The sequence below is a fragment of the Camellia sinensis genome, unplaced genomic scaffold (genome assembly GCF_055761805.1).
Source record: "Camellia sinensis isolate YWXY unplaced genomic scaffold, ASM5576180v1 Unanchor3, whole genome shotgun sequence".
NCBI lineage: Eukaryota > Viridiplantae > Streptophyta > Magnoliopsida > Ericales > Theaceae > Camellia > Camellia sinensis.
The window spans coordinates 9,273,813-9,345,901 of record NW_028129178.1 but is presented as its reverse complement, the minus strand read 5'-3'; the positions used below and the strand labels follow the sequence as shown (position 1 = coordinate 9,345,901).

General features: G+C 36.5%; 1 protein-coding gene across 3 annotated transcripts; it reads right to left on the bottom strand.

Annotated features, from left to right (window-relative positions):
* Positions 1-16,911: 16,911 nt before the first annotated feature.
* On the bottom strand, positions 16,912-58,696 carry LOC145789250 (serine carboxypeptidase-like 7). Of its 3 annotated transcripts, none has more exons than XM_082912399.1 (14): positions 58,484-58,691; positions 58,238-58,383; positions 57,620-57,696; positions 56,520-56,642; positions 56,176-56,278; positions 46,279-46,316; positions 39,708-39,806; positions 38,988-39,074; positions 38,724-38,876; positions 28,938-29,009; positions 28,454-28,572; positions 19,028-19,141; positions 18,883-18,928; positions 16,912-17,374 (listed from the first exon to the last, which is right to left on the bottom strand). In XM_082912399.1, exons 1-14 carry the CDS (start codon positions 58,612-58,614, stop codon positions 17,291-17,293), a joined length of 1,392 nt encoding a protein of 463 aa, XP_082768525.1. In that variant the 5' UTR covers positions 58,615-58,691; the 3' UTR covers positions 16,912-17,290. The 3 variants fall into 3 exon arrangements, with proteins under 3 accessions (XP_082768525.1, XP_082768524.1, XP_082768526.1); XM_082912398.1 differs by having other exon boundaries at positions 17,042-17,374; positions 56,161-56,278; positions 58,484-58,693; XM_082912400.1 differs by lacking the exon at positions 38,988-39,074 and having other exon boundaries at positions 17,042-17,374; positions 56,161-56,278; positions 58,484-58,696.
* Between the last annotated feature and the right edge of the window lie 13,393 nt (positions 58,697-72,089).

Here is a 72,089-nt window from a genome sequence, read left to right as displayed (position 1 = left end):
TGTAGCACTTAGTTCCGCACAACACTTTGGCCCGCACAGAACAGAGGTACGGATTCAAGAGGTGGCTCGTACGGATTCTAGAGGTGGCTTCCACAATAGTGTAGCACTTAGTTCCGCACAGCACTTTGCTCCGCATAGAACAGAGGTCGATGGATCCATGACAAACAGAGGACCACATAGTGGTCAAACAGAAGCCAATAATTATTTAAGTCTCCCAAGACGTGGGACTCCCGTGGTGGTGCTTACAAAACATAATTGTTTATAAGGTTATAGTCAAATATCTTTAAAATATAAACAGACATATCCATGGGTTTCCTTTTGAGCAAATAAGGTTCAGAAATAAAACCACGTAACTGAAACTTTTATAAACCATAACTTTTATTAAAAACATAACTTGTATAAAATAGATTTTGGTAAGTCAAAACATACGTAAAATACATTTTGGTAACTCAAGGTATAATATAACTCACCTTAACTTTAATACCTCACTCTTCCTTTCCACTATTAAAGACCATTTCACCTTGCACTATTTCTCCCTTCTTTTCCCCTCTTTCCTTTCTTTTCTTTCTTCTTTCTTTTTCTTTCTCCAGATTGATCACTCTCCCTATTTATAGGGAGCCGACGCCATTCATCGGCCAACACGTGGCCGAGCCATCTCTCTCCCTCCAGATTCGTCATAACTATATATAGATTCAGTCTTATCCTAAATAAATATTTAAGATAATTATTTTTTGACCTAATATTTTAATATAATTATATAAATTAATTAATTCTTAATTAAATTACACATTATCACATACTAACAAAAAATTAATTATTTATTTTATTATTATGTCCATTATTATTATTATTATTTATATTTTGACCCCTAAACTTTTAATAATTATATTATTTTACAAAATTACGCATAATAATATATAATGAATTATATATTTTCCGAACTGAGATTAAATAATATTAGTATAAATTCTACAGAATAATTAAAAATCTGGGTTGTTACAATGTGTATCTGCTCCATCTGGGAAATCTGTATTATGTACATCTGTGTATCGTGTTTGTGATATGTAAATTGGCAGGGCTACCTTGTATGTGGATTTGTTACCCTTGGACATTAGGCACTTTAATGTAATTCTGGGTATGGATTAGTTGTCTAAATACTATGCCACTATCGACTGTGTAACAAAACGAGTTGTGTTTAGACCGCTAGGACATATTGAATTTGAATTTAGGGTTATGTTTGTACTATTTTGACTAAACAATCTGTGAATGTCGAAATGGATAGTATTCTTGTTGTTAGAGAATTCTCGGATGTATTTCCTGATGAATTGTCAGGGGGATTGGTTGACAGAGAAATAGAGTTTACCATTGATGTTGTCCCAGGCACCTAGCCTATTTCAAAACCCCCTACAGAATGTCTACTGTTGAAATGAAAGAATGGAAAGAACAATTGCAAGACTTTCTTGAAAAAGGTTTATCCGACCAAGTACTTCGTCATGGGGCACACCGGTGTTATTTGTAAAGAAGAAAGATAGGACTTTACGTTTGTGCATTGACTACCGGGAACTGAACAAGGTAACGACCAAAAACAAATATCCATTGCCCCGAATTGATGATTTATTTGATCAATTACAGGGTTTACAAGTATTTTCAAAAATCGATTTGAGATCCGGGTACCAACAATTTAAGGTGAAGGAAAAAGATGTTGAGAAAACCGCATTCAGAATAAGGTATGGTCACTATGAATTTCTTGTTTTGTCATTTGGAATAACTAATGCACCTACAACATTTATGGACCTTATGAACTGGATTTTCAAAACTTACCTCAATGAATTTGTTGTGGTTTTCTCATTGATGATATTTTGATTTATTCGAAAAATAGTATGGATCATGAACAACATCTGAGGACTGTTTTGCAAACACTTAGAGAAAAAAAATTATTTGCTAAACAAAAGAAATATGAATTTTGGTTGGATGAGATTGTTTTCTTAGGGCATATCATCAATAGAGGGTGGATTTTAGTAGACCCATGGAAGATAGAGGCAATTGTGAACTGGCCTACACCAACAAATGTAATGGAAGTCTGCAGTTTCATGGGTTTAGCTAGGTACTACATAAGGTTTTTGAAAGATTTTTTAAAAATAGCAGTGCCTCTTACCCAACTTACACGCAAAGGACAACCATTTGAGTGGAATGACGAAAGAGAATCTGTCTTCCAAGAACTGAAAACTAGATTGACTACTGCACTAGTGTTGACATTGCCCACAAGTATGGAAAACTTTATAATATATAGTAATGCATCTTACAAGGGTCTAGGTTGTGTGTTAATGTAAAATGGAAAAGTAATTGCCTATGTCTCCAAACAATTAAGATTGCATGAAAAGAACTACCCGACGCACCTAGAATTGGCCATAGTTGTGTTTGCTTTAAAATTTTGGAGACATTACTTGTATGGGGAAAAATTTAAAGTTTATACTGATCATAAGAGCCTGAAATATTTCTTCACCCAAAAAGAGTTATACATGCGACAAAGAAGATAGCTCAAATTGATAAAAGACTATGATCTCCAAATTCTGTATCACCCGGGAACTTGACTTGCCTACTCACTAAATAGAAGGAAATCCTGCAAGACTTTGACAAGTCTGATATAAAAGTGGTATTACATGAACAAAATGGGTTGATAGCCACCATTGCAGCCCAACCGGTAATTATTGATGAAATCAAGTAGAGGCAAAGAGAAGACGAATTCTTCAAGAAGATAATTGACGAAATTAAAGTGAATCCAAAATTGGGATGTAGTGTTGAAATTTCAAGATAGAAAGTGTGTGCCGAACATTCTTGAGTTAAAAAAGAGAATTCTAGATGAAGCTCATAAGTCAATGTTTGCAATGCACCCGGGAAACAACAAGATGTACCGAGATTAGAAACAAAGCTATTGGTGGCCTAATATGAAGCTCTAAATTGCATATTATATGTCCAAGTGCCTTCAATGTCAGCAAGTTAAGGTTGAGCATCAGAAACTGACAGGTCTACTTCAACCTCTCCCTATTCTAGAATGGAAATGGGAGCATATAACCATGGATTTTATTATAGGACTACCTTGAACCCTTAGAGGTATGAATTCTATTTGGGTTATAGCTGATAGATTGACTAAATCTTCGCATTTTCTTCCTATAAAGACTTCTTATGATGCTTATAGACTTGCCTCTTTATATGTTGATGAAATTGTCCGTTTACATAGAGCGTCAGTATCTATTTTGTCGGATAGAGATCCCAAATTTGTATCTAGATTCTGGAAAAGCCTTCAAGCAGCAATGGGGACAAAACTCAGATTCGGTACTGTATTCCATCCACAAATCGATGGACAGTTAGAACGGACTATACAAACGCTAGAAGATATGCTTCGAATGTATGCCTTAGATTTTTAGGGGAGTTGGGAAAATTATTTACCATTGGCGGAGTTTGCATATAATAATAGCTTCCACTCCAGCATCGGCATGGCGCCATATGAAGCTTTATATGGCAGAAAATGTAGGTCACCGGTTTGTTGGACAAAAGTCAGGGATAGAGTTTAGCTTGGGCTCAAAATCGTACAAACTACCACCGAAAAGATTAAAATTATCTAACAAAGACTCAAGACAACATAGAGTGGGCAAAAGAGTTATGTGGATGTTAGAAGAAGGCCTCTTGAATATGACGTTGGTGATCATGTGTTCATTTGTATAAATCCAATGAAAGGCCAATTGAGGTTCGGTAAAATGGGTAAATTGTCACGCCCTTACACTGGGCTGTTTCAAATTTTGAAAAGATTTGGTCCAGTTGTTTATAGAGTTACTCTACCATCAGTAATGGAACACATGCACAACGTATTCCACGTATCAATGTAAAGGGGCTATCTGCGAGGTCCATTCCACGTAATTGATTATCACCAAATAGCCTTTGACATAAATATGGAGTAGAAAGATTGGCCAGAATGGATCATTGACTGACAAGTAAAACAATTGAGGAACAAATCCATTCTGATGGTGAAAGTAGAGTGGAAAGAACATTATAGAAGGGATGCCACATGGGAGAGAGACGAAGAGATGCGACAACACTACCCACATTTGTTTTCGATGGAAGGTAACATAAGTTTGGAGGACAAAACTTCCTAAAAGGGGAAAGAATGTGATAACCCCGTTCTGTGATATACTGTTAATCGCTAATTATACTTGTGATTTGTGCTTTGATGTGAATTTAGATGCTAATTATGTGACTATGTGCATTTTTGAATTCATATATGTCCATCGTACGAAAAATATGTTCAGTATTCTAGTATAAACTGGAAATTGAGGGTCATAGAGGCGACTAAAATCAAAATTGACTATACCAATGTGATTAGCATAATTTTTAGAGTCTATGGCGAAATTTAATTAAAAACTGATTCGGATCAAAATAATTAGATTAAATTGATTAAAATAAGTGCAATTGATTAACTCTAAGCAAGTATGATTAAATTAAGCTAATCACCACTATATATGTGTGTAGTTAGTGCTTAGGCTCAAGATATTGAGCTCATTTTCATCTCTTGGCTAAGTTTATACACTTTAGAGAGGAAAACACTTGATTTAGAGAGAGAGGGACCAAATTCTTATAGAATTGACTTAGAGATTGAAGATTTGGGAAGCTAGGCACAAGAATTTGCTAGAGTTGGAAGGATTAAAGGCTCCAAGTGAGTATTTGAACTATAATTCATGAGTTTAAGCCCATAGTAATGTGTATTCAAGAAGAATTGGAAAATAAATATTAGATACAGCCTTAACATGAATAATTTTGTGTCAAAACTCACATATATGCATAATTTAGTTGAGTCTCATGAATTTGAGCATCATTGGTACCATTTGAGATGAAATTGGAGACTATATTTCACATGCATGCATAATTCATGAAGTTGTGAAGCTTGATTGCATGAGTTTTGAAGTTATCAAGAAGAATTTGTAATGGTTTGGGACTTGCATGATGAATTCATGATGATTTGAACTTCAATCTTGTAGAATTGACTCATATGATCATGTTAGTGCTTGTATGACTCAAATATAGGCCATAATTTGTGAGTTGTACCATTTAAAATAATATTTTGAACCTCAAGCAACATTCTGGAAAACCCAGAATACGTGCAAGTCGCTTGAGCGAAGAAATTGTAGCTTGAGCATAAAATGCAAGCTCCCAGTACTTTTACAGACAATTGCACAGTGGCTCGAGCAGCAAAAGTTGCTCTCAAGCGAACCCTGTTTTGAACTACTCTTTGCTTGAGCAACCAGTTCTTGCGCTTGAGCCTAAAAATCAAGCAACCAGTACTTTTGTAGAGCTTTACAGACCGCTCGACCGAAGGAAGTTGTGCTCGAGCGGAGAGCCCTGTTTTCGGAACTTTTGAAAAGTTGTTTGATGTTCCAATTTCTATTCTCTTTCATTTCTAAGCATTCGTAGGCACACATTGAGCATCCTAAACGAATTAAAAGACACGAAAGAAGCCTATGAGAATTAAGCAAACTAAAGAACGGATTGAATTTTATCATGACCTAATGTATTGTGAATTATATATGGCCAAGTGCAAGGACGAATCAAGCATCGGAACACAGTGAGTAATATCTTAGTAAAGATATTTTTTGGTGTATATGACATTTTCTAAATGTTAACTACGTAGTAAGTTTCTGAACTTCCGAATTGGTACTATGAATAAGTATTTTATCCGTTTGATCTGTAATGGAAAATGTAAATTGATTGATGTATGAGTATGAAATGGGCCCAAGGCCATTCGGTATATTTGACAAGGATACATATTGGGCCTAAGTTTGTTTTGTATGATTGTTAAATGGATCAAAAGTCATTTTGAATAAGGAATTGATTAGACCCAATGTTGTTTTGCATATGATGGACCAAAGGTCGTTTTGAATACGAAAGTAAATGTGCATATGAAATGTTGGACCCAAGGTCATTTTGTATATGAATTGGACTCAAGGTTATTTTGCACATAATGGACCATGAGGTCATTTTGTACATGGATATGATATATTGAACCCGAGGTCATTTTGCTTTGTTATGATATATAAATTTGACATGAATGAGGAGAATATTTCAAATGTTTAATTACAAGTATGATTTACTTAATGAATCTCATTCATGAACCCCTTTACTCTTGTATTATTCACTAGGCGTTAGCTTACTCTTTATTTATATATATGTAGGCAAGCAGCGGGATGTCCAGCCCCAGTCCCAGTGACATGTGAGGAAACTGAGTTTTGAGAAATCAACCAAGGTCGCCTCACACAAGAGGCCTTACTTTTAATTTATTTTCTTTTGTTTCTTTTTGTGGTCATATGTGACCAACTTTGTGTATAACCTTGGTTTTGTTAAGACTGAATTTGGAATAATCATGTATATAAGTATATTCATACTTTGGATGTTTGTATAGTGTGAGTGATTGCATAAATAAGAAGAGTTTTTGTTAAACCATGTATGCACAACTCATCGGATAATTTTTGCAAGTTCCACTTCCGCAATTTAGCCCCCCTATTATTAACTATAACTTGTTTTATGACAGAGGTCGTAGGTAATCTCATGTGTACTGGCCGGTTATGATCCTAATCCATGGGAGCGGGTGTGGGTCATGACAAAATGACATATATCCAAATATGTGCATTAATAAATATATATCCAAATCTATTTTTTTGAAAACCCATAACTAGCAAAAGTAACATATAACGAAGCTAAACAACATGCATGTGTAGACGTCCCCGAACGTCCCGGGAAAATCCCGTTTTGTTCATTGGGCTCAATACAGCTCGGACTCAATGTCACGGTTCTGAATCTGATCTCACAAAGTGCAATGCAAAATCGATAAATCACCAAAGAGTCCAAATCCGACAAATAGTTTTGAAAAACTGATTTTTAGAAAGAAGTGCCAAACATGGACTGCTTTGCCAGATACAGAGTTGCCACCTAAATATTTTATTTTGGGGAAATTTAGGAAACCCTGACTCGTGCCTAAGGCCACGTGTTTGTCATCACCAAAGTTGCCTCGGCTCGGGAACTTGGGTACGATTGGGGAAAGTCATGCAATGAGCACCCCCGCTCACCCGATCAAAAATCGACCACTACTAAACATGATATCTTGTTTTTTAAAACACATGCGTTCTTATTCCAGTTTATTAGCCTAGAATTACTATGTGATGCGTACAGGATACAAGTATAGACTGGATCACCTAAGTTGGAACAAAACATCTCATGTTTGTTTTTTAAAGCGGTTTGCTACTCGCAAGTAGGCTAAAATGCCGATTTTGCCACCCTCAAGTGGGCTTAGAAAATATGGTGATTTGTCACTCTCAAGTGGGCTTAAAACTCGCAATCAATGAATTGTTCCAATTCAAATAATCCAACCTTCACCCACAGGCATTCAGGCAGTTATATCACATAAGCAGTTAGCCTCATGGCAAGCATGCTATCATGGCAGTCACTCACACACATGCAAGGATGCTAAAGCATAAACACTCACCGATTACCCCAAGCCAAAACAGAAACTAGTCAGTAATCAATGCATGATCCTAGTTCATGTTAAGATGGCTAATGTAACACATGCAAGATGCAACTAAGATAGGCTCGGCTATTCTAAGATGGCATACGAGATGCTACAGATAACATGTATTCAACTTGGAATTGAAATACAATGCAGTTAGTATGATGCGTCGAGCCCGGTGCATGCAAGACAGATGAATGGATGCAATCATGCGAGCATAAGGATGCTAATTGAAACATGCCCTAAAACTAACCAACATAAGCTAGTAAATAAAAGGGAGAAAGACGTGGGGTTGGAAGACATACACCACACACACACACACTTATTACAAAGTTCGCCCTCTCGCGGAGGGTCCGAATAAATAATACAGAACCAACTAGCTAATCTAAGCTAATTAAACTAGTTATTACACAACCGAAATGAATAACGAATTACAGCTAAATATTAGACAACACTAATTAATTAACAAATTAAACTAAGGAAGCAAATAAATTAGCATGCAAGCTACATGTAATGGACTGCCTCAGCTCTGTTCCGAATGATAAAGGATGCATGCATGCTCGAGTCACCTTGTCAGGAAATCTATCGCGATGCCCCGGCTCGCTTTTGTTTGCAATTGATATCAGAAAGTTGCACGAGACTCCAGGGAGATGAAACTCCACCCAAGGAACTTGTGGGAAGGCTGCCGACCAGGCTATGGGCAAGGGAGACCACCTGCCGACCACCCTTGGTGGTGAAGACCAGAAAAGGTGGTCGGCCTGCCAGAAAAGGTGGTCGGCCGACCAGTTCATTCTCCTGGTTTCTGCTTTTTCTGCAACAAAGGCAAGAGAGAGAGAGGCAAGGTATTTTTAAAATATGTGTAGCTCTAGGGAGTGTAGTCCTCGATCCTCGGGCCACCAATCACGTATCCCGTTGCATGATGGCTGAGGAGTCGAATTTCACGACTCAATGGTACATGAATGCACATATAAGGAACTAAAACCAACAACTCCATCATAGGTGATCAAGAGTGTCAGCGACCGGGAATTGAGGCATGTTTCATCACTTGGAGTATGAAACGTCCCTCGTTTCCCGTGTTTGGACTAACTCCTATTTCAAACACAATACAACAAGTAGAATGGCATGGACAAATGCAACTCTAGCATGCGATCTAAATGCAATGCAACTAAGTGATGCGAAGATGCACGGAATGACATGCAAGCATGCATATGGCATACATAATGCTATGAACTAATCAATGGCATACTCAATGCACATGGATTATGTGACATGCATACACAATGCACTAACATACGTAATGTTATGAACGAGGCATACGTAATGCAATGATCAAACATGCGATAACATGGACTATAAGGAATACGCAATGCAAGATGGACTTAAACCAAGATGGATGGGCCTCGGTCACACCCAAATCAGTGGCCAATATGATGAAAATGAGGCAACAAGGTACATGCAAACATGCACAAATGCAAGGGACCAAACCTAAGGAACAAAGTGCAACTCTACCAAAGCACGACAATGATGAAATATGGCATACAATGGCACATGTTCTAGCTCTGAAATGACATACAAGATGGTCTCGAATCATGCAAACAACTCGCCCGATGCATGTTGGATGGCACAATTATCGAAACTAGTGAAGTGCATTACACTAGAGGTATGCAAAGCGATGCCCAAATGACCAAACCAACCCCAAATAGTCCCTATGCAAACCCAAAACAGTGACAAAATGGACTAAAATGATAGCTTGCAATGCACAAAAATAAAGCTCATGCAATAGCCCAAAAATGAGGCATACAAGCACAACTCTCAAACGCATTTAAAGAGTGAAAAACATGGGAATATGGAACAAGTATAAGCTCTGAAATAACATGTCCAATGATGCCAAAACATGAAAACAACTCAAGTTAAGCATGCAAGAGGCTTCAAAACTCGAAGCTAGGCAAGGGTATTACACTACAAGCATGCATGGCAAGCATCATTCGACCATGGGACCTCAAAACAGAGCTAAGATAGCCCAAATCATGTATAAAATCAGTTTAGAACATGACCAAAATATGCTAGAATCAGTGGCCAAAACAACATGCAATGGAAGCTACTGAGCATGTTTTACACTACAAGCATATGAAGAATTCAAAAGGCCACAAAACCAGCAAAAGTTAGAGACATGACATGCCAAATAAAGCCCAAAAATCCACTAAAACATGATCAATGCATGCAAGAATGACATGCTCCTTTGATAGGCTATAAAAGGGGTTATTCTACACATGCAAGAGACACACCCAAGGTGACAAAACCAACTCTGGACAGAGCCTAGGAAGGCCCTAAAAGTCAGTAAAAAGGGCCTGAAACAAGGCTTGGAGGTGTGCAAATGAAGGCTCCTTTGTAAGGCCAAAAATGCTAGTGAACAAGACAAGAAGGGAGAGGGTCACCCCTCTCTGATTTTGGCTCTCAAAAACACATGTTAACCACTAAAAATCCGCTGGATTTCAATGGTTAAAAGGCCAAGCAAAGGTCAACACAAAGGCCTTAGGGCATGGCTCAAAACAAGGAAAAATGAAACATGCAAGGGGGTAGATGACCCCCAACAACAAAATGACCTTAAACAAACATCAAAAGGACCTCAAAACAAGACTTTTTTCAGTTGACAAAAAAGTTGAAATATGCATGAAAATAAGGCTAAGAGATGGATCAAAATAAAGTTTAAAAGAAGGAAAAAGTGTGTTACCCTTGAAGCTCAGCAAGACAGCAACTTCTGGACCCAAAACCCAACTCCTTAACCTCTGAAAATGGCCTCCAAGAAGTTCCAAGCAATGGTGGAAGGGTTAGGCTATGAGGTGGTGTGCAATGGTGCAAGAACAATACACTTTGGAGCTCAAAATAGTGAGATATAGAGAGGGATATATTGTATGCCTTAGACTAATTTCTGAACCCTCACAAAGGAGGGGGAGGCCCTCCTTTATAGCCAAAAGGGACCAAAGCTTCTCAAAGAAGCTAAAAACCAAGGTTGAAGATCCTCCATACACGTGTATGGAGGATCCAGTCTGTGCCTTCCAGCTGGCACAGCTGGCAACAACTCACAAAGACAAAGCTGGGGGAGCACTACAAGAAAAAACACTTTTGGCGACCACCTATTTTTTTTTGGTCGCAAATAGTCCACTTTCTGCGACTAAAATTTAACTTTTGGCGACCACAAGTTTTTGGTCGCAGAAAATCACCTTTTGGCGACAAAAAAAAAAGTTGGTAGCGGAAAGCATACCTATTGGCGACCAAAGGATTTTTTGGTCGCGGAAGATTACCCTTTGGCGACCAAAAAAAAAGTTGGTCGCGGAAAGTATACTATGAGCGACCAAAGGCTTTTTTGGTTGTGAAAGATCACCTTTTGGCGACCAAAAAAACAAGTTGGTCGTGAAAAGTATACTATTGGCGACCAAAGGCTTTTTTGGTCGCGGAAGATCACCTTTTGGCGACCAAAAAAAAAGTTGGTCGCGGAAAGTATACTATTGGTGACCAAAGGCTTTTTTGGTCACGGAAGATCACCCTTTCGCGACCAAAAAAAAAAGTTGGTCGCGGAAAGTATACTATTGGCGACCAAAGGCTTTTTTGGTCGTGGAAGATTACCCTTTGGCGACCAAAAAAAAAAAGGTAGTCGCGGAAAGTTATGGTGGGATAAATTTAAAAAAAAATGATACTACTGTAATTATATGCTATTTTTCTGTTTAGGCATTAAAAATTTTATAAAATAATATATAACCCAATTTTTATGGGTTATATATTTTTTTTGCCAAATATGAACAAGAAGCATGTTATTGGCAGAGTGGATTGGGTGCATGGTGAGTCCTTAGTTAGGAGTTCAAGTCCTAGGCAGCACAAAAGAATTATTTTTTTTGGGTCAAGGCGCTGACTTTTAGCGACCAACTTATCTTTGGTCGCTAAAAGTTTACTTTTGGCTAATATGAATTGGACTTTCCGCGAGCAAAAAATTTGGTCGCCAATGGTCACTTCTTTTTGTCGCTAAAAGTTCCCTTTTGGCTAATATGAATTGGACTTTTCGCGACCAAAAAAGTTGGTCGCGAATGGTCACTTTTAGTGACCAAAGGTTTTTTTGGTCGTAGAAAACTATCTGTGACGAGGCTTTAGCGACCAACTCGCGACCAACATATTTTGGTCACGAAAAGGTTTTAGCGACCAAATATGGTACTTTTCGCGACCAAAATGTTGGTCACGAAAAGTGTTTTTTCTTGTAGTGGAGGCAGGCCGACCAGTTCAAGTGGTAGGCCGACCACTTCCCCTGGTCGGCCGACCAGTTCAAAAGGTTCAACCCAATGAAAGGTGGTCGGCAGCCCCATTTGATGGTCTCCACATTGAATGCAAGCTAATGGTATGGTGGGAGAGCAATAAATGTGGCTCAAAGACCAAGGAGACCAGCTTCCTGACAAGAAAATCGGCTGGCGGGAGAAAAGTGGTCTCCAAGGAGAAAAGGTGGTCTCCCACCCTTGTACCACCTCCCAAACAATGAAAACAAGGTCCATGCCAAAAATGAACCAAAACGGATGCAAAACGAGGGTTCGGGGGTCAAAAAGAGTAGCCGGGTGCCCCGAAAATAGGCTGTTAAGCACCAAAAGTGGCGTGCAACCACAAAGGTGGTCTCCCAGACCATAGTGTCCCTCTAGACAGAAGAAACAAGGTGTGTGCCAAAAACTGTGCCAAACGGAGAATGTTAAGCAGTCCCGAACCGAGGCGCGCGGCCGACGGCTCCAAAAACCGGAAACTGGTCTCCAAACAGAAACAGTGGCCTGCGACCATGAAAAGTAGCCTACGGCCACTGAGAGATGGTCTACAAGACCTCTCCCTCCTTCCGGGAAGAGAAAACAAGACCTGGTTCGTAAATCGAGGCAAAGCACAAAAGGGTCCCGAGGTCCGAGGGTAAGGCTCTCAGCCGAAACTCCGAAACCTCAGAACGAGCACAACATGCACCATCACCGTGCGCTCAATCGATGACGTCTGAGTCTTAAGGTCGGTCAAAAATGGGGTGTCTACAGCATGCCGTTAAAAAAATCCCTACTTCCACTCCAGAAGAGGAGAAAGCCCCAAGTTCCCAAAATTCAACGTCGACGAAAATACGAACTTTTCAGATTAGAACGAAGCCCTCGACGAATTCTATCTTTTCTCTAAAGGACAGAGGTATAAAGATCAAAGGGTGATGGTGTATTTGAGGTTTAAAGGTGAGTTTTAGAGAGAGGGATAGTAGATCTAGGTTTTTGAAATGTTTAGAGAGAGAGAGAGAGAGAGAGAGAAATGAAATAGTGATCTAAAAAGTGACTTTTACGGACTGATATACGAGCAGGCCGCTCGAGCGACCAAAACACTGCTCGAGCGACCAGACACAGTAAGTGAGATCGATCGAGTGAACAAAGTTACCACTCGAGCGCACAATGACACCCATCCAAAAGTTTTGCAGATAGAGGCTAACTACTCGGGTGCAAGAGGGATCACTTGAGCCAAGACCGCTTGAGCGCAAGAAAGTTTGCTCGAGCTAAAAGCACTACACGCCCAAAAGTTTTGAAGACGTGCAAAAGTACTGGGAGTTCGCGAAAACTGCTCGAGCGCAAGAAAGTTCAGTCGAGCGAACAAGCAAAAATCTGGGCAATAATTCCTTTGAAAGAAAAATTCCCAACCTGTTTTAAACGCAACCGCAATACTCAAACAATCGAATTCAACAAGGAATAAGATGAACAAGGTTATGAACAACCATCAAGACAAAGAATCTCGGATCCAAAAAAAAAAAGGGTCGGGTCTAAACTGGAATCGTTATAACCATGCTTTATTTATATATCATCTTCATTGTCGTGAGAGAATGTTATTATTTATTCTTGGTTCATATTCCTCAATGGAATGAATGGTTTAAAAATGGTAATAATATAAAGGATTTGGTAATGGATTTGGGTAATAAAAGTTGAGGCGTTACATATTCTGCTCATATTTTCGATCTTTCACTATAGACTCTTCTCACCAACTTAATCTCATTCCTTTATATATTATATGGATTCACGATGACCATTCAATTTAAAATAATGATCTTCTAAACTCAATGTAACAACACATGCAATTCTAACGGATTTGCATCTCGTCAATTCAACAATTCAATATACATCACATGAGTTTCAATTCGTCATATACTGATGATTTCTATAATGATGTCATTTTCCACCAATGGCCAATAATAAATCATTACAATATGCAAAAATTTCACAATTTAAAAGTATTCAATTGAAACAAATTAGGTATAGCGATCGATCGCCCCAACTTTGCGATCGATCATTCTGCCTTAGAAAGTTTGGTTTCAACTCACCTATACATTGCCACTAACACCAATATCAACTTCTCAACTCCCAGACATGATTTATTGTTTTAGCAACATCATGCACGTGTGAAAATGATACATATAAGCAAATGTACGTGCAAGACTAAAAAGGGTCGTGCCCAACATCAAACAAATATGAGTAATTTAGGTCGGATAAAGACCCAAAGTGTTACAAGTATGGGCAATAACACATGGATGGATAAGTGGATAAATAAATGACACTTGGACCAATCGGTGATATGGATAGCTAGACAAATAGATAGGGTAACATGGTCTTTTCAAATTATTGTATACTTTTTGAAAAATCTCAAAATCCTCGAGATATTGATTTGTGATTATGTATCAATTTTAAGCAATAAATAACAATCATAATCAAATAATCAAAGACAAATCAACACAACGATTTAACGTGAAAAAATCACAATTGGAGCGCCTCCAATTGTGATAAAAAAAACCAAAGGAAAAAATCACAAAATAATCCGCTAAGAAGACAAAAATGAATTACACAAGTGTACCCTCAATTACCTAGCGAATCCACGTCCAAATTGAACCGACCCCTATTTGTCTTTTCCACCACTATCTTTACCTCGGAATTGTCTTGCCCAACATTGAATCGACAACGCCGATGTCGAATCCACGATGATGAACCACTCTAAAATCCACAAAAGTTTCAGGCCCAAATTCCACATAATCCACTAAAAAATAACTCTCTTTTTTGTGAATAAAACAAAATAAATAAACCCTTTAATATAATCCGCTCAATTCATGATGTAAACTCTCACAGATATCAAAGGAAACAAGTAAAGAAGCTCTAGATGAAAATCCTAATACCCAAGGAAAAGATCTAGAAGCCATACCCTAAAATCTGACTGAAACACAACTTTATAGCAAACAGAGCCGCAATGGTCGCTTGAGCGAACAATAAACCTTCCCAATATTTTTGTTGTTAGTGAAAACTTCCGGGACTAAAGATTCTTCGCTCGAGCACACATTCCTTTGCTGGAGTGAACAAACAGCTTGACCCCCGACATAGTCAGCGAAGTAACAAACATGAAATAATTAACATCAAAAGCTCCTCTGCAAGGAACAATTCGGGTTGGATTCACATCTAAAACTCATAGCCTTCATTTAAATAAAAGATCAAATAAAATATAACTGAAAGAAGTTTTGTCAAACAGGATTGCCAATAACAAAAACCTAACACTTTTGAACTTACAAAAATACTAGACCTTAGGGCTATAGTCCCAAAAATTTTAAAATTAGACTTTGCGAAAAAAAACCACCAAACTGTTTGTCATCAGCTAAAAAATCAAATATAACATCAAATATTTTTTGTTTTCATAAATCAAAAGTAGTTTTTTAATAATTTCCCAAACACATTTTAGGGTTTTTAATTTTTAAAAAAGCCAAAAATCAATTAAAAAAACAAACTTAAACAAAGAGAAAAGTGGGTTTGGTAAATTTGGAGAAAATGAAAGGAGTTGAGCGTCATGTTATGGTTGCAAGTTATGACATTTGTGGTGTTCATTATCACAAATTAATGTCATAACTAGATTATAATTTAAATATAAAAAAAAAAAAAAGTTATAACCAAATCCCATATAAGGTACGACAAAAGACTTTTAAATTATAACAGAAATACTATCACAACTATCATATCAGTAAGTCATAATCAAATTATAACTAATATTACAATAACTCATAATCAATAATCATGAAAGTAAATACATATCTAAAAGATGTATATATAATAGAATTTCTCTAATTTTTATTTTATTTTTATTTTATTTTTATTATGAAAGCATTAGCAGCAGCACGCGGGTCACAAAGAAATTGTAAAATCACCTACGCCGTAAGAGATAAAGAATCAAAACCTGTAATAATTGAGTAGCTGGACATTAATCAAGATCTGTGTCATTATATTTTATTTTTAATTAAAAAATGTTATATATTGCTGGCTTTTTTTTTTCCATATTTTGTATTACAACTTATAAAGAATATCAATGGTTGATTATCTTAAATAATTACTTAATACAAATAATATCTTATCACATATATCTTGATGACATAAAAATCTAAAATAAAATAATATATAGGACGCGTTTGGGTAACATTTAAATTTACAGTTATATGTTTATAGTTACAGAATTTTTAAAAAATTTATTCAAAAACTCCTTTAATTCTTGTTTTTATTTTGAAAAAAGTTGTAATTAGTTTAGTAACCACAAAAAAAAAAAAAAAAAAAAAAGAAGAAGAAGAAGTTGATTTCACTTTTTTATTTATCTATTCCATTTCTTCTTTTTTTCTCCAATCTTTTTCACCAACCCTATTGCACATCACTACCATCGACCACTATTGCCAATGACCTCATTTGCCAACCACCTCCCTCGACTACAAGCCACACCTTCTACCACTGCCAACTACCTTCCTGCGATAACCACTTTTGCCAATTGATCACAATCTCTAATCGTCGACAACCACTTTTGACCATTCCTTTCCACGGTCGACAACTACTTCCAGCGACCACCAATTACCTCTTACCAATGACAACCATCTTTAGTCAGAGACTCTCCCGTCCGCTAACCATCCATCACCGTCGACAATTACATCTTTCACTTGTTTTCAAAATACAAATTTTAAAATACTTGTGTACTAAGGATGAGTTACATGGCACCAAAAATATATCAGTGACATGACACCAATTATATTATTGAAGTGAATTATATATATATTTTTTCTAGAGTTTCATCATTGTATGGCACATTTGTTACTAAAAAAAGTAAATAAATAATTGCATGTGAAAAGTCCATACTTATGAGGTCATATATGTTATTTGGTCTAAGATTTAATCTTTTTTGGTGATAAGGGCACGCGTTGTCGTTGCAATAAAATTGGCCAAAAAAAGTCATTGGGCATCGAAGGAGGTGGCTGGTGGCAATGAGGTGGACAAATATGTGACATTAGTTATGTGACATTTGGAAAGATTGGTGTCAGCTTTTGGACAAATAAGTTACATTTGAATAGATAGACATATAAATAAACTTTTGGACAAATAAATGTGCTTTCCAACCGGTAATGTCTTGTTGGCCCCAAAAAATTTACGCATGGGGCTATTGGCCCAATAATTTAAGAAGTAAACATCTGACTTGAATACCATATTTTATTTCTAGATCCACTGGGATCATTTTTCGCACAAGCTAGTGAGCATGGACACTTGAAATATACGAGCCTATCCATTTATTGATCACTTTCTCATAGTATAAAAATAGTTGCATCAATAGATATGACCATGTCTCGTATTGGAGTTTTGGCAGCTTGAAAATGATCACACTTTTGGGTGTTGGCACATCCATTTGGCTAAGGTAAAACATTGATCATAGGGGTTGATTAGAAATCCATCTTTCGAACATAGCACGACATTCAACAGGCTTGTCCTGTGGAGCTATATGTTCTCCTCCCTGTTAACACACATAGAGTTAACACACACAAAGACAAAAAAAAAAGGGACTGGGGGGGGGGGGGGTTTGGTTGGTGGGTTTAATTTCACTTTCTTTTATACTTTAACTATTGTCATTTTTCATTTTTAATTTTATTCTTAATTATTAATTTTATTTATTTAGTTATTGAAGTATTGAGTACAAACTTATCTAAAACCTGAAGTTGCTTGATAAAATGACAACTTTGTTGTTTATATTATATTTTTAACATGCCCCCTTATGTGTGCTCGAACTTTTATTCTTCATAACAAGCCAAACATATGCAAACATGTTTTAATTATTGGGTAGGTGGTGAGGCTGAAAGACATGATATATTGTCTGCTCATATACCTTATTGAAATATTGACTACAAACTCATCTAAAAGCTCATGTTGTTAGAGGGAAAGGGCAATTTATTATTTATATTATATTTTTGACATTATTCTATAGAGTGTCTTATTTATTTATATTTCAGTTCATATGATCCAGCTCAAGATAAAATGTACAAATTAATTGTGGTGGAATTCTAACCTATTACATCCATACAAAAGGTAGTTTTATAATCCGCACAATCTAAATCATACAATCAACCATTTATCTTCTCACTCACATTATACTAGACAACTCACAACCTATAACCAAATAATCCATATTCTTCTTCACTCCTTATTTCAAAATAACGAGCAAGAAAAATGAGTGTCATGTTGTGTGGTTTAAATTGTTTAAATTTTAAAATGACATTTTTGCCCATCAAATTAGTCTTAGTGGTCATATTTATTCTTCATTGGGCTAGCTTAAAAGCCAACTTATTTGTCAAAAAGGTTTATTTTGCTAAAAAGTCTTATATCTTCTGACTAATTCATGTTTTGCAAAAAAGTGAACTTTAACTACTCAATAAATGTTAAGAATATGGCAAATAAATTAGTTTTGTACGTTTTTTGTTGACTTATTTTTACCCAAGAAACTAGTTTTGAAACTAATTTTCAATAAACAATCATCGCCAAATAGACTAAGTCCACCCTCAAATTAGAAACCTAGGAACCAATTACACAAAATTGATACAAATAGAATAAATGACGATAATTTAAAAGATAAAAGTGAAAATGACCTAAAAAAATACGAAGTGCGTAAACAAAAAATAAAGAAAGAAAAAACAAAAGAATAAAAGAATGTACTTCACCTTTTGTACTATTTTCATTTTTTTCTTCAAAAAATAAAAAAAGAAAAAGAAAAATGACGCAGAAAACTTGTTTGGCTATTTTTTTTTTTTTTTTTTTATAAATATTTTTCGAACGTCTCCTTTGTTTAGAAATACTTTTCTCAATTTTTAATAATAACTATTTTCACACAAAAATAAAAAGGAAAGTGTTTTCATTTTTTTTTAATTATTTTTATTTTAAAAAACATGAAAACCAAAGATAAAAAATTCGAAACGATACCACACACATTTAAAAAATATGCAAAACAAGTGAAGAGAAAAAATATCATACCTTAACCGTAGCAAATGTCATCCGATTGGAGTAAGTCCTCGTATAACTACACATTGTCAATGAAAAATAAATAAATAAATAAAACAATATTTGCAATAAGCTTTCTTCAAAGAAAAATGAATATGAAAAATTGAGGTGAACCCACCCGGCAACTTGACCTTGGACCCACCATGAACGCCAGTCATCAACAATGGAATAGTTGAGAGCTCTAATCCATGCTCTCGTTCCCAAGAATGGAACTACCATATCGTGATCACCACTGTTTCAGCCATCATTACACCAACAACTTCTTTATTATTATTATTATTATTAATTTGTTGTTGTTGTGTGTAGGAACCAATTCTCTACCATTAAAGAAAAATTCGGTTATGTCTGGTTAAGTCTGACTTTAATGATCTAAACAGTTTATTATGTAAATTTTTTGCATATTGACTCTCCAAAAAAAAAAAAATTAAATTAAATTAAATTGATCTAATAATGATTATTATATATAATTTCATGAGATTTAACTTCAAAAAATAAAGGTAGGTTCTTTTCACCATGAATCTTAGTTCTTTAATTGTGTTTCAAGAAAATATAATGAAATCATGTAACAACAATTTATTACTTTTTTTTTTTTTTGAGTGTGTGTAGATGATCAATACTCAAAAGACTTATAAAAATAAAAAGTTAGATAATTAAAATGAAATATGTGACAAGACTGATTGCCAATTGGACAGAATTAAACTTCTCTCCATGTAGAAGCCAAATCCTTTTTTTCTTCTTTATGGATTTTATTTATGAGAGCCTTTATTTGTCCCCACAAATCAGTCTCTTTACCCTCACCATTTTATAAATTTTGTTTATTACCATTTTATCTCTAAGTAAATTACCATTTAAAAATTGAAACCTGAAAATTATACAAATATTGCATCATTGCTAAACCCTCTCCCTTTGTCATCCCATTCTCGATAATGTCTTCTCTACACCTCACTACCCTTTCCCACTTGCCACCCGCTCTTCCGCACCTTATCACCATCTGCATCCCTAGCAACACTTGCCTCTTCTTCTTCTTCCTTCCTTCCTTGCCACACTTGTCCACCTCATTTTTAGTCTTTCGCACCAACAATCCGATACCATTCCTCTCTTCCGCCCTCCCCATCTTCCTATTTGCAATATCTTTCATCTCCACTACCCTACCTCTTCATTCCCTTACAATCTACGTGACATCCCCAGTCCCTTCCTTGCTCTCCTCACAACCTCCACCACCTAAAATCCTAGTTATCGTCATTGATGTTGCCTACAAAACCCTCAACTGAGAGATCTAGGTTCATCTTCTCCTACATATGAAGTATGAGAGAGGACGGAGAGTAAAGAGAGAGTGAAGAAGAGAATGGATGTAGAGAGATGGAGTGAGGTTAATATTGGACCTAAACTTATCCCTAATTTTTTATTACAATATTATTTCCATTTCTAACCTTTCAAACCCTAACCCTAACTCTACACCACCCACTGCCACCATCTTTGGCTGCCACTCCTAGCCCTTACTAACCCTCTCTCACTGCTCCCTACCACCATTAACCCCTTCCTATCCCCACACTCTCTCTGTCTTACTGAAAGTGAGATAGTGAATGTGCCAAAAGCATGTATTGCCTTCCTGGGTCAATCTTGGTTTTGAATCCACATCAGGAAAGCAAAGCTAGAAAGGAAGGGAATGAGGATGGCATAGAATCATCTATGGTCTCAGCTATGATGGCTCTTGCTTACCCCTAGCCCCAACCTCACCCTCTTTACAACACTTTGTACTTCTTAAACTCATGGGATTACTTTGACACTCTTATTATTGTACTTGGAGCCTCTTTGGCTGATGTTAGAGTATTGATTGGGGTGATATCACAATGGTAAAGTAAGATTGGACCAAAAACATTGATTCAAATAATTGTCCCATGAGTAGTCTTCACTGTTTTGCCCTTTTCTCTTTCCACACTTTGAATTTGAATGTGCGGCTAATACCATTGGAAAGCTTGTTTTCGGGGCTTCGATTTGGACACAAGAATGACTTGAAATGGAGTTTGAATAAGAGAGGTATGTTTGTTTGAAATTTGAGTATTTGTGGTAGAAGTAAGTCTGCTCGAACGAACTTTGCACCGCTCGAGTGATTTACGCGAATTTCAGAGATTCTGGGAGCTTCTTTTCACTGCTCGAGCCAAGCTACGACCGCTTGAGCGGTCTGGTCGATATTAGGCACTTTAAAGTCACTTTTTGGCCAAAATCTTTATTCTTTCTTCATCTCTTCACTTACCTTAGATCCACCCTAGATCCTTCATGGAGGTTGAAAGGCAAGCTTGGATCAAGAGTTCTACTGATTATTTCGTAATTTTGCAAAGTTTCAAGTGGGTTCTCATCCTCAACTTCCAATCTTGAGGTAGAGGTGTCTTTAACTTGTTATATCTTTAATTTGATACCCACATGTGGTAATTTCATTAGATATTCATTCTTATATGTATATGTATATGTATATGTATATGTATATGTATATGTATATGTATATGTATATGGAGTGTGTTGGTTAATAAATGATTTGGAAGGATGTGGTCAATAACTCATTCATTTTGGATGGAATTATGTCTTTTATTGATGATTTTCGATGTTGATAAGGAAAAGTAGTCCTTAATTCATAAAGGAGAGAAAACCCCAAATTTTCCATAAACCCTAGTTTTGAGATTTGTTCAATAAAGAGGGGTTTTGCTCAATTGGTTTCAAAAACATGAAATTGAATGTATTTACTTAACTTTAAGGTTAAAATGTAAGCTTTGAACTTTTCTCTATATACACCTTGAGTTGGTAAAGGTTGTTAATGAGGTATCCTCTATTATTGATGTGTAAAGTAGTGAATTGTTATGAATTGAAATCATTGTAGGGAAAATTGAAGATTTATAAATTCATGCATCATATGCATTCGAAATTTCTCTTTTGACACTGTGATGAAGTGATTATTGAAAAGCGGTAGAGGGTAAATAGTCTATGAGTCCGGGTAGTGAGTCGGGTTGGTTTTTGAATTGTGTAATTGTAGACACCCCATTTTTGACCGACCTTAAGATTCAGACGTCATCATTTGAGCACACGGTGATCGCACATGTTTGTGCTCGTTTCAAGTTTCCGGAGTTTTTGACTGAGTCCTTTGCCTCGAGGCCTCTGAACTCTTTGTGTTTTGGCTCAGTTTGTGGACCATGCCTTATTGACCTTTCCTGGAAGGAGAGAGAGGTCTGTAGACCACTTTTCTCTCCTGTAGGCTAGTTTCTAGTTTCCAGTGCCATCGGCCGAGCGCCTTGTCTCGGGACCGCTTAACGTTCTCCTTTTGGCCTGATTTTCGAACCATGCCTTGTTGCCTTTGCCAAGAGGGAAACAGAGGTCTTCAGACCACTTTTTTGTGGCCGTAGACCACCTTTCCCTCGTAGACCACCTTTTTGTGCTCGTAGACTAGTTTTCGAGACTTTCGGCAGCGTGCCTTGTCCCGCGGGCTTTTGTCTTTCATCCTTTTTTGTTTGTTTTTTGCACAAACCTTGTTTTCTTTGCTTGGAGGGTGGAATAAGGGGTGTAGACCAGTTTCTTCCCCTGAAGACCACTTTTCTTCCCTGCCAACCAGTTTTCTGGTCCGCCAGCTGGTCTTGGTGGTCTTTGGACCACCAAAAGTGGTCGGCAACCATGCAACCACCTTGCTTTCTTTGTGCAGACCACATCTCCCCCTTGCCGACCAGTTGGTCTCCTTGCAGACCACTTTCACTGGTCGGCCGACCAATACAAGTAGCTGGCCGGCCACTTCAACTGGTCGGCAACTTTCCTGCACTTTCTGCAGATATTTTCCATGCCAGCTATGTCAGCTATTGGGCACAGAAAGCATCCTTCATACACGTGTACGGAGGGATTGGTTCAAGCTTCAAGCTTGCTCAAAAGCTTGATGCATGTTTTTCTATAAAAGGGAGCCACCTCCCTCTTGTCTCAGGTTCAAAATTTGCATAGGGCATATACATATCATCTATCTCTATACTTCGTCATTTCTCTTCATATTTGTGCTTAAAAGTGTAGTTTCTTCACATTTTTGCACATAAACACCTACTCAAACACCTTTGCTTTGAAGTTGAGGCACCTTGAAGTTGGTTTCGGTGTTTTTGGATCACTTTTGGTCCAAAAAGGCTGTTGGAGTTGCTGCTTTGAAGTGTTTCTTCAAAGGTGAGACTTTAATCCCTTAAAGCTTTGTTTTTGGTTAAGTCTTTGGCCCTATTTGCATGATGTTTTAGGCTTAAATTTCTACTGCAAAAAGCTTCATTTTCAAGTGCTTGAAATGTTTGTTTAAGGCTTCTTTGGTGTTGGGGGTGGTCTACCCCTCTTATGCCTTGTTTGGCTTTGTTTTGTGCTATCCTTTTAAGCTATTGGGACCACCTCTTTTTGGCCTTCTCTTTCAGTGGTGGAAAGTGTGTTTTGAGGTCCCAAATAGGAGGGGGTCATCCCCTCTCCTTGTATCTTGGTTGCTTGCCTTGTTGGCCTCATGTTTGAGCATGGTTTTCTAGCATGTGTTGGCTTGTTCTCAACTTGTTTTTGGTGTTATTTTGACATCAAATACCTCTTTTTTAGCTTGGTTGAGTCACCCTTTGCATGCTTTATACACTTGTAGTGTAAATTTTGCATACTAGCCTTATATGCTTGTGTTGATAGCTCATCTTTCTAGCATGTTTTGGCCCTATCTCAGCAAGTTTTTGGTGTTATTTTAGAATGCCTTAACTCTGTTTTGGGTTGTTTTGATATCCTCTTGCATGCTCCTTGCACTTGTAGTGCAATTCCACTCACTAGCCTAACATGCATCATGTTTTGGACCATCATTCTAGCATGTTTTTGGCTCCACTCCAACATGCTCTAGGTCTGATTTAAGTGTTTTGGGTCATGCATGCTTTGCTTTGTATAGCCATAGTGCATTTTTGCTCACTAGCCTTCAGTTTCCAAGTCACTAGCATGCATTGCTTGGGCTATTCGCATGATTTAGCATCATTTGGTACATGATTTCAGTGCATGTAGTGTGGCCATACACTCACATGTGTCACTCTTTCAATGCTTTGGAGGGTTTGTGCTTTATGCCTTAAGTATGAGCCATTGTGTATGCCATCTTGCCTAAGCTTTTGGGCTGCCCTATCAGTGTGTTTTTGGTCTTGTTTTTCATGATACAACTCTGATTTTTGTTGGTGAAGTCATCTCATGCTTGGTTTTGGTAGGTGTAGTGTAATCCTCCTTGTTGGCCTTGCATACTCCATGCTTCATGCCCTTCATGCTAGCTTGTTTTGGCTACACTCCATGCATGTTTTAGCCTCATTTTGACATGCTCTAGGACTGCGTTGGGTTGTCTTGGCCATATGGTTCATGTATTGCATAGCTGTAGTGCAATGGGCTTGACTAGCCTTGTGTTTTCATGCCTCTAGCATGCTTCATTTGCGACATGTGCCTGATTTGGCATCATTTCTCATGATATTTCAGAGCATGTAGCATTGCCATGTTCTCACTTCTCACTCTTTGAGTGTTTCCAAGAGTTGTGCTCTTATGCTTAGTTGATTGGCCAATGCATGAGCATGCATTCTCTTGCTTTTCATGCCATCTTTTCAGTATTTTGGCCACTGTTTTGGCATGATTTAGGTCTGTCCATATTCAGTTTAAGTCCATTGAGCATTGTTTTGCATGCCTTTTGTGAGATGCTATTTCCTAGTTTTGATGCCTTAAGCTTCTAAACTTGCCATGCACGCATTGTTTGCATGATAGAATCTTGGGCCTAGCATTGGTAGAATAGCATGTTGCTTGCATGTTGGTGTATTGCATTGTGTTTGCATGTTGTTTGCATGTTGTTACATTGCATGTTGTTTGCATGTTGTTACATTGCATGTTGTTTGCATATGCATGCATTGCATTTTGTTTGCATGCCATTAGCATTGTTAAGTTGATCATGTTGCATTGCATTGTGTTTGGATAGGGTGTTAATCCAAACACGAGAAACAAGGGACGTTTCATACTTGAAGTGATGAAACGTGCTTTATTTCTCGGTCGCCGACCCTCTTGATCATGCATGATAAAGGCGGAAGCTCTTATGTGTTATTTGTGCATTTATTTATATTGAAATGAGCAAAGTTGGCTTTTCGGCCATCGTGCATTGCGATGCTCGGTTGGTGGCGCGAGAGTCGAGTACCGCACTCCCTTGAGCTCATAAAATGATAGGGAGGGTGGTTGTGCACACATACCTTGCAAATACACTGTTGTACCCCTTCTTGTTCTCTGTTGCAGGAAACTAGAGTTGTGCAGAATTTTCTGGTCGGCAGACCAGTAAAAGTGGCTGGCCGACCACTTTTTCTGGTCTGCAGCAAATGTAAGTGGTCTACAGGTGGTCTACACCACCAATAAGTGGTCGGTAGCCTTCCTGGAAGTCTCCATGTTGGAGTAGAAGCTATCTGGAGGTTTGTGCAGTGTTCTAAGATCAAATGCAAACAGAGGCAAGTTGGGGCATCGTAATGGATTTTCGAACGAGGCGACCGAGCATGCATGCATTTCTCATCCTGAGGACCACTTCTTACTGCTTTACTTAATTGCTTTGCTTAGCTAGTTAGCTATTTGGTTCTGTACTTAAGTAGTTAATGCATTTAGCTTCTCATTTGTGTTGTAATTAGTTAACTTGTTAGTTAATTAGTTTCGTTTTGTAATAATTAGCTTAGATTAGCTAGTTAGCTTATTATTCGAACCCTCTGTCGAGAGGGCAAATGTTATAATAAGGGTGCGTGTGTGTGATGCATGTCTTCCAACCCCCATTTCTTTCTCCCTTTTACTTATCAGCATTCGATGGTCAGTTTTAGGGCATGTTTCAATTAACATCCTTATGCTAGCATGTTTGTATTCATTCATTCATCTTGCATGCACCAGGCTCGGGGCATCATACAAACTACATTTTATTTCAATACCAATTTGAATACATGTTATCTAAATTGCATTAACATGACATCTTAGAATAGCCGAGCCTATTTTAGCTGCATTTTTTGCATGTGTTGCATTAGGCATTGTTAACATAGCTAGGATCATGCATTGATTACTAACTAGCTTCTTTTTTGGCTCGGAGTACACTGTGAGTGTTTATGTTCTAGCATACTTTCATATGTGTGAGTGTTTCCATGATAGCATGCTTGCCATGAGGCTATTTGCTTAATTGCTATAACTGCATGAATGCCTGTGGCTGAAGGTTGGATTGCTTAAATTGGAACAATTCATCGAAATGCGAGTTTTAAGCCTACTTGAAGTGGCAAAATCATGTTTTCTTAAGCCCACTTGAGGGTGGCAAATCCGCATCTTAGCCTACTTGCGAGTAGCACCCTCAAACCATTTCAAACAAACAAACATGAGATGTTTTGTTCCAATTTGAACGATTTAGTCTATACTTGTGTGCCGTGCGCATCACGTAGTAAGTTAGATTAATAACCGGAATAAGAATGCATATGTTTTCAAAAATAACATATCATGTTAGTAGAGGCCGATCTTTGATCGGGCGAGCGGGGGTGCTCATTTCAGGACATTCCCCTCTTGTACCCAAGTTCCCGAGCCGAGGCAACTTTGGTGATGACGGACACATGGCCTTAGGCACGAGTCAGGGTTTCCTAAATTTTCCCAAAACAAAATATTTAGGTGGCGACTCTAAAATCTGGCAAAGCAGTCCATGTTTGGCGCTTTTTGATTAAAATAGATTTTCCAAAATGATTTGCCAAATTTGGATTCTTTGGTGATTTATCAATCTTACATTGCACTTTGTGAGATTAGATTCAGAACCGTGATAGGAGTCTGAACTGTAGTAGCTAAGAACAATGATTCGAGCGCGGGGCGGAGTTCAGGCGGTCTACAATAATGTAATTGGTACCCGTGCGGGGAGTCAAGGTGCCCAATTGCTCTGTATGCGCATATCACCAGATGAACGTGGGAAAATCATTTTGGATGTCCATGAGTCCGCCATTTCTAGAGCTGGCAAATGTGGAAAAACATGGTTTTTGGGTGCCCACAAGCCCGCCGTTTCTAGAGCCAGCAAATGTGGAAGGAAAAATGCTTTTGGGTGCCCATCACCCTGCCGTTTCTGGAGCCGGCAAATGTGAGACTTTTTTCAGTATACAAAACTATATTTATATATGTATGCTTTGATTTTTGGTTCATACTTGCGATGACATAGTATATTTACCACCCGTGGATAACGTGGAAAGATTAAGAAAATTTCATGCATTGCATGTTTTCACTCACATACATAGACACTCATATACATCTTCATTTCTATATTTCAAATGTTTGCATTGCATGTCTTTCAATTAATTATATAATTTGTTCAATTCATTACCTACTGAGCTTTGCTCACCATAAAGCTAACCAATTTCAGAAAATGAAAACTAAGCATCTCCTAACTGATTTCTTGAGAAGAAGAAACCGTTTTGGAGTGTTAAACCTTTTGTTGAAATCTTTTTTGTGTTCAAGACTAAGGTTGTATTGTAATTGGATGTCACTTTTATGCTAGTGTAACAAAGAACACATTTTTTAAAGAAGTCGACTTGCGACTTGTCTTGTTATATATTTTCTTACTTTTGAACCATTTTCTTTTGTTTGTGGATGTAATGAGACAATATTGTAAATCTTAAGGGATAGATTAAAAGGGAACAAAATGTAATAAATGTTATTTCATTATTTTTGTCTCTATTGGTATGGTGTGTGTTGTATGGCGGGAATGCCCAAGTGAACAGGATTGGGAGGTGTTCTCCCAGGGAATTACATTCTTTAGTCCTTCTTTACTATTTATCACCCCTTTCTAGCCTATCCTTACCCTCTTCAACCTCTACCTCATCCTTTCACTTCCCTGTGCAACCCATTTGATAGAGAAAGAGGAATTGTATAAGAGTGCATTTAATAAAGAGAAACAGGGAGAGGAGGAGAAGCTTAAGAAAACGAAAAATGAGAGGTATCCAGGGAGGATAAGTAGGGGTTGACATGCCAAAGAAGAAAAAAGAGGGGCTAGGGAAAGGCATAGGAGGGTGTAAACGGGGTTGGAAGCTAATGTAGTAGGTAAAGATTGGCTGAAAGGTAGCAACAAGGTGAGGGATGGGTTACTTGAGGTAAGGTAGAGGTAGGGGCTAGGGTTACAATTTCATATGTTAGGAATGAAGGTAGAATTGAGATTAAGGTTGGTGTTCGAAGTAGGGTTGGTGGGGGTGGGTGAGGGCGAGCTTTAGGGTGGTAGAGGTATGGGGGATGGGCTACTTGAAGTAAAGGTGGAGACAGGGGGCTAGGATTAAAATTTCATATGTTAGGGATGATGATAGAATTGAGATTAAGCTTGATGTTCAAAATCAATAAAATAAAATAAAATAAAATAAAAATTATGGTGGTATTGAAAGAAGATAGGGGTCCCAAAAAAATAGATGAGTGCTATTAGCAGCGTTATTTTTAAATAGGCACAATGAGGTGAAATATTGTGTAACTAGAAACACCATTATTTATTGCACTTAATTTCTTTGTTTTAACGCAAGAAACATAATGATCTCACCTGTATATGAGAAACTTGTAACCTTTAGTGCTGAGGTTCACATGATATTGGAAACTGTCCCAAATTGATTGAGTGTAAGGCAATCCAGAGGCGCATCTTTTCCATTCCTCTATGCTTCCCTATTTTAAGAAATACAATTCATTTTCATGATATTTTTCTTATAAATAGTTTTAAATATCAATAGAAACATAATTGTTTTCCCTTGATACATTTCAACAAATCAATGAAAAGGGGGGGAAAAAAATTCATGTACATTGGCCAATTCACAATATGTAGCAATTTGTACCTGATACCATTGGTTCACAATATTGATACGACAAGTTATGCTACTATAAAACACATTTTTTTCACGGTTAATGATTTAAAAAAATTTCACAACCCATCTCTTAATTTTGAGACATTTCACTTGATCTTCTCGATACTAATTTTTCTCTCAATACAACTATTTAAACTTCTTATTCTAAACAAATAATGAAAGATGTACCTTTCGGATATGAAGCGCTTCTCGGACTCTATCATCATTAAGCCACAAATGGGAAAGTTTATATGCATGAATCTACAATCAAGGAAGACAAGTGAAATAGTCATAAGACATAATCTCTTTCTCAAACCATACTTATGGGATCATTGGGATAAAATGCAATTTCAAATGATATATTAAAGCATCAACAGTACTAAATCTCATTGTCATATTTTAGCTATGTGACAATACAAAAATATCAAAGTTTAGGAACCGTGCTCCAATTGAATAGCGCAGTTAAAGGTTTTCCATTAGGGTTTTCACCCGTCTTGGTCGTCATCTATTTGTGGAATACTTTATCATTTTTTGCAGAGCTATCCAACTAATGTTGTATCTCTATAATATATATATATATATATTGTAAATCAAAGTATAATGCAGCGGGTAAAAAATTCAGATCATACCTTAGGTGATAGAACCTGAAGCGAAGAATCTCGTGGGTAAATCACGTGCTTCAAGAATGCGAACAACAAACCCAGAAGTGGAGTGATACCACAATATGAGTATCACCCACACAAGTCAAAGTGCAAAAAGCTTGATTGTTGTTTGCTAATGGGAGAGAGTCAGTATGGGAAAAACATACATTGTTTCATTATGTCATATCCCATATATCATGTCAGATATATAGGATAAATATATCATCTATCCATATCAGTTGATATGATAGATATAGATATCATGAGTGGTTATCCAAATAAGTTTTGAATTCAAATTCAAACTTACATGGATAAGGTTCAAAAGGTTCATGGGTCATGCCACATGGGCGCCCAATTTCTAACATCTCTCACTCGCACATGAGTTGGCATGACACTACCACATCTCTATCTCTATCTCCCCAAAAATGAACAATCTCATACTAGCCAATGCACCGTGCGATCGCTGAGAACACCTGCATGTGGGAGCTCTATACTAGAAACTCAATATGAGTCAGCATAAAGACATTAACCCAAAATGAACAGAAATAGTGTCTCATGTACCCAGACCCATCTAGCTACATCGGTCCAAAAACATCTCTAATCTCTCAAAGAGCATGTTTGACTCTCCTAGGTCCCACATTATATTCACACCCAATCAGCATCCCATAGAGAGCGATGTAAGTGGTCGACACTGAATATAGAGCAGAGATGTAGAACTAGATGATCTTCCCTTCACCCTCATATCATTTATCATTTTCCCAGAAATGTCCCTTAAAGTCGAATCATACATGACCGCAGGCAACATCCCAAAGTAGCTGAACATCAACTCCTCATCTTATGACATAGTCAAAGGTCACAAAAGACACAAAGTGAAGTCATTTAGGGAACAATGACTTTTAGGACTCATACGGTAAAGAAGCAGAGATCCATTCTTTCACCTTGCTAACGGGTTGATAAGCACATACAGTACGGATGCATGTTATAGTGGAGTAACTCTTCCAAAGAGTGATGTTAAACTCACACACCATACAAATCTTAGTCTAGTTGCTCTTAAGCGCACAAGTCGCTTCCTAGCGTCTAACTCGAAATCTCTATTTGCTCGCCTCTCAAGCATCAAATGAGATCTCGCATCTGGCTATCCATAACAGGCACATCATGGAAAAGTGGGTACTCTCATATCCATGGTCAGTCTCTAACAAGACCTAATCTTGGCTCCAACCAAGGCGACATAGCTAGTGGATAATTTTAGCTTCTCTATTTGCTCCAAATACAGTAAGCCACTAGTCTCATCCTTGCTCGCTACCTAGCGCTAAGGGCGATTGCTCGTGTGAGTGAGCCAATCTTGCTTGCTAACATCAATTTATTCATTCTGTGTATGCTAATTCACAAACCATTGCAAAAAGTAGGAAACATAAATGTGTAATAGAAACAAATATGAATACTAATGGCATAAATATCCCAAAAAATATGAGTTCAACTGAATATACATAAATATATCACCACCTACGTAGTCCTAAAGCCCTAACATGACTAAGATAAGTATCTCTAGCAATGGGCTTAGTCAAAGGGTTCGCAACCATGCAATTCATAGGGATGTGCTCGAGGATCACTTCTTTCTGTGCCACAATGTCTCTGATAAAGTTGAACCTCACATCAATGTGTTTCATTCTGCCATAGTATTTAGGATCCTTAGCGTAAGCGAGTGCAGCCATACTGTCACAATGGATAGTCACAGGGTCTGAAGTGTGTGTGACAACATCCAAATGCTGAAGGAATCTCCTCAACCAAACGGCTTCCTGAACGGTAGATGAACAAGCCACAAACTCAGCCTCCATAGTCGATAAGGCGATACGAGATTGCTTCTTACTGCTCCAAGAAATAGCACCATCGCTAAGCATGAAAGCATATCCTGAAGTAGACTTACGCTCATTTAAGTCTCCTCCCCAGTCCACATCACAATAGCCAACTAGATGTAGATCTGAACTTTGGTAGCAAAGTGTGTAATCTGCAGTCCCTCTAAGATATCGTAATATCCTCTTAACTGCTTTCCAATGAGCTGGTCCTAGGTTGGATGGGTAACAACTCACCAATCCGACTGCATAACAAATGTCAAAGTGTGTACACATCATAGCATACATCAAGCTTCCAACAACATTTGCATAGGGAATATAGGCCATCTTTTCATTTTCTTCTAGAGTCTTAGGACCCACATCAAGGCTTAGGCTCTCGCCTTTCGCAACAAGAGTGTCAATGGGTTTGTAGCTCTATATCTGGAATCGCTCTAGGATAGTTTTAATGTAAGTCACTTGAGACAAACCAAGAAGTCTACTAGAGCGATCCCTAAGGATCTTAACAGCGAGCACATAGCTCGCTTCACCCATGTCTTTCATCTCAAATGTTGAGAACAACCACCTTTTAGTGGCGGCAATCATCTCCTTGTCATTTCCAGCCAATAATATGTCATCTACATATAATGACAATATCAAAAAAGTGTCCTTGGACTGCTTAATGTACACACAGTGATCTTCATCGATCATCGTAAACCCATTAGAAATAATGGCTCGATGAAATCTCAGTTTCCACTGTCTGGATGATTGCTTAAAGCCATAAATAGATCGTTAAAGCTTGCAAACTTTGTGCTCCTGACCTACTACCACAAAGCCTTATGGTTGATCCATATAGATCTCTTTATCCAATTCTCCATTGAGAAATGCAATCCTAACGTCCATTTGATATAGCTCTAAGTCCAACTGAGCTACTATGGCTAAAATTAGGTGAATAAAGGCAAACCTTACAACTGGTGAAAACGTTTCCTCATAGTCCACACCCTCTTGTTGGGTGTAACCTTTCGCCACAAGACGAGCCTTATACCTTTCTATGGAACAATCCGCTTTGCGCTTGATTTTGAGAACCCATTTGTTCCCAATAGTGTTGCGCCTTGGTGGCAAATCAACCAAGTCCCAGACATGATTTTTCTTCATAGACTCTATTTCTTCATCAATTGCAGTACTTCATTCTTTACTAGCAGGGGATAAGAGAGCCTCTTTGAGATTCTTAGGCTCCATCTCATCACTTGGAGCAATCATGAATGCTTCCCCTTCAATCTCGAAGCGACGACGGGGTATAGCTCCACGTTTGCTTCTATATAGTTGAGAATCCTGAGAATCCTCATCCATTGGATCTAATCCATGGACAGGTAGATCGCTCCCATTGTCCCTAGGAGCTTGAGGGATTATCTCCTCATTCTCTACTAGGCTACTAGGTGCGCCTTCAAGTAGATCCTCCATCTTATAGAGTTCTACATCTCTAGTCACCTCACCTCTGCTAGGAAAATGCCCCTCTAGGAAATCCACATCTCGTGACTCAATTTCAGTCACACTTCCATCCGGATGCTTCCCAATAAATACATAGCCCTTAGAATGCTCACTATAGCGAATGAAGATACACTTCCTTCCTCTAGGGCTCAACTTCCCAAACTTATGAGAAGCGTTGTGTATGTAAGCTACCGAACCCCAAGGCCGCAAAGTGCCCAAATCAAGCTTTTTGCCAGTCCAGATCTCATATGGGGTGGAAGGAACTGATTTGGAGGACACACGATTAAGGACGTAGGCAGCAGTCAACAAAACATCTCCTCAATAAGAAATGAGAAGATTAGCTTGCGCCATCATTGATCTAACCATGTCAAGCAATGTGCGATTCCTTCTCTCCGCTACACCATTTTGCTGCGGAGTCCTAGGAATTTTCAATTGCTTGATAACTCCTTTTTCCTCACAGAGCACTTTAAATTGCTCAGATAGATACTCACGTCCCCGGTCAATCCTTAGAGCCTTAATGCTCTTGTCTAATTGATTCTCAACCTCATTAACATACCGTCTAAAGCAATCCAATGCTTTTGACTTGTGAGAAATCAAATAGACATGACCAAAATGCTTGCAATCATCTATAAATGTAATGAAATAAGGTGCTCCATGTCTTGCCCTCACATTCATTGGTCCACATATATCAGAATGAATAAGTTGTAATGGGATAGATGCCCTTATGGCTTTCCCAAATGGTTTCCTTGTTGCCTTTCCAACAAGACAGTGCTCACAAGTAGGCAAAGTGACTCTAGCTAGTGGGCCTAAAAGATCTTCTCTAGCCAATCTAGTCATCATGTCTTGCCCTATGTGGCCTAATCTAACATGCCATCTCATAGAATCATTATCACAAAAAGTTGCAATATTAGAAACAGAGCCATTGGCATTTTTATTAAAACTAGAATCATCCACATCCAAAACTAAAAAACCATCTGAAAGATAACCAAAACCATAAAAAAAATTGTTCCCAAATAAATGCTAACACCATTATTCTAAAAAAAAAAAGCTAAAACCAAGGCTCATCATGCTAATAACTGAAACTAAGTTTCGCCGAATATCTGGAGCATAAAGAACATCATGAAGATACAAGGTGCGCCCTTGTCGCATTTCTAGCTTGTATGTGCCAATGCCAAGCACCTCCACACTGGACTCGTTCCCCATGTGAACTTTTCTGCTCCCAGCAGGTACTCGGCGATACTCAACGAACCCTACTTTGTCCCTCGCGATGTGGTCTGTTGCTCTGGAGTCTACAACCTAAAAATGAGGAGAATAAGCAATTAATGCTTGACTAGAAACAAAGCATTGAATGCGAGAAATTAAGTAAGGGAGTACCTTCTTCTACTCAGGGTAATCCCGAGCGAAGTGTCCTTCTTTGTTACAATTAAAGCATGTCAATTTAGCCTTTACCTTCTTGCCACCTCTCTTGCCCCTACGCATGAAATTTCTAGTGCCATTGGGCTTTAGCGCAGCTGCTGCTTACTTCTTAGGGGCACCTTTTGCTTTTCTACGTTTGAACTGAGAAGTCCTACGTGAGCTCGACTCAACCACCATAGCAGAACCATCAGACTTAGCCGCCTCAAGGTGCTCAGCCTGTAGCTCCAAATGACGCGATATGTCTTCAAATGTTTTCACACTCTCATTATGCATCATTTTCTACTTCATCTGTTCCCAAGAATTTGGCAGAGAGCAAATCACAACTTGTACTTGTTGTTCTTGAGTCAAATTGTGCCCAGCAGCCGCAAGTTCACGTACCATAGCTGACATGACTCTCAAATGCTGCTTCATCAAGTGATGCGCCCTTTTTTGATAGGAGTCAAACTTTTTGTCAGTCCACGTAGCTTTGCCAAAGAGGTAATACCAAACTTTTGCTTGAGAGCTTTCCACATCTCAAATGCAGTCGGCCAATGCTCAAACTCACTAATTAAGTCGTTGTGCATGTTGCTCAACATAGTAAAGCACGCACACCGATCTTTGTTACGCCAAGTCTGAAAGACTTCAAGATCACGACGATGTTGAGCTGTATTGCCCTGTTATAGCTCAACCATCAATTGTTCAAGTGTGGTCAACAATTCTTGCTCATTGAGGAGGTATTGGATCTTACGCACCATATGTCATAATTGTCGCCATCCAATTTCTCTCCCTTAGTTAAGTCTACCACAACTGTCTTAGCAGCCATTTCTACATATAGAGTAAACAAATGCGCAAGGGATATTAATGATAACAACACAAAAATTATTTTGCAACATAAAAAAAACTAAATTAAATTAAATAATGATAATATTACACATGTCTCAAGATCGAAAATTTTCTATGCTCATAATCATCTCTTGCGCCTCTAGTGACAATTATCAAAATTTAATTTAATTCTATGCACAAAAAAAAAAAATTAATTAATCTCCCACTACTTATGGCATATACAAAGCATGATAAATTCCATACAATAGCATCTTAATGTAAATTTACAAATAACTCATGCTATATGCATTTAATAATGGAATTCAAATAAATAAATAAATAAATAAACTAATTATGCTTCTCTAATCACAACATATTACAAACCAAAAATATATATATATAATATACTGTATTTAATATTCAGATTATGCCATAATAGAATGTACATCATTCTAAAATTTTCTAAAATTTTTCTGAAATTTTATGAAATTTTAAATAACTAATAAACACACATAAAAAAAAAAAATAAATATTACAGAATCTGGTAAACTGAAACATTTATACCAATAGATAGTAAACATTTACAGTAGTCTACAATAAAAATTTCAACCCCAGAAAATTAGTCATGCAACACCAGAAGCATTTTAAAGCAGAAATAATCAATTATTATCTCAAGAAAAATATTTTTTATTTTCATAAAAATTTTAAAATTTTACAAAAGATAGAAAATTTAATTCTGAGTCTAACAGTACCAACCACGCAAAAAACAAACCTATAACGAATTATTTATGACCATTTAAACCAATTCTGGATTAAAAAAAAAAAACAAATAGTGCCTTAACATCAGCAGCCAAGCCAGCCAAGGCGGCAGAGAAAAACGAGGCGGCTCAGTGCGCGGCTTAGAGGGCGGCTCAATGCACGGCGCGCGCGTGGACATCGCGGCTGATGCGCGCGTGATGGCGCGTGGAAGTGCGTGGCACGCACATGGCGGCGCTGTCGTCGTCAGATGGCGCATGGCTCACACGCCGCCTTCTAAGGTGTTTTCTGATCCAATTTTGGTACTACCGGACTCCATTTTCCAAAATAAAAACATTTATGGTCTTAAAAATGACATTTAATGAACATAAAAATGAGGTGTATTATACTCTAAATCTAATGAGAGTGGAAGTGCAGAAACCCTGCACTTCATCTTCCTCCTTAGTTAATTTTCATGCATATAACGTGTATATATTTATATAAAATTATACACATTTTTAAAAATAAGCACAAAAATATCCATACAAGGCTCTGATACCAATGTAAATCAAAGTATAACGCAGCGGGTAAAAAATTCAAATCATACCTTAGGTGATAGAACCTGAAGCAAAAAATCTCGTGGGTAAATCACGAGCTTCAAGAATGCGAACAATGAACCCATAATTGGAGTGATACCACAATATGAGTATCACCCACACAAGTCACAGTGAAAAAAGCTTGATTGTTGTTTGCTAATGGGAGAGAGTCAGTATGCGAAAAACATACGTTGTTTCATTATGTCATATATCCATATCAGTTGATATGATAGATATAGATATCAGGAGTGGTTATCCAAATAAGTTTTGAATTCAAATTCAAACTTACATGAATTAGGTTTAAAAGGTTCATGGATCATGCCACATAGGCGCCCAATTTCTAACATATATATATAATTCTTAATAGTAATGTCAAAACTTTGGCAATCTACCAAAGCTTGTGCCAAGTTGGCATAAATAATAGCAATGCTAAAATTTAGAAACTTCGATGGTAGCCTCATTAGAGCACCTAGTTAATTCAAATAGTTGCTATAATGTTTTAAGCTTCAAAAATATTTGATGGACAGTACTATGTTTAGTGCATTAGGTTGTCTAATGTCAGTTGTGAGAGGCTTATGGTTCCAACAACACCCATAAGGCCAGTTTTGGGACCCGCAGGCATCTCACATCCGTGCGATGGACAAAAGTTATTTTTTTTCTTTGAAGTTCTTCAATTTGGCCTCCCTTACTGAGATGTTTGGCATCTAGTTGAAAAGGTCATAATTTGTTTTCTAAATTTTTTTATCTTTTAGTATTTTTTTTTCAAATATGTATCGAAATTTTTACTTTTCCGATTCCTCTAGTGTAGAATAATATAAAAATTAAAATATAAAAAAATGAAAATGAAAAAACAGTTCAATGAAGACCCAAAAAAAGTTTTAAAAGCGAACTGTTTCTACCAAGGTTCTAAATATCGGCCGGTACGTGCCGTACCGGCCGGTTCATACCGGAAAATTGAAGTGCCGAGTCGGATACTCACCGGTATACCGGTGAGAATGAATTTCGCTTCCGTAGCGGCCGATTCCCGATACGTATCGGCCTGAATCCGATACGTGAGCGATACAGCTCCGATACGGCCCGGTACGGCTGAATAAATGGAAAAGGAGGAGAAAAAAGGAAGAAGAGGGAATTAGGATGGATTTAGAAGAGAAGTATGTGAACCTGTTGAGAGATGGAGTGGTGAGCAACCTGGTAATCCTGGTGGAGGATGTACATACCCACAAATGATGCCGCTGCGGCGCCGGCGAAGAATGACGCCATCCTCACTCTCAAAACGTAACCCATCTCTCTCTCTCTCTCCCCCCTTCTTCACCTGGGCTATGCTCGAATTTGATCGATAATGCTTTTAACCAAACAGGCGCCAGAAGGAGCGACGTCGTTTATGGTTACTAACCAAATTTTTCTTTTTTCTTTTTTTATAGGGAAACTACCAATAATTGTACATTTCTACCGAGGATTATTAAAAATAAATTTTAATAAAATTTTTACTAAAAATAATATTTTGTGATAATTATATATATATTGCTAAAAATTGATAATTAATGATTTTTTTATCATAAATTTATAAATTATCGCTAAAACTTACCATTAGTAATTTTTTTGTGATGAATTTTTTAACCTGTCGCTGAAAGTTAAAAATTAGTGTATTTTTTGTTACGATTTTTTTAAACTGTCACTGAAATTTATAATTAGTAATATTTTTTATGACAATTTTTAAACCGTAGCTGAAAATTAACAATTAGTAATATTTTTAATAATATTTGATGAATAACATCATTAATTATCATAAGATTTATTGAATAATAAATTTACCTATTATAACTTACACAGGCTACAATTTTTTTTTCTTTTCCCTTTCTTTCTTCTTTTTCCATCCTAATTTTGATTAAAATGTGATAAATTAAGGCTAAAAGAGTCAAAAAAATGCATAAAATTGAGTTTTAGAGGGATTGCTAATGATTTTTGAATCACAGCCGCGACGCCCGATACCCGATACGTACCGGTCGATACTACCGATACCGATACTCCGCGATCGATACCGTTACGTTACCCGATACCGCGATTTAGAACTATGGTTTCTACTCCTTTTTCTTTTTCCAAATTTATTTATTTATTTATTTACTTTTTGGTTCTTCTAGTTGATTAGACTATAAAAGTTTAAAGATTTTTTAATTTTTAATTTTTATTTTTATAAATTCACTAAAGATGAGAAAAGTAAAAAAATAAAATTGATAACTCATCTTCTAATATTTAAAAGTCATAAAACAAACTATTTAAATATAATTTGGCATTGCTATAAAATTTTAAATATGAAATAGAAGATAGCTTATAAAAATCCAATTAAATATCAAAATTTGATCCATTGGTTTTTCTTAATGCCATGGCATATTGCCACTATTTTTTAATTTTTTTAATTGATATACCATGCTAAATCTCTATTGGGACCGAATTATTGGAATTAGGAAGGCTTACAAGACTAGAATCACAGGGCGATGGTCGATCAACAACAAGCTCTATGCTTTTCTCATCGACAGATCTTCTTTCACTAAACAATTCTTGTGTTTTTGGAGAAGCAAAACCACACGATGGGTCCAGAATTTGATATGTGTTAAGTCCATCAATACACTACAAAGGCAAACAATGAATTTTCATTAGCTTAGGATGTAAGTAAGGCACAAAATAAGGTAATGGAAAGGTTTGTAGAACAGACTAGAACATAAATATCAGTTTGTTGACCTGAGAGTAAGCTTGATAATCCTGCAAACACCGTGCATTACTAGGATCTATATTAAAATACTCTCCTTGACAACTTCTCTGCAATGACTGAAAAAAGAATAAAAGAAAAAAAAAAGAAAAAGATTGCTTTTAGGAGGTCATGGATTCAAGTATGGTCTCTCTCCTTATCTTTGTCATTGGACACTCAACCTATTTTGTCTATTCTTATGTTTTACGAAATGAGGTCGCACGTGATTAGGGAGAGTTCGGCAGCTATACAAGTTTTTGTGACAATTCATTGCAACAAATTAAGGTTTTAGAGACTACTTGAGAGACAAAATTACATTTCAGGGATGAAATATTTTTGGATGCCAAAAGTATATTATTATATTTTTTATCCTTAAAAGTGCATTTACTAGCAACAATTAAAATTCTTTTTTTGACTCTTTGGGATGACATTTTAGCAACTATTCTCGCGACCACAGGAATTGGTCTCCAAGTATTTTTTGCAACAAAATTTTAGCTTTTGAAGATTAAAAATAAATAAATAAAAAGTTCCCAAAACTTTTATTTGTTGTAGTGTGAGGCCAGTGGCCACACGTGACTGGGGGGCATATTTTACCATATAAGTTTTTATGACAATTGTGATTTATTGTCATGGTAATGGAATAACATTATACATGATATTTGAGTGGATTTTGGAAAGAGAGGGAAGGGATTCATTTCAAAGTAGTAAAGCACCTCGTAGAGTTCATCTGAAATAAGTCCCATTCCATGAGCAAATGGGATTGCATAATTTCTATCATCTGGAGTTGTTAATGGGTTGCCAAGTAAGTATCCCTGAAACCATTTCAAAACCACAACAAAAACACTTTGTAACTTTGTAAAGCGTTAGAAAGAAACTTTGAAAAGGTAAATTACACGATTGGTCCCTCTAGTTTGAATGAAATTTTATTTTGGTTTGGTCCTTATAGTTTGAAGGATTATTTACATGAAGACCTCCTAAACTATTATAAACCTCCTCTTTGACCCCCTAAACTATAAAATGCACAAATGGACCCCCTACCCTATTGCCAAGTATCACTTTACCCTCTAAATTATAAAAGTATAAAATGGATCACCTAAATTATTGGCGTTTTTTACTTTACCCCTTCTGTTAGGGGTTCCATTTTGTACTCTTTTATAGTTTGGAGGGGGAAAGTTATATTTTTCAATCGTTTAGAGGGTCCATTTGTATGCTTTTATAGCTTAGGGGCTCAAAATGATATTTTCAATAGTTTAGGGGTTTTCATGTAAATAACCCTATTTTTAATTTGAACAATTTGGCCCTTATACTCTTAATTTTGTTGCGGTGAGGTCCCTCGGTCAAGCGTTGCTAACATTTTGAACAAAAGAAAATCATCTTAGGGGTAGCTTCATACTTAAATTACAATGAATATTCATTTATTTGAATGTTGGCATCTTCCGATTTGGCTGTCATTTTCGATACAAACAATGTTCCCCTCATACGTTTCCTCTATTATGTTCAATTAAGAGGAGACGTTTAATTGATTTCCACTTCTAGAATCTTTTTGATCTGTCGGGATCTAAAAAGAGGGGTCCCGACAGTTGTACACTTCCTCAGGCGACCGGCCTTGTGTCTCTCTTACGATGAATGGGATCGGTCAGGCGTGCAATGTGAGATATGAGTGAATGGCCTAGATTTAGCATATCCAATAAAAATTCACTAATCAAATGAAAGTGATAAATGTAAATCAAACATGAGACATAGAGTCGCCACCTAATCTATAAGGAAAAACTAGGAAACTTTGACTCGTGCTAAAGGCCACTGTCCATCATAACTAAAGGATTCGGTTCGAGATTTAGGTATGAGCGGGAAATGTCATTAATTGAGCACACCCACTCACCCGATCAAATATTGGCCTCTACTAGTTCTTGATATGAAAATTATTAACACAATATGATCATATGACCCAATTATTAGTGTTATCTTTACTATGTGGAGCAAGCAAGTATAGATCGGATCACCTACTTTGGAATAGTTCAATCTCTCGCAATTTGAAAAGGGTTTGAAAGTAGAAAACTCATAGAAATGTGAGATAACTAGCGTGCGAAGAGATTAGAATCATTCTAATTTTGGTAATGATGCCTCCATACAATGAGCAATCATAAAGATATAGCACGTAAGCACGTAGCCTCATGGCAGTATGCTAGACATAATAACAAACAAACACACACAAGATTCAATAGAAAAGGGCAAGGCTCACCTAGTAATCCTTTCACCATGTCATAAGTAAGGGCTCAGAAATCCATGCATGATCCTAGATACCATAGTCTAGGGGATGATATGCAATGGAATAAAAAAAGACTCACCGGATACTCCAGCCATGTGTGACATAAAACAAAGGGTTAGAAAAGATGTGAGATCCTAGATATGATAATCTATAAAATGCAAACACACACATGGAATAAATCTTACGAGCCCAATCACAACTAAGATGGCATGCGAACTAAGGAAAGCATACCACATAACAATATTTACCAAAACATAATTGTTCGGGCTCAGTTGCATGATCCTAATTTAATCATGTGAATACCATGATGACAACTTAATAATCGAAGCAAAGTAAATAAGCTTAAAACAAGAGATATATATATATATATATAGAGAGAGAGAGAGAGAGAGATTGAGAAACAAAGGGGGTATAGAGAAAATAAACCCATTCCAACACACATGGTTATGAACTATCCGAATCCATGAAAAAGAGGTTTGAGAGGATAGGTCCAACCTATCCTTGTGGAAGAAACCGTCCTAGGTTTCTCAAGATAATAAAGACGACTAAATCTAGAAAAATCTTAGTAATAACAAGCACCTTAGCGAGAGTGAGGAGGTTCTACTCCTCAAACACATGGACAATGGTATAAACTACCCAAATCCATGAAAAAGAGTAGGGAGAGGGGAGAATCAACTTATTATCACTGAAGAAAGCCGTGATTGGGCTTCTATAGCATCAAAAATCAACGAAACGATAAAATAAAGAATGCTCTGACGAGGATAGAGAGATTCTCACCCTCCAACACATGAAAAATGGTATAAACTACCCAAATTCATTAAAAAAACAAAGTGACGAGATAGGAGATTCAGTTTATTCTTATAGAGGAAACCTTGCCTGGCTTTTTATAGCAACAAAAATCAATAAATCAATAAAATGAAGGAAACTCTAATAAGAATGGAGGGATTCTACCCCTCAAACATATGAATAAGGGTATAAACTACGCAAATCCTTAAAAATAGATGACGAGAGAGGAGAATCAAACCATTATCATAGAAGAAGCTATGCACGGGCTTCTAACCCATAATAAAGAAAGAAAAACAAGTTGGACTTAGCCAAAGTCTCTGTACTGGGCTTAAATGACTACAAAAATGGGTAGAGAAAGAGATGATCCAACTAATTTATCAACAGCAACCCAACAACGATCTCAACATCTCAAGAAGATTTCAAAAAAAGAGGAAAATAGATAAAAGATGAAATAAAATAGAAGTAGGGATTAACTCTAAAGCTAACAGAGATTGGGCTCAAGCTAGTCACAAACTCCAATCCAGGCTTCCTCAAGCTGATGAAGATCTCTAGATCCAAATCTTCAAGCCAAATGATGAAGAAAAGACTCCAAGTGTATATGTGTCTTGTCCCTTTATTTGTACTACTCAGCGGGTCACTAATGTAACTCTGGTCCGCTTTGGCTGTTGAACTAATCTTCTTTGAACCCCCAGGCCGAACTCGAAAAGTTCAACCAATGTATTTCTTGGTCCAATCTTCTTCCTCTCTCTTTATTTCTGTCATTTTCGTCCCTTTAAGCTTTTCAAGCTTGGGTTTCGTCTATTTTTGCCCACCATTGACCCCTAGTTTCGTATACCAAAATGTAAAGCTTGACAAGGGCTTCCTTTTAATCTGAGCAGATCGCCTTTTCGTCGTTGGTGATTTTTCCAGCTTGTCTCCTCTTCGTTTTAAAAGGTTCAGTCTATTTCTTAAACTTGATGTCAGTTCGGTAGTGTATTTGTGACGTATTTTGATATAGATTTTGTGGTCATTTGGTTGATTTTGGAGTTATGTTTTGTAGGTTGGGGGTTTTGTTAAATTAGGGGTTGTTGGGCTATAGTTTTGCTACTAAAGCTATTTTTGGTATACAAAATTGCATATGGATTTCTAAAATTGGAAAAGCCCCAATTTGTGAAAAAACCTTATATGATATTGTTTTTGGGAGTTAGGTTCATTCTGGAAAATGGTTTGGTTGGAAAGAGATGGAAAGAACATGGTTGTGGGATTTTGGAAACAGGGAGTATTATTACTCTTTTGGAAACTCTTGGGTTGTTGAGAAATGTGCGGGTTTTGGAACAGTTAGGTTATGTATCTATATTGTTATCTTTTAATTATTGCATTAGAGATAACTCTTTTGTCTATCGGAAGAGGATAGCATTGTCGTGTATTAGAAATTGCATGTAGATTAGGAAAACGGAAACATTTATGAAACCATTCACATGATGGTGCATATCATCGATTTGGAACTTAAAACTGTATGTTTTGAAAAGGCTGTTTCGAAACGTCTGTATATGTTTTAAAAACATTTGTATGGTTTTGAAAGTATTATTTTGGAACACATGTATTGCACAAAGGGGTAAATATAGTGGTAAAGTTGTAAGGAGTTGTTAGAGACAAATAAAGTTGACCTATGTGTCCTTGGTGCAAGACCAGAAACCCGCGTGGTAGGTGCCCATTCCATCCAGAAAATCCCATGATGTATATAGTTACTATTATGAACACTAGCCCTAGAGATTTACCCATTTTATTTATTATCGTTTGGTTTTGAAAAGGATGCTTTAGAAAATGTTTAGCAATGTATTTGCTTTCAATTTAGCAATGTATTTGCTGGTTGGTATTGAGATACCTGGATTTGTTTTGGAAATGGGTTTTTATAAAACAGATATTTTATTTCGAAAAATGTTTTGATTAAATAGAAAGGTTTTGAAGCTTGGAAAGAAAGGGTTTTTGTGTTGAGAATCAGTGGAATTTTGAAAGTGCATTTGACATAATGTATATATGTATTGCATCACGGTTATATATGCTAATGGAGCATATTTAGTTTTTGAAATATACTCTACTGGGCTTTATGCTACCCTACATGGGTGAAAATATTTTTTAGATGTGTTGCGTGTATAGATTTGGAATGAGACAATAGAGTGTGATTGGAGCTGAGTAGGGTAGTTCCATTGTTTGTAGACTGCGGGCCATTTGTTCATTTATTTGGCCGCGTACCATTCTTGCAAGGGTTACACCCTTTGTATATGATATAAGCCTTCAGGCATTTCAATTATGTATGACATCATTGTATGTGCTATATAAAGAGCATTCATACCACTTAGATGTTGAATGTAGGGTGTATAAAACCGGATGAATTCATATATTGTCTAACTTTATAATAGTCATTTGCAGGAGAGATGTTATTTTATTATATCTTATTGTCAATTTTATTTATCGGTTTTGGATTTATTCACGTGGACCAGACTTTGTAAATCCTGGGCGTGACATGACACTTCATGTAGAAAGCCTTTAAGGAGATAGTTTATATCACAACGAAAATATTGAGTTTCATCTCCAAATGATCAATTTCATCCATGAGCTAATGAATTGCATAGGTCAATCAGCCTTTTTCTTTGTACCCCCAACTGTACTCTTCCATAGAAGATATAAAATATAAAGGGCATAAGTTGAGATTTTACCTATTCAATATGATAAATCTCATTTTTAAAGTTGTCAATCTCATCTTCGCATCAATGCACTTCTTCTTTACAATGCCGAATTGCTAATTCTAACTAAAGATAATGAATTGATATAATAACAAATCGGCACATTCAACCCCTTAAATTCCTTAGGGGTTCCAATGGACATAGAAAAATATGTTTGCAAAAAAATTGGCTAAGTAAGGAGAGTTAGGATGTGGGTGTGCCAAGGCAATGTATTGCCTATGTGAAAATGGATCTGATTTCTTATCAAGAGATTGTGTAAGGGCCAAGGGGATAAAAGCCTCCTAGTCCTTTACTCGCCTCAATGAAGAGGACTTAAAATCTCCTAAGGGTTATTAGATAGGAAGAACAGTTAGCAGGAGGAAATACAAACAAGAAACTGTCAACTTCAATGTACTCAAAAGGATTGAACATACACAAAGTGACAAAAACAATTTTAAATAAAAAGCAATTGAGTTACAACAGATTGTAATTACAATTGAAATAAGAAAAGTTAGCCACAAATGACAAAACTAATCTACAATGACACTGATGTTAATGGCACTAATGCCAAACAACTAAACTATGGCATAGGTGCCTTAAAGATGAACTAATTGTAAATACTAAGGCTAAATTGACATTGATGTCGTTAAGTGTTTTGTTAATTTAAGTTGGTGTCGATGCATTAAACTTGAGCTTGTAAATGGCCTTTTATAGCCGCTAGGTGCCTTTTGAAAGTTACAAACGACCTCCTAAATTTTTTCGGCCACTTTGCTTAGTAGGATGCTAGGTTGGCTCTATGGCTGCCATGTGTCCTATGAACAAGTCTTGAAGCCCAAATATTTCAAACATGTGTTGAATTTACATTTACTAAATTTTCTAATTAGCAAGAAGAATAGTTTCTGCCACATACTTCTTACCGTTGGATCATAGGTAGTGGGACTCAAGATATGATGGATGAATAACATATGTCATAATCACCAGACCAAATCCCAAGATTATAGCTCTATGGTGGTATGAAATAATGGTTAATAGCCATATCTTAAAATATTAGGAACACATTCTGCTGGAGATATTAATAGAAGAATATCTCTTAACTAATTCGTATAAAATAGGAAACAATCACCAGCATTATCTGATAAGCATGTTGATAGAACCACCAAGAACTTTTAGTTTCATGGATCACTAGCGCAACGTGTCACCTCCTGATTTGGCTATTCCTCCAAGAAAATCACCTTAAGGGTAGCTTTATCAAACTTGTCGAATCTACTAAAATTACCATGAACATTCATTTATTTGAATGATGATCACCAAGTGGCATCATCCGGTTGGGTAGTCGCTTTTGGTACAAATAGTTTTACATATGGTCTTTTCTAGTTACAAATTTAATGGTAAGTAACGAAGAGATCACATTGCAACAAAATTAAAGTGTAGGGACTAAATTCTTCAAATTGAAACTATGGGGACTAAAATGACACTTCACTTAAATTATAAGGACTAATGGTGTAATTTAGCCTATAAAGAGCTACCAACCTTGAGATTGATAAGTGGTTCGATGCCAACTTCATTTCCTGCATTGCAACACAGTTAGTACATTTGAAACATGATCAAATAGAGTTTTCCTGCACTTTTTTATGGTAATATTGTCCTCCTAGCCAACTGATTTTAGGAAAATGTTGCACTTGATTCATCCATTGCTTCTTCAAATTGCTACCAAGTCCTACTTTCAACTTTGAAAAGCTTGCTATTTATTTAGTTTTTTATAACAAATTCAACATATATATTTATATCAAATATGGATATTTAGTGCGGATATGTATTTAAGTGTCCAATTTATCTAATCACACATCCAAGGACATGAGGACACAACAAAAAAGATCATATTTGTTAATTTACTTCTTTAATGTTTCAAAGTAAAATAATGGAAACTAGGGTTACTATTGTAAATAAGCCATATCAGCAGTAGTTGTGACATGTGTGGTGACTTTTCCTAAGCTTATTTGGATAGTCCAAATGTTTATATTGCAAGGTCTGTCAAGTAGATTGTTTATGAAAAGAATCATGTTAGTCGGATATTTAGTCCCTTGACAAGATCACAATTTTGTTTGTAAAAAAATAAATGGCTAGCATGATTTTGATAATGTTTTTAAAAATAATTAGAACTCGATAGCGTTACAGATATTTGATTAACCTAATTTTTTACATGGATAATATGTTCGACAAACCTTGCAATATGAATAGTTTAGATTATCAAAATAGGTCTAGAATAATGTTCCACGGAAGCTCACAATAGTTACTATTGTGACTTACCGTAGTAACATTGAGTCCAAAATAATGTCAAACGATCATTTCCTTACCCACATATTCATATGTCAAGTATTTAGCATGAATACTTTATATATTTAGAAAATGAAAATATATATGTAAGTGTTTGAACCAAAAATGACCGCCCTATTAGATGATACCACATGGCATTGATTATTCAAATAAACGAATGTACATGGTAATTTTAATCAATTAATAGATTTGTAAAGTTTCATAAAGTTATCTCTAAGGTGTTTTTCCCAGAGTAACATCCAAATCAAGGGGTGATATGCTGCGTGAGAGACCCATGAGAGTGAAGGTGCTTGGTAATTTTATCAAGTATGCTTAAGTAATGATGGTTTCCTATTAATATGTTGAGGTATTAACTTATTATCTCAAGAAAATCATGTACCTATTTTCAAGGAGATGTTAATTAACCATTATTAACCACCATGGAGCTATCATCTTGGGATATGGACTAGAGATATGGACATGTGGCACCCATTAGGGGTATTCATTGACTAGGTTGATCCATCAAAACTAACTCGATCGAACCCAATCCATTCACTTTTAAGTGGTTTCGATAGTATGGGCAGGCAAATGCGGATGTAGATTTTTCTAATCCACCTATGTTCGGATGGATGATAGATGAGAGACCACTCGAGCCAACTCGATCCACCAACCCTCCTTATGAAAATGATGTTATGTTTTCATGATTTGTATGTTAAAAAAATGACATTTTATTAGTAATGATATTAGCTACTTATAAAATATGAAAGTTTGGCCTTTAAAAATTTTGGACTCAAATAAAGCCCAAAATAGTAAAAAATTACTCTAAAATAGTTCAAATATATATATAACAATAAAGCCCAAACCGCCAAATAGATTCGCATCCACCCGCCAATCCACATAGCCTGCTCAATCCATATCTACTAACTAAGTAGATGAATGCGAATTGATTTTTTATAATCCACCTAAGTACGGATGGATGGAGAACGGGAGGCACCCAACCCAACCCGATCCACGAGCACCCTTAGCACCCATCCATTTAAATTCAAGACCCCCTACTACTTGGTTCAACGACTAGGAGAAAATGAGGCAATCACCTCCATTTAAATTCAATATGGTTGTTGAGGGACACTTGCCACTCTAGGAGGTGTTCTAGAAAACCACTAACCAGAAGTAGTTGATGGATATATTAGGAGCTAGCTCAAAATGGCTAGAAGGTCAAGCATATGAAGGCCATTTCAAGATGGAAAAACCCCCCCAATCAATCATCCAATCAATTCAGAAAATACTTAGCAGTTATCTCTCAAGACTCAATGTCATTTCAACATTAGATTACGAGTAAATTCATTAGCTTACCATATTTTTCATTTCTATTTCAAAAGTTAGCTTAGTTTGTCCCAATTATTGTACCTTAATTTGTTTGGATGTAATAAAATTCTTGTTGTGTTCTCTTCCAACTTCAAGCGCTTAGGAGATTCTAAGTCTTATTCATTGACACAACAAATAAGCCAAGAGGATTTTTATCCCTAGACCTCACATATTCCCTTCAGAAGAAATTAGCAATATTTATCAAATCAGACTAAACTTAGTCCTAGCACACCGCTCACAGGCTCCTGTAGCCTCTATTGCTCATTTACACCCATTTTTGTGGAGACAGTAAAATAACAACAACAACAACAACAACAACAACAACAACCACAGATGAGTAATTATTAAGAGAAAATGGACCAACGTGGGGTAAAATTGGGAGGATGGAGACCAGTCTTTCGGAGGAGGCATATTAGTGGTAGATCAAACTCAACGGGTGAAGTACACAATGTTTTTGTCGACAATCTGCCATACTCAATGCATCCAAAAGGGCTATACGATTTGTTCACAAACTTTGGGGTAGTCATTGATGTCTACATACCTAGCAAGAGGAGACACTCAACAGGAACCTAGTTTGATTTTGTTTGGTATGATTGCCCGGTTGCAACTGAAATGGCAATCCAAAAAGCACACGATACCTGGTGTGATGACAGAGCTTTGAAGGTTAAGCGAGCTAATTTCAAAAAAAAAAAGAATATAAGCAAAGTCAAACCACAAGCTGATGTTCATCATCTACCACTAGTGGAAATAGGAAAAAAGTGGATGACAGTGGAAGAAATCAGCACAAAAGGGAAGTCTTATGCAGAAGCTGTAATGGGAGGTAAAGTAACAAATGGGAAATCTATCTCAGTGAATGCTGTGGAGTATGGAAATGGTTGGTTGTATGGTAGTGTGTTAGTAAAACTCTGGTCTCGCCATCAATGTTCTAATCTTAAAAAGGAACTGCAAACCAGAGGCATGTCTAATGTGCAAGTGAAGGATGGTGGTGGGAGAGTTGCATACTTAGTGTTTTCTTCACCAAAACCATAGGCATGAAGAACCTTAAAGATTGGATCTACGAATGGTGTGGATTGATGGTGGAATGGAGAAGGGGACTGAAGCTTGAGCAAGAAAGATACGTGGTTCTGAATTGTTATGGCCTGCTACCTCATCTTTGGAACACGGCTACCTTCATCAAGATTGGGAAAATCTGGGGTAAGGTCATGAACATTAATGAGAGCACCCTCAAAATGTCATCCATGGCATGTGGTCAACTCAGGATTCTTACACCACGTATGGAGATGATCAACAATGCAGTTAACATGGACTGTAGAGGTCATATACACTCAATCAGAGTGAGTGAAGATCTTGGTTCTAACTTGGTCAATGTCCCAGGTCATGGCAACAAGGTGGGGGATGCTTCTGGTAACGGCATCACCGGCGGTGATCAACTTTCAAACTGTTACAGAGGACGGGAGGAAGATGTAAATGATGGGATGCAACAAGGGGATGGGGTGGCCTATGAAAAGAGTGTACCACAAGCTGCAAATGGTAATGTCAAAATGGAGGTGGAGCCTGAGGGAGCAGATACTAGCCTTTTTGCCGTCTCTATAGTTAATGAGACCTGCAGCATTATGGGACCTAGAGTAGAAGAGGGTCAGTGCACGAGGCTCAGGGGAAGCTTGCTTAACACCTCAGTTGAGCGTATTGCTAGTAAAAGTCGAATTGATGAGGTCAATATGGGCCAAGGTGGACTGTTGGCAGCAGTCAAGAAGAAAGGGCATAGAGTAGTTTCAGAAAGTGAAAGAGTTAAAAGTGGCTTGGGCCCTGATGGGCTTATGAGAAGTTTAAGTGGAAATGGGCCTCCAAAACCCAGTATTAACTTAGAAGTAGTCTTTGATCAAGCCCATTTTGATGGCCTGCTGAATGAACTTAATAGGGATTAGTCCATGTCAAATGGGTTGGGTCTTAGTTGTAGCATGTTTGCTGAGCATCTGGATCCAACACATGTTCAAGCCTAGGTGGAGAATGGCAAAGGCATTGCTGAAGACAGTGCTAAAGGAAATAGCCAAAGCAATCAAGATATTGCATCTAGCAAGCGCATAAAAGGCAAGGAAAGTAAAAGAAAGGGTCGGAAAAATCAGAAGAGAATAGTGATGAAAATGGGGTTTCAAAGGGGGGCCATTTTTAAAGCAACTGCAGCTGCAATTTCTTCTTCACTATCTCATTGTAGTCGATCAAGCAAACATGATCTATTAATAAAGAAGGCTCAAGATACAATTCGAGTTGGGAAAAGTATGGGCATTGATTTTGAAGGTAAAGATGATGAAGTTATAAGGAAAATAATTGAAAGGGAGGAGCATGACATGGAACAGGCTACTGATATGAGTGATGGTGTTGGGGCTTAGAATAGCATCAAGGGCTGTTCAAGAGTGAATAGTAAGTTCTTATGAAGCTTCTTTCTTGGAATATTAGAGGGCTTGGTAGGCTTGAGAAAAAGAGAAGACTCAAAGCGGTTATCAAAGAAAGACGAGTGGATATGGTGATGTTACAAGAAACAAAAAGGGCAAACATTTCAAATCAGTTTGTAGAGTGCTGCAAACCTGTTATGTATGTGAAAGCCTGAAGTGTTTTCTCTAGCTAACTGTTGCTACAATAGGAGCTTTATCATACTATCAGGTACCTTATTTAATTGCTTGGATTGTGTGATTGTGAATGTGTATGCACCTAATGATGTGAGTGCTAGAAGAAGCTTATGGGTCTTTTTGGTCGATCTTAAGGTTGTTTTCCCAAACCATGGTGTATAGGGGGAGACTTTAATGAAATCAAATCAATAAACGAAAGAAAGGGTTATGTAAGAAGGGATAAGGGAATGACAGATTTTTGTAATTTCATAAGTAGTCTGGAACTAATCGATTTTCCTATGTTGGGAAGAAAATTTACTTGGTGTAATTCATTGGAAAGTGAGAGATGGAGCAGGTTGGACAGGTTCCTTGTTGGGCCAGAATGGTTGGTCTGGTTTAGGTTCAAACTTTGGGGTCTCCCTAGATCCATCTCAGATCACTGTCCAATTATTCTAATGGAAGATGCCAAAAACTGGGGACCAAAGCCTTTTAGATTGATCAATGCTTGGGCATCTCATCCCTCTTTTCTAAATGAAGTGAAGAAAGTGTGGGAGGGTACTCAGGTGGATGGTTGGGTAGGGTACAAACTGAAGATCAAGTTGCAAGCACTTAAACAATCTCTAAGGCAGTGGAACTCTAAAGTGTTTGGAAATATGGATTCTAAACTAAAGCAAGCTTAAGAGAACTTACATGCCATAGATCTCATTGCTAAGAATAGAGATTTGGATGAGGATGAAGGTAAAAGGAGAAGAGAGGTGTGGGGTGAAGTATGGAAACTCAGATAAATAATGGAAAGAATTTGGCTACAGAAGTCAAGGTTGAACTGGAACTTAAGGATGATAAAAATACAAAAATTTTCAACATCATAGCTACTAATCGGCAGAACACCAATGCCATAGATTCCATGTCAGTGAATGGGGAATTAGTGAAGGAACCTTTAGAGGTTAAACATGCTGTGTATGATCACTTCAGGTTAATCTTTTATGAGCAATGGAAGTATAGACCTAAGCTTTTGGGCCCTTTTAATGTGATTGCACAGAGCCAACATTTCAAAAGCTTGGACGTGGAATTTTCTAAACATAAAATTTGGGCAGCAGTGGCAGACTGTGATGGGAATAAGGCACCGGAGCCGGATGGGTTTAACATGACTTGCTATAAAAAAAAGAGGGGAAATTTATGAATAATGATATTGTCATGTTTATGAAGGAATATTTTGTTAACAGTAGCTTGATGGGGGGCTTAAATAGCTCCTTTATTACATTGGTCCCTAAAAAAGACAATCCCCTAGGAATTCAAGACTACAGGCTTATTAGTCTTATAAATTCCATTTACAAAATTCTATCCAAGGTGCTTGCTAATAAGTTGAAAAAAGTGCTTCTTGTTATTATAGATGCTGCTCAATCTACATTTCTGAGGGGTAGGAACATCCTGGATGGTGTCCTAATAGCTAATGAGGTGGTGGATTGGTGGAAAAATCAAGAAGAAAGGGCCTGATTTTAATATTGGATTCCCAAAAAGCATATGACACAGTCAATTGGAACTATCTCCTCCAAATGCTATCAAATTTTAGGTTTGGTGATAAGTGGGTGAAGTGGATTCATACCTATATTTCCTCAACAAAAATTTATGTGTTGGTTAATGGGTCACCCACACCTGAATTCTGCCCCCAAAAAGGGCTTAGGCAAGGTGATCCATTATCACATTTCCTAGTTAATGTGGTGGCTGAGGGTTTGAACCTACTTCTTGCAAGAGCAAAAGAGCTGGGCTTGATCAAAGGAGTAATCATTGGGTCAAATGCCATCAACATATCCCATCTCGAATTCGTGGATGACACAATTATCTTCTGTGAAGCTGAATGGTCTGAAGTGCTAACTGTTAAGAGAATACTTCGATGCTTTGAGATCATTTCTGGTTTGAAGATCAATTTTCACAAGAGTGGGGTTTGTGGAGTAGGGTTGTCAGAGGAGTGTGAAAATTTTTGCTTCAAGGCTGAACTGTACATATCAAAAGCTTCCATTGAAGTATCTTGGATTGCCAATAGGGGCCAACCCATCTATGAGGGCAACATAGAAGCCTGTGGTGGACAATTTCAAGAAGCAACTGTCAGGTTAGAAGAGGAGGTTACTGTCTTTTGCTGGCAGAGTTACACTAATCAAATCTATCCTCTCTTCACTACCCATATACTACATGTCTCTTTTTAGGCTGCCTAGAGGTGTGGCAAAAGAGCTAGACAAGATACAAGCAGCTTTTTTGTGGGGTGATTTAGATGTGAGAAGGAAAGTTCATTAAGTAAAACGGAAGGATTTAACCATGGATAAAAAGCAAGGTAGGCTGGGAATAAGAAACCTAAGTTTATTGAATAATAGCCTTCTTGCTAAGTGGTGGTGGAGGTTTAGGAAAGAAGACAGTTCATTATGGAAGCAGGTCATATGCAGCAAGTATAGGTCAGAAGGGGGTACATGGTTTCCATTCCATGTGAAGGCAACTAATATCTCAAGAGTATAGAGTGACATTATATCTGTTAGCGATTCTAATAGCAGCTTGTTCATTTATTATTTGGGAAATGTTGAAATCAAGATTGGTAATGGGGAAAGAATCAGCTTCTGGGTTGATAATTGGATAGGAACCATGTGCTTGAAGTCCCACTTCTGGATTGATAATTGGATAGGAACCATGTGCTTGAAATCCCAATTCCCTAGACTCTACTATTTATCAGAGGATAGAGGTATCACTTTGAAATTACAGTGGACTCAGATTAGTCAACACAAGAATTGGGATCTCAGCTTCAAACGACCCTTATTAGCATGGGAAGAAGATGAACTACAGAGATTATGGGCTGTTTTAGGTGAGGGCCCTTCTTTGAGATTGGAATCGATAGATATGTTATGGTGGAAATCTGATCCTCAGGTATGTTTACTGTCAAAAGTGCTACTAAATGATGTGAATCTTTTTGTGGTCCTAATTTGGAAATTCCTGAACTGATCTGGCACAACCCCTCCCCTCCTAAAGTCCAGTTCTTCTCTTGGTTGCCTTGGAAATGGAGGATAAAGTCTTCTGACTACTTACATAGACTTGGCATTCTTAGTGCAGCAGTTAGCCCTGACTGTGTGTTCTGTCAAACTGAGATTGAATCAACTAATCATGTGCAGCTGCTGTACCCCTCTGCTTGGAAAGTTTGGTCCAATATAATTAAGTGGTGGGGTTTGCACTGGGTTTCCCCTAGCTCAGTGGTCATGCTAATGCAATGGTGGTTGGGCTGGAAGGTTAGAAAAAAGGAAAAACAAATTTGGAGATCGATCCTAATTGCTGGTCTATGGTCCCTCTGGAAGTGTAGGAATGACTATCTATTCAATGGGCTACAACCTACCTGTGAAGATCTCTCTAAGCTTATTAAAGTTAAGAGTGGACCTTTGGCTAAAAACTCACTCAGTTGGGCAAGCGTACACAGTGGATGAGTATGTCTTTAATCTCCATCAAGTTAGAAGCTGTGTGTAGTACACAGTTGGTCTGTTTTCCTCAGTTGTGATGGTTCCTCTATCTATTTGGTTCATTATTGGTTTAATATTATTTTAGACAGGGGAGTGAATCTCATTATTTAGTTTACTGAGCTGTATGTTACTGATGTTTGATGCTGCTATTTAGTGTATCGAGTCTGGTTTGGTGAGGCTTGTATTCTATTCTTGCTACAGAGCTGAAACTAGTTTGATGTTGCTATTGCTATAGAGCTGATGCAGGGGTGGCTACTGTTGGGTGGTCAATTTGAGTAGGCTGCTGAGTTACTGCAAGTTGGAGTTAATTTGATAAAATAGCTTAATTAGCTGAGTTCTGTTGCCCCTTTTGTTTCTACCGCTGTTCTTGGGTGTTCCTCTGCTGTCCTTTTGTTTCTACTACTGGCTTTGATGTGTGGGACTACTTTAGCTTGGTTCAGGATTTATCCTATTATGGTTTCAGGTTCTAATTTGTTGGTCTGCTTTGCTCAGTTGTGGTAGTTCCTCTATTTATTTGGTTCAGTATTGGCTCAGTATGATTTTAGGCAGGGAAGTAAATCTCAAATGTTTGATGCTGCTATATATTGTGTTATGTCTGGCTTGGTGTGACTTGTATTGTGGTGAGGCTACAGAATTATTTTTGGCAGGGGAGTGAATCTCAAATGTTTAAAGGCTTGTATTCTGTTCTGCTAGGTGGTCAATTTGAGTAGGCTGCTAGAGTCAGTTTTATTAATTAGCTTATTTAGTTGAGTTACTGCTCACTGGAATCTGAGCAGGGTTGCTGCTGTGATGGCTGCTGGTTTCTTTGGGTGTTTGCCTCTTAGCTGCTCAGTTATGCTTCGATTCTGTTCTTGGTCTGTTCTGTTGAGCTATTTTGTTCTGTCTATTTGGGTGGTTGTTTTTGGTCTGTGTTGGAATAGGTTGTGTTCTACTGGTGTGGTTTTGGTTTGCTTTCTTGTTCATTTCTCGCCAACTCTGGGGTGCTAGCAAATGATAGGATGGGCTTTTTGGTGCCAACCTAGTTGGGATGATTTAGCATATTGTGATGCGTTTGCACTTCCCTTTCCTTTTTTGATGTAATGTGTTTTACACTTTGTACTTCATTCTTACATCAATAAAGTTGCTTTCTTTTGCCGATCAAAAAAAAAAAAAAACAACAACAACAACAACAACCACAACAACAACAACAACAAAAAAAAGAACAAAAAACAAAAAACAAAAAAAAAAAAGAAAAAAAAAAGAAAGGAAAAGAGAGAAGAAAAAAGTAAATACTAAGTTTATCACCGATTAAAGAAGTTTATTTCATTTTTTATTAGTCCAACTTAGAGAGGGGGGGGGGGTTCTATCTTGTTTTTTTCCTAATTTTAAAGAGTTAATTACAAGACCAACAACCACTTGGGAAGAGGACCAATTTGGCACAAAAAGGTAATATATGTAGAAATGGGATCAATGTATGGGACTCCTGGTAGAGCAGGAGACTTCTATCTAGTAGAGTATTTTCTAAAGAGCACAAGATATATGCAGTTTTACTCTATTTTTAAAGAGATTAATTTATGACTCAAACTAACATCATGAAGGATGCTAGAGATAAATTTTAAAATTGGACCAAGATGAAAACCTAATTTTCCTAAATTTTCACTGACCTGATAGTTTCTTACCATTTGATATTAGTTGAACGATTATTGGAACCGTAATGCCAGTGTATGAGTCTCCACCCACATAAATAGGGTTCGAGAAAAACTCTGAATGATCAATCAACCACTGCAAAATGTTTTTTTTTTTTATTTATAAAAATAATTGATAAATGGATACAAAAATAAACAAAATCTACTATTGATGCCAAATGGATACAAAAATAAACAAAATCTACTATTTAAAAAAAAAAATTATTTTATGAAATTGTGTACAACTGTCTAATGCTATGAACAATTGTCCATTTACTACCAAAATCTACTCTTAAGCATTGTTTCTTGTTGCTTTTGTTGGAGAGTTAACAAATTACCTTCTTCAGAAATTCATAGGCTTGGTCACATGATTGCAAATCGGTAGATTTAGAAGCAAGAGAGGTAGTTCCATAGGAGAATCCAGTACCAACAGGCAAATCTACAAAGAGTATGCTCGCCACCTGATATTTAACATCGCCAGAGAAGATTGGCTTTCTTCAGTCAATTGGGCATGCAGTCCAATTTTTTGCCAGAGGACTGGTAAAATAATAATAACAATAACTTGAAGATCTAAACAAATTTTTGTGTGGGACCATGCGTGTAGATTATTTATATAATAATAACAATCAAAAATTTGTAGCCATATGATTGACTTTAAAAAATAAATAATAAGGTAAATTACAAATATATCCCTTGAGGTTTTCTTAAAATATTATGATTCTGAAAATTACATTCCATGCTATCAAGTTTCTAATTATATAATAAATGACTCATTTTATTAATAAATTATAAATTCAATTAATAATTTTTAATGATGTCAGAAATATATTTCAATTAACAATTTAGGTAATTTTGTTGTTGTATAGGAAATCAATTAGAAATTTCAATTTCTGTTTATTCTGTTAAATAAAATTTTTTGACAATGGGTATTTGTAATTTTTCATAACCACAGGAATAATCTGTATTTTAAACAAATTTTAAGAGGTGTATTTATAATTTTTCTAAAATAACAAATAGACGGCAAAGTAAACCTTTTATTCTTTTAAAGATAAATATTATATGGTTATAATCAATCAATCAATTAGATTTATTTATTTTTATTTTTTTTATTATTATTATTTTGGAGTGACAAAACCACGATATGAATATATCACCAAAGTAGGACACATGGTGGATCCTATGATCCCAACAACAACGTGTAGTCACAGATTGTTAGACTAGATGTTTGGTTTACTGAAGAGAAACTCATCCCTAATCTGTATATGCACATGTAGTTATACAATTTCTTACAAAATAGGCCAATTGTTAAACAAACTATGGTTGCTGTCAAGGCAAAATATAATATTTTAATGCTTCAGATAGTTATATATAGTTGCTCTTAACAGCATATAAAATTAGCCTGACAATAATAGTCTCAGCCTTCTTGTATTCTATCTACCTTCGTCCATGAGTTTGGATTCAAGACTAAAGTCGGCAAACTCCCATCATTCTGCTTGACCTCGAAATATAGTGGACCTGCAAATTAGTTAACCCATTATAAATTGTCAATAAATCAACAGTTCAAATCAATTAGACATAAGATATTGTATTAATTATTTTTGTTATCAAAATCGGATTGTAATGGTGTATTTTATTGTGTGAGGCTATTTTGATAATTTGACTCATTCACTCAGTCCCGTGCATCAAGATTAAAAGCTTCGCTCCATTACCCACTCAAGTAAAAATTCCATGCATGTCTTAAATGTCTGTTAAAACGGTTTTTCATAAAATAAAAATAAAATAAAATAAAATAAAATAAAAAATTAAAAAAAAATGTAGAAGGAGAAGAAGAAGAAGAAAAGTGTTGAAATCAAATAAAAACATGTTTTGAGAACATGTGCAAAATTGATCCTACTAAAGTGAGAAAAGAAGATCTTTAGGTTTTTGTTCATAACCAATGTAAAGGGCTTAGTGAATTATGTGAGAATCTCGATGCATAATTCAATCACTATTGTTCTGAAATATGAAATAGAAGAGTTTGAGGAGAGAGAAAGTGAGCATGGAGAAGAAAGATTACCTATTTCATAAATGAAAGCAGAGAAGGCATAGCAACCTGGGCCTCCTGTCAACCAAAGGATCAGAGGGTCCTCTTTCGGGTTGGACTCAGACTTAACAAAGTAGTAAAAAAGCTGTACATCCTCTGATTCATCCACACCCACGTACCTGAATCATTACACACATACATGTATATTCATGAACAAAGAGAGAAGAAGAAGAAGAAGAAGATGAAGATGAATCAAGTATGCTGAGTTGACCCACCCACCCGGTTTCAAGTTCAAAGGGAAGGGGTCCTTCAAATCCTGGGAGAGACTCAACCACAGAGTGACTGAGTACCAGGCTTGAACAAGCAATTATCAAAGTAGAAAGCAGCAAAATCAGAAGCAAGTGTGCCATTTTTTAAGCCATGTATGTGTTCAATTGGGAAGCAATTATTAATAGGGATGTTTTGAAACATGAAATTTGGTTAAATTACGCTTACGTCCTCTAAACTTTACAGAAAATACAGATAGTCTCACATTTTTAATATAATTATTGCGACTTCTCTTCAAATTTTAAAACATATAATACTTAGGTCATTTTCATAATTAATTCGTAAGTCGTACAAATAAAAAGACATATTATCATATAGGTATGGCTTCTGTCCAGTCCGGGATCGGACTGACTGTGCTGTTGGGCCCGTGGAGGCCCACCATGAGTCCCGTTTTGATAATCTGAACCGTTCAATATGTAGAAATCGTCGAGTACTATATGCCTATAAAAAATCGCATTGATCGGATATCGATAGCTATGTGATCAAAACAGTTTTTTGTCAGCCGTTAATTTGTTCACTGTCCAATTTTTTTAATACGAAACTGCTTTGATCAGATAGCTATCGATATCCGATCAACGTGATGTTTTACAGGCATATAGTACTCGACAAGTTCTACACATTGAACGGTTCAAATTATCAAAACGGGACCCGTGATGGGCCCTCACAAGTCCAACAACACGATCTAATCTGATCCCAGACTGGACAGAAGTCATACCCTTATCATATCTGTTTTACAAAAATATATATATATTTATTTTTGTTTATTTGGGTGTCCCAAGCTTAAAGGCGAGCGGATCCTCTAGAGTTAATTCTCTAGAGTGATCTCCTAAAGTAGTTGATCGAACGGCTCAGAATCAAACTCACCAAAACGACGTCGTTTTGGTGAGTAGTTTGACAAAAAAAAAAAAATCAGATTTTTTGAAGCTTTTTTGCAGATCAACAATGTCTTCCATTTATCATCATCATCTAGAGTTAATTCTGCAAAAAAAATTCACTCTCTTCGGATTCGATTTCTCACCATCCTCGGGTTCTTTAGCTGAAAACTTCTTTCTCTTCTTTGATTCGGTGCTTCCTTGTCGTTTCGCCGCCATTGATGAGTCTGTGGAGCTCAACCAAAGTCTCTCTCTGTGCTGTGTTGTTCTCCTCTTCTTCTCTAGGGGTTTTGCGAGGGTTTTGTGGGGTTTGGCACAATATGGAGCGAGCGGATCCTCTAGAGTTAATTATGCCATTGTTGATCTGCAAAAAAAGCTTCAAAAAATTCAGCCATTTATCATCATCATCTAGAGTTAATTCTGCAAAAAAAATTCACTCTCTTCGGATTCGATTTCTCACCATCCTCGGGTTCTTTAGCTGAAAACTTCTTTCTCTTCTTCGATTCGGTGCTTCCTTGTCGTTTCGCCGCCATTGATGAGTCTGTGGAGCTCAACCAAAGTCTCTCTCTGTGCTGTGTTGTTCTCCTCTTCTTCTCTAGGGGTTTGCGAGGGTTTTGTGGGGTTTGGCACAATATGGAGCGAGCGGATCCTCTAGAGTTAATTCTGCCATTGTTGATCTGCAAAAAAGCTTCAAAAAATCTGAATTTTTTTTTTTTTTTTTTTTTTCAAAATACTCACCAAAACGACGTCGTTTTGGTGAGTTTGATTCTGAGCCGTTCGATCAACTACTTTAGGAGATCACTCTAGAGAATTAACTCTAAAGGATCCGCTCGCAGCTTAAAGAGTTACTTCTATGACAATTTATGCATGACGTGACGGCACACAGATAAGAAAAACGGACAGGAAGGACGGGTTGTTTGGCCCACTTCTCTTTATTTTCTTTGGACTTCCTTTCTCAGAAGTTGTTTGGAATGTCCTAAATAAGTGTAATTTTTATCTTTTTAGACTAAAAAAATGAAGAAAAAAATATGAATGTTTGGGTTAATCTTTTGACTTTTTATGAAAAAATTTGTATTAAAAAATTATATAAATTAGTGTGTAGGGAGAAATTAGAATTAGGAGTTGTATGGCCGTAATATTTAAATTTTGGTGAATAGTGATAACTTTTCAACTTTTTGACTTTTTGACTTTTTTTTTAACTTGCCAAACTTGACCTTAATTTCTTGCTGATAAGTTGGCAAATAAATTCGCAGCAGTGATTTAGACTATTAATTTTTGTGCTCTAATAGAACACTAATGGCATGGCAATGAATAAAAAAATAAAATAAAAACAAATCAAGACTAAGACATTACATCACTGTGGGTGGAACCCACTGTCAATTCATTAGAGTTACATTTAGAGATCAAAAATTAGAATTCCAAAGCATTTTTCATAAATTCGTGTATTCTAGTTTCTGGGTGATAATGACAAATAATTATATTTTAACCATATAAAAACAATGACAAATAATTGTACATGTCAAATTTGTTTTCGTACATAATTTTAGGATAACGACAGTGCTGCAGAGCTCTAATTAGAGCTGCTACAGTACAGCTCTAATGAGCTGGCCACATAAAAAAAAAAAAAAAAAAAAAAAAAAAAAAAAAAAAAAAAAGTGAGGTAAAAGACAAAATCTGGGGAAGAAAAAGAAAAATTAATGCTCCATTAGAGCTCTCTTTTTAGAGGTCTAAATCATTTTTCTTTAGGATAAACTATCATGTACGGCCATGTTGTTTATTTTGGTTTTTAAAAATATATAATTTTTAATTTAGAGCATGAACAAATAATTTTTTTTTTTATAAATGTAATCCAATTGTTACCTACCATCTGTGTTTTGAGGAAAAAGGGACAATTAATATTAACACGTTGCTGACTTAGCCTCAGCTCAAGAACAATTTTTAGAATAGGTCTAGCTCTTCTCCAGTCCAGAAATATTGTTGGGCCATGATGGGTCTAACTACGGTCTCATCTCAATAATTTAAATCATTCAATATGTAGGACTCGTCAAGTATATTATTTTTACAAAAAAATCACATTAATCGGATATCGATAACTACTTGGTCAGTTTGCATTTGTGTCTGCGATTTATTTTAAAATCATAATTGCCATTCAAACAATTGCAATCTGATTAATGAAATTGATGAATGATTCTATGTGCTTCCAAACAATTTCATTAATTATGTCCTTATTTCCATGAAAAAGTCACCAAACAATTTCATTAATCTGCAATTTGTTTAGTTGTATGTTTTGAAAATAGTTTTGTAATTTTGTAATTGGAGTTTTATAGTTCGGGATGATTTGTAGTTTTTTTTTGTAATTGAATACATGAGTGTGAGAGAAATAGTGATTGAATGATGTGTAGTTAACAAATGCAATTTGTGATTCACTTTTTTATGAAAATAAGGACACGATTAATGAAATTATTTGGTGAGAATAACAAATTATTGTTTTGATGAAATTTGTTTTCTAATTTATCACCCTAATACTAGATCACTACCAGACCACCTCCAACGTTAGAAAATTTGCTAGAAAAATGGTCGAAAATGCTGCCGAAGGTGGCGACTAGTGGTGGTAGTGATATGGACAGATAGACAGATTACATGGACAGATAAGTGACATGTGGATAAATATTGTCACCCCTTGGATTTTCGACATCTAAACTAATATATATATATATATATTCCTGCACAATAAAGGAAAGACAATGGATACTGAAAATAAAATATCATTCTCCATGTATATGCGTATCATTTAATACATGAAACATATTTATTGCATACATCCTATATTCTATATGGAATGAATCTACAATAAATTAAAAAATATCGATATTCTTACAAAAGAGATTCCTTTAGGCTTATATAAAAAAATGTGTAACCCTTAGCAAAAATATAAGCAGTCGACCACCATATAGGCCAACAATTAATGGAGCTATCTCCAGCTCATGCATACATTCGACGTCAACTCAAGGTCCTGGCACGTTCTCAACACCTAAAAATTTATTGACAACGTAAGGTAAGCATATGGTCCAATAGAAAATTCTTTATGTCTACTAATACGTATTCATAAAAGCATTTGATAATGATACTACACATATATAGGATGCTCAAATTCATTTTCTATCAATAACAATGTCTTTCCAAATTTCGTAAATTCTCAAAGTGTTTAGTAAGAAACCTCAATTCTCAATTCATTTCATTACATTCCGATGAAATCCTCTCAAGGTATACTCAATTGTCAGTGACCATCACTAAGCACCATCTAAACACCACACTTTACCAGTTGCTAGCTGGAAGGACAAGTGAGTACCTATTTTGGATTTTTAGTATTTCATTGTGGACTCTCTCCCCAACTTAATCTCATTCGTGTATATATTATATGGATTCACCATGACCATTCAATTTAAAATAATGATTTTCTAACCTCAATGCAACAACACATGCAATTCTCATTTTCATCTAAAATATATTCAACAACACTTCCGCTCATCAACGGATTTGCATCTCATGAATTCAACAATTCAATACACATCACATGAGTTTCATCCTATAATGATGATTTCTGCAATGATGTCATTCTCCACCAATGGCCAATAATCAATCTTTGCAATATGCAAAAATTTTGCAATTTAAAGGTATTCAATTGAAACAAATTAGGTATGGCGATCGATCGCCCCAACTTGGTGATTGATCATTCTGCCCGCAAAGTTTGGTTTCAACTCTCCTAGTCAATGCCACCAATACCACTATCAACTTCTCAACTCCCAAACATGATTTATTATTTTAGCAACATCAAGCACATGTGATAATGATACATATAAGCAAATCTATGTATGAGATTAAAAGGGTCGTGCCTAACATCAAACAAATATGGGTACATGGATAGATAGTTGAACAAATAGATGATGCTTGGACGGATAGGTAATGTGGATGGATAGACAAATAGATAGGGATAATATGGTCTTTTCAAATTATCATATACTTTTGATCATACAAAAATACTAGACCTTGGGGATATGGTCCCAAAAATTTTTAAATTAGACTTTGCACCAAAAAAATAAAAATTAAAAAAAAAAACACCAACTTTTGCTATAAATATATATATATATATATATAACCACCAAACTGTTTGTCATTGACTAAAAATTCAAATATCACATCAAATATATTTTTTTTCATTACTCAAAAGTAATTTATTTAGTAATTTCCCAAACACATTTTATGCTTTTTAATTTTTATAAAAGCCAAAAATCAATTAAAAATACAAACTTAAACAAAGAGAAAAGTGGGTTGGTAATTTGGAGAAAATGGAAGGAGTTGAGCGTCATGTTATGGTTGTAAGTTATGATATTTGTAGAGTTGAATGTCATAAATGTCATAGCTAGATTCTTTTAAGTTACAATTTTAAAAATTAATAATAATAATAATAATAACCAAGCCCCATAAAAGGTACGATCAAAGATTTTTTTTAAATTATAATAAAAATAATATCATAACTATCATCTCAATAAATTATAATCAAACATAATTAATATCACAATATAATTGGAGCATAAAATGTATATCTAAAAAGGCGTATGTATCATAAAATTTGTCTAATTTTTAATTTTTAATAATGACAGCACTTAGCAGCAACACGCGGTCACATGCAAATTATAAACTCACCTATAGTGTAAGAGATAGAGAATCAAAATCTGTAATAATTGAGTAGCCAGACATCAATCAAGATCTATGTCATTATATTTTATTTTTAATTTAAAAAATGTTATATATTGCTAGTTATTTGGTCCATATAGCCTATAAAGAATAGGGTGATTATTTACACACTAATACTTTTCAGTATAAATCATTAATAGATTGAATTTATATTGTAATAATATTCTCTAATGAAATTACTATTAAAGACAAGATGAGGTGCATTCTATCATATTTAAAAATATAAAATATTTTTCACACATCATCATTTATATGTGGTTTAGGGTTTTAATATATAAACTGTTACGTTTTTATTCTTGGCAATACTAGTTGGCAAAACTCCTTTCAGTTGTACTTGCTTTCGCACTTTTTATTTCAGTAAGGCTATGAGTTTTTAGATGCGAATCCAAACTGAATTGTACTTTGCAGAGAAGTTTGTGATGATAATGTTTTCAAGATTGCCACTTCGCTGATTATGATGGGGATCGAACTGCCCGATTAGCTCGCGAGGGTCGAGGGGGCAGTGCCCCTTGGCGGGTCCGGGGCAGCGCCATGGTGGGGTCGAGGGGCAGCGCCTCCGAAGCAAAATGTAAAATTGCATTCAAAGTTGCTTGTCCGCCCTTGCTCGCTCGAGCGAAGGAGTTCTCGCTCGAGCGAAGGCTGTGTCTATGTAAAAACCTGAAAGAGATGAATGTTCGCTCGAGCGAATGGTGCGTAGCTCGAGCGAAGCCACTTATGGAAAACACGCATTTTTGGTTCCTCACTCAAGCGAGAGAGTCTCTTCGCTCGAGCGAGCTTCGCAGTCCCAGATTTCTATAAGTACAGGTTTCTGTCAGATTTTATGATTACTTCTCCAGATCTTCTTTTTTGATATTAAGGCTTATCTCTGGAGATATTTTCCTACTTTTCTTTGATGTTTTGATTGAGTATTTAACTCATGATTTTAGAAGTTTACATCAAAGGATTGTTTGTTTAATTCTAGACAAAAGAGAGAGTTGTTCTTCGGTGGATTCTGAAGAATACAAGCCTGAAGCTTTGGTGGATTCTGGAGTGGCTCATCGTCAAGATAATTCCGAGGTGAAGACGGGGTTGGAAGAGACACATAGAGGTTGGTTCAATTTGGGCGTGGATTCGCTAGGTAATTGAGAGTATACCTGTGTAATTCCTTTATATCTTCTTAGTGGATTGTTTTGTGGCTGGTGCCCGTGGTTTTTTTTATCACAATTGAAAGTGTCCAATTGTGGTTTTTTCACGTAAAATCGTTATGTCGATTTGTCTTGATTGTTTGATTGGGATTGTTGTTTACTGCTTAAAATTGATACACAATCACAAATCAACATCTAGGGGATTTCAAGATTTTTCAATTGGTATCAGAGCCAAGTTGCTCATTTATTTTTTAAAACTTTTGAGCGAGATCTTGTTTGATTTGTGATAATGGATTCAATTCGTGAGGGAAATTCTATGGTTCGACCACCCCTACTTGACGGATCCAATTATTCTTTTTGGAAAGCTCGGATGAGATTGTTTTTGAAATCTATAGATGAAAAAATTTGGCAATCTGTCATGAATGGGTGGACCGAACCAACAATTACCGTTGATGGAGTAACTTTCCCCAAACCAATTGGTAAGTGGGACACAATTGATTACCAACATAGTAGCTGATAGTAAAGCTATCAATTCTCTCTTTTGCGCTGTCACACCTGAAGAATTTAGTCGTATTTGCAATTGTGAAGTCACAAAAGAGGCTTGGGATATCTTACAAAGTATTCATGAGGGCACTCCCTCTGTTAAATGCTCAAAACTTCAAAGGCTCACGTCTAGTTTCGAAAACCTTTCAATGAAATATAGTGAGACCTTTGATGAATTTTATGCGAAGTTGAGTGACATTGTAAATTCCAGCTTCAATTTAGGTGAAAATAATACCGGAATCCAAGATTGTAGGAAAAATTTTGAGGTCCTTGCTCGATCGGTTCCAACCAAAAGTTACGGCTATTGAGGAGGCTCAAGATGTTGATAACCTCAAGCTAGATCATTTGGTTAGAAATCTCCAAACTTATGAGGCACATAGGAATTTCTAAAAGAAACAAAAAGATACTATTGCTTATAGTAGTGCTTATAGAGTTGAAGAGGATTCTGATGAGGATTGTGAGATAGATTTCAAGATTACGGATGCTTTTATAAAACAATTTAAAAAATCTTTTTTGAAAAAGAATCCTAAACTTTTGGAATCTACTCATACTAATAAATCTAAAGGCAAAGATAAACTCAAAATTAATCCTATAGCCAAGAAGGAGAAATGAAAGATACAAGGAAACTCTGAAAGAGTCCAATGCTATGAATGCCAAGGATTTGGCCACTTTGCTTTAGAATGCCCCACTCGTTTGAGGAAAAAGAAATCCCTCGCTATCACTTGGGATGATGAATCAGAATCTGATAAAGATGAAAGTGACAATGAAGATCAAGGTGAAGAGGGACATAAACAATTCCTTACTTTCATAGCGGCTTCCGAAACTGAAGGACGAACAGAGTATCCGAAGAGGTCGATTAAGAATGCCACTGATGATGAATCCTCGGAGAGTGATGATGAAGAGCTTGAGCAAGCTTATGAAAAGTTGTATAAGGAGTCTCTTAACTTATCCAAATTGAATGACAAACTCACTACGAAACTCAAAGCATGTGAAAGTGAGAATGTCAAATTAAAAAAAGAGATTTCCGAGGCTAAGAATGATACCCTTAAGATTTCTAGTGATTGACAAGCTCTTTATGAAAAACTCTTGACTTGTGAGACAGCGAGGAATGAGCTACAGCAAATCTATGCAATCTATGAAGGAAAGATTGAAACTCTCGAGATGTCTCAACTTGCCTTGGAAGAACTAATGATCAAGAAAGAGGAAGAGCTCAAAAGTGCTATGGCAACCATTGGTCTTTGGAACAGAGGATCAAAGACTTTGGACAATATTATTGGGTCACAACAAATTTGTTCTGACAAGGGCAGCATTGGCTTTGGTAATAACAAAGAGCAAAAACAGAGTGCATCTACATCTCATGATACAAGAACTCAAGGAAAGGGAGAACAAAAAATTCAACATGAGGATGTACTTCTCAATCTTCCTAGAGTTGGTAAGGTCAAAGAAAAGAAGGTACGTCCTGTACACCCTGTTTTTATTTGTCATCATTATGGTATGCGTGGTCATATTCGCCCTTATTGTTCTGAATTGCATGGGAGAGTGTCTCATAGAGATAGAAGAAATTCTAACATCTCATGGGGTAGGAGACACTTCATTGGTGGTAAGGAGGTTAAGGGTCATAATAAACCTTGCTATTTTGATTTGCTTGAGACCAAACATGAACAGAGGTTGTGTTTACCAAGACCTAGAAATAGGAAGTTGGAAACCATGTCGAGACAAGTTCCCATTGAAAGGGAAGGGAACCACAACGTCAAGACACCACCCAAGAATCGCAATTCTCACAACTTTGTTCGTACTAAAACAGTTTGGGTGAGAAAACTTGACTTGTGTTAATTTGTTTTGTCGTTTTAGTTTTTGGGTTTCTGTGTGTTTTTTTTTTTTTTTTTTTTTGTCATTAAATGTGTGCTTGTTCATTTTTTTGTCTCGCTTTATTTTTGAAGAAAAAAAAAAAAATCCCAAAAAGATTTTCTTAGTATGGTTTTGCAAGCTTGAAATTTTTGAGTGATCCTTCGTGCATATTGGAATTGATGAGAATATCCATTACATGTTGATATATGTGTGCTTTTTGTGGTCATTACTCATTTTGGAGTGTGTGTTTTTTGATTAGTATGTCTCATTCTGTACACACTCTTGGATTAGCAAATTTTGGAGTCTTCCACCTTAGTGATTATTTTTTCTCTATGGACTTCTGTCATTGATCTTTTGTGTTTCTAGAGGAATTGACCTATACTAGCATATCATGGGTGATGTCGAGTCTCTTAACCATCTTTCATCTTTTTGCATCTCCACGGCTTTCCCCTCTGTTCTTTGTAGTCCAGGCATGAGGAAAAGGCTACCTCAGAGTCACCAACCAGGCCATCCTTATTATATTCATGCTTCTCTGGTTCGGTCTCCATACTCTTGAGCGTGTTAGCCGCCAATGAGTGTGCAAAAGAAAGAAAAAATGTGAAAAAGAAAGAAAAAAAAAAAGGATGTGCAAAAGAAAGAAAAGAAAAAGATGTAAAAAAAAGGAAAAAATAAAGGATTCATTGATTGAGGGGGAGCTTCCGCCTTTACTCAGTAAATACCCCTTGATTCCTAGTGGTTTGACTTTCCATAGTTGTGCTTAGATTCTCTTGTCAGAGGTCCAGCTATCAGATCACTACTAGGATTTGAATCTTGAGTTTGTCGAATTCCAAGAGTCACACACACACTTTTCTCATGGGATCTATGCTTTTCACTTAATACATCACTTTCTTTTATGAGGAATTTTCTAGAGGTTGTGCATATTGTGTTTTCAAGTAATTGTGCTTCTTGGATAATCTTGTGTGTTTCAAGGTACAAATCTAAAATTCCTTGCTTGCTCCACTATATTATTTTTGTGGTTTTCTTCTTGTTCATTGTTTTTAGCGAGGGGGAGTTTGGTTTATTTTTGCAAGAGTTTGTTAGCATGGACACTTTGATTTGTTTGGTAAGGGAGATTGGCTTTAGTTGTTTTGCATGTTGCTATGCACGTTTTGCTTGTTATTTCCTTTTTGCATGCCCCTGATATTTACATCATCATATCATTGTTTGTGTGGTTTATGATCTTGCTTTTGTTGTTTGAGCTTCCTTTGTCAATGCATGACAAAAAGGGGGAGAAAGTTGTTTTTCATGTGTCTTAGGATTTCATGTATTCATGTCATGTGTTTTCATCTATCCATGCTACATGTTCTTAAAATCTCCAAGTCGCATCTATTCATGTTTTCCATCTCATGCTTCAAATGCTTCAAGATAATCTAGCCATATGTTTATTGCTTTTTCATATACTCTTGTGGGACTAATAATTGTTTTGGAAATTGTGGCATTAATAACTGTTTTGCAGATCATGACCTTCAGAAAGAAGTTTGTTTTTGTTAGCTGTAATGGGTTGGGGTGATTAGGATTTTATTTGTCCGGTTTGTTTTGTCACGGCATTGTCAAATGTGGAGATTGTTAGGTTTTTATTCTTGGCAATCCCGGTTGACAAAACTCCTTTCAGTTGTACTTGCTTTCGCACTTTTTATATCAGTAAGGCTATGAGTTTTTAGATGCGAATCCAACCCGAATTGTGCTTTGCAAAGAAGTTTGTGATGATAATGCTTTCAAGATTGCCACTTCGCTGATTATGACGGGGATCGAGCTGCCTGGTTAGCTTGCGAGGGTCCAGGGAGCAGCGCCCCTAGGCGGGTCCGGGGCAGAGCCACGGCGGGGTCGAGGGGCAGTGCCCCCAAAGCAAAATGTAAAATTGCATTCAAAGTTGCTTGTCTGCCCTTGTTCGCTCGAGCGAAGGAGTTCTCGCTCGAGCGAAGGCTGCGTCTGTGTAAAAACCTGAAAGAGATGAATGTTTGCTCGAGCGAATGGTGCTTGGCTCGAGCGAAGCCACTTATGGAAAACACACTGAAAGAATTTATGTATTATTGATTGATTTATGTTGTTGTTCTATTACAAATCAGAGTGGCTCATTATATAGGAGAGGGTTTGGGTAGTAGGTGAGGAGTAGGTGAGGGTAAATTGGTGGTAGGTGGAGTGTAGTAGGTGAGTGTGAATGGTAAATTCTAACACACACGTTTTTGGTTCCTCGCTCGAGCGAGAGAGTCTCTTCTCTCGAGCGAGCTTCGCAGTCCCAGATTTCTATAAGTACGGGTTTCTGTCAGATTTTATGATTACTTCTCCAGATCTTCTTTTTGGATATTAAGGTTTATCTCTGGAGATATTTTGCTAGTTTTCTTTGATGTTTTGATTGAGCATTCAACTCATGGTTTTAGAAGTTTACATCAAAGGATTGTTTGTTTAATTCTATATAAAAGAGAGAGTTGTTCTTCAGTGGATTTTGAAGAATACGAGCCTGAAGCTTTGGTGGATTCTGGAGTGGCTTATCGTCAAGACAATTCCGAGGTGAAGACGGGGTTGGAAGAGGCACATAGAGGTTGGTTCAATTCGGGCGTAGATTCACTAGGTAATTAAGAGCATACTTGTGTAATTCCTTTATATCTTCTTAGTGGATTGTTTTGTGGCTGTTGCCCGTGTTTTTTTTTTTTATCATAATTGGAGGTGTCCAATTGTGGTTTTTCCATGTAAAATCGTTGTGTCGATTTGTTTTGATTGTTTGATTGGGATTGTTGTTTACTGCTTAAAATTGATACATAATCATAAATTAACATCTAGGGGATTTCTAGATTTTTCATAAACATTGTATTTTTTCATCATCTTCACTATTAATATGCACTTATAATATCATTCATTATCAATTAGCTCACTTCATTCTCTTCTCCATTATACTTATTTTTCAAACTCAAAACATTATTGCCTTTGAAGATTTAGGGTTTAAGAATATTGAAACCAATTAGTTTCGAAGATTTGCATACAATGGATGACCCTGAGATGGTTAGTTTTGATATAAACATTGAAAATGTTGATTTGAACATTGAAAATGTTAGGTTATGATTTAGTTTTTTGATTTTTTATTTATCTCGTTTGTATGTTAAGAAGATAAGTTTGTTCGTCATGTTCGGATAACCAGAGTTAAATTTTTACACAATATTCGATTATTTATATTTGAACAAAACAATTTTGTTCAAATTATGAAGATTGACCAAATATTAAATGTTCATCATAAAAAACTGAACATTTTAAATTAATTAGGCCAAAATAAATTAAATTTTTATTCATTGTTCAGATCCAAATTTTTGAACACATTAAGTTTGTTTAACTCTGCATTTATGAACATGACTAATTTAATGAATTTGAAACGATGACAAGAGACGAGAGTTCGAGACTGATAATAAAGATCAATACTGGCAAAGATGGAGGCTGAATAAAACACTCTATCGGTGATTTGAAACAACGAGATGATGAGATGAGACATGATGATAGTTCAACACTAACTATGGAGATCAACACCAGTGAATGGAGGCCAAATGAAACCTTCGCCAGCGATGAAGATCAAGATGGACGAAGATTGTCTCTGTTGGTCTTTGTTCTGAAGATTATGGGTTTTTGTTGTGTGTAGTGGTGAAGATGAAGAGTTTTTTGCGTGTGTAATGGTGTGTATTCAAATAGTTAGTGGTGTGTTAATATAGAGTTAGTAATGGAAAGTTAAGGTATTAACTAAGATATTTTTTAAACCCTAAAAATAATTTTGTGTGTGTACGAAGTAATGGTGTGTATTGAGAGTATTAGTGACATATAAATAGAATCACCGTAAAAAATACTAATGATTGATTATCTCAAAGAATTAATTAATACAAATAATATCTTATCACATACCTTGGTGATATAAAAATGTAAAATGAAATAAATAAAATAATAAATAGGGCATGTTTTGGTAACATTTGCATTTACAATTATATGCTTATAGTTATAGAATATTTAAAATTTTAATAAAAAACTCCTTTAATAATTGTTTTTATTGCCAAAAGGTTGTAATTAGTTTGATAACCAAAAAAAAAAAAGTTGATTTCACTTGTTTATTTATTTATTCCATTTCTTTTTCTTTTTTCTCCAAGCTTTTTCAACCACCCCCATTGCACATTACCACCACCGACCACTATTGCGAATGATCTCCTTTGCTAACCACCTCCCTCGGCTACAAGCCATGCCTTCTACCACTGCCACCAACTACCTACCTGCGATAACCACCTTTGCCAATTGATCACCATCTTTGACCGTCGACAACCACCACGGTCGACAACCACCTCTAGCCACCACCAACTACCTCTCATCAATGGCAACCACCTTTAGTTACTAACTCTCGCATCTGGTAAC

Excerpts from the sequence above, each read along its gene's own strand:
- LOC145789250 (XM_082912398.1), bottom strand. The coding sequence starts at position 58,614 with ATGGCACACTTGCTTCTGATTTTGCTGCTTTCTACTTTGATAATTGCT. Across the intron at positions 57,697-58,237 it reads TGCTTTCATTTATGAAATAG|GTCCACTATATTTCGAGGTC; the intron begins GTAATCTTTCTT and ends ACTAATTTGCAG. Across the intron at positions 19,142-28,453 it reads TACAAGTTTCTCATATACAG|TGGTGATCACGATATGGTAG; the intron begins GTGAGATCATTA and ends TGGCTGAAACAG.